This window comes from Quercus lobata, chromosome 4, assembly GCF_001633185.2.
Source record: "Quercus lobata isolate SW786 chromosome 4, ValleyOak3.0 Primary Assembly, whole genome shotgun sequence".
Taxonomy (NCBI): Eukaryota; Viridiplantae; Streptophyta; class Magnoliopsida; order Fagales; family Fagaceae; genus Quercus; species Quercus lobata.
In genome coordinates, this window is record NC_044907.1 from 70,502,505 (window position 1) to 70,574,593 (window position 72,089).

A 72,089-nucleotide genomic window follows, 5' to 3' on the forward strand; every position below is an offset into this window, starting at 1 on the left:
CGCCTTCTATGGAACTTTCTACACAACCAAACAAGTTAACACTTTTCTCTTCTCATCACTCTTAACTCCCCTCCTTGACCTTCAATTTCTCTCCTTTTGTCCTTTCTGTTTTCTTCTCTTAGATACCCCTTGTACTTGTCTTTCTTTTGTCTTTGTTTATGTTCTGGTCCTTTCAATGGGGGACCATTCTACACCACAAGATTTTGCCTGGACTAAGAGTAGCAGGTCAGATGTTAGTGCTGACCCCTTCGCAGATGAATCAGATCTATCCTCACAAAATAGTGATGATATGGAAGCCCTATTTGCACGACATGGCCCAATCCTAGAAGTTGATCTTGATTCCATCCACATGCAACGACTTTTTTAGGGTCAATGTGCAATGGGTTTCATCTTGGACTATAGGAAGTTCTTGGTCTCCCACCTACAGCACTTAATTAATTCTGCAGAGAGGATCCAAAGTGTTGTCACTATAGTGGGGAGGGACTCATTCTTCTGCATGATTCATTTTGAACATATGGAAGATCTAGAGCATATGTGCTCTGAGGGTCCTTGGTCCATGGATGGTGCCTTTCTTTTTCTTGAAAGGTGGAGGCCGAATCTGGTGATGAATAGGTTACATTTGAATTTTGTTTCTATTTGGGTTCAACTCCACGGGTTACCCTTGGAATATCAATACCCGGAGTTAGCAGAAAGGATGGGTCATATGATTGGTGCTTTTGAAAAGATTGATTGGGAAGATAGGCTACCTCAAAATATCAGGTTCATACGGGTTAAGGTGAGACTGAATCCGTGGATGCCAGTTGTTTCCGGATTCATGCTTCGCTTGGATGATGGAACCCGAACTTGGATTCAATGTAGGTATGAAAAAGTCCACAAGCTATGCACCAAATGTAGTCCTATCAGACACACCAGAAGCCAGTGTAGTGAGAGTATGGATGAAGTGAAAAGAATTCTCATCCGTCAAAGACACTGGATTCAACGTCTTCACTAGGTTCCTTTTGGCTTTGACTCTTGAGAACCTCAATTTCACAATGAGTTACGAGCTTATTTCAACAAAAGGAGGCGTTGGACAACACGAGCCCGTTTTGGGAATATGGAGCAGGAACACCAAGTACAAAGTCACCCTTCTCCTGCCACCTTCAACCCAGAGCCACCTAACTTTACCTCTCCCACACCAGCTTATGACACAAACCACCACATTTCCCCTGAACCCAAACCTTCAACCATGCCTAATCCCAGCACTCAAATACCTAACATACCCCATCCTACAAACTTACAACCAGACTTCGAGCATGCAACCCTCAACTCCTATATTTTTCCCTAACTCTAGGACACGGCTCTGTACCACCCATGCCTTTCAATTCCCTAGCCTCATCCCCATCCACAAAATCCAAACCCTAACCCACATGCAAACAATCCACACAATCCAAATCTAGTGGATAACCCCTCCTCCATTTTGCAACCATCTCAGACTACCTAGGATAATCCTTCTATGCAATGGATGTGGGTCAATGGAGCAAGGCCTTTTTATGACAAATAGGGAGTTAAGAGAGGAAACGGACTCTACTTCGGCAACAAAAAGTGACTCTGAGGCAGTTGTGATGTATAACCTAGACAAGCTCAATGATGATTGTCCTGAATGGCTACGTAGGGATGCATGGAATAGAGGACAGATTCCTGAGTCTATTGATTCACTTATAGAATCTTTGGTGAGTAGGGTGGATAGGGACAGGCTAAGGTCTGATTTTGGAAGTTTGAGCAGCGGGCCTCATATCAGAAGGCCGAATAACCTGGGCCAATTCCACACCGTAGCCCATTTCATGGATGCACATCGAAGTCAATATCGTATCAGAAGCTATACTGATTTAGTCAGCGGTACGATATATTTCGAATATCGGTCAATACCGGTATACCGTTTCGAATTTAATGCTATTTTTTACTATTTTACACAATATACAAAATTATATTTCTAATAACTCAATATATCACATTGGCAACTTTTTATATTTTTTTATGGAGTAATTAACTTTTACCACAACTCCTTATATGATAAGTTGTGAGGGGTGAAAAAAATTGTGAGTGTATGTGGGTTCACATTTTCATCTCTCACAACTCCTCACATGACAAATTATGACAAAAATTGTTTAAAATGTTGTAATATTAGCATTATTCTAAATATAAATTTGTTGCAATACCGTGACAATATGGCAATACACGTATATTATGTCACATCATTTGGGCTCAAAGGCCAAAGCTGAAAAGAAGTGATGGAGAGCTCATCTTTTATTCAAAAATGAAAAGCTTTCCATATTTCCAATGCTTAGCAGCTAGTGTCAGTGTACTGAGTCACATGGAGAGCTTAGGAAACTTCAAAAACAAATACAAAACAAAGAAAGAGAAAGTGAGAAATCAGACCATACATAACAAAGTTCAGCAAAAATAAAAAGAGAGGGAGACGGACAGACCGACAGAGAAGAAGAAGAAAAAAAGGAAGGAAGAAGAAGAAGCAATTGCTTCACAGTGCCACCCCTGCAGCCCTGCTTCATCATCGTCTTCTTCCTTTTTCTCCTTCTTCTCTATTTTCTTTCCTTACAAATGAGACATTTCTTGTTTCAGCCTAGTATCCATTTACCGGCCAAAACAGCCGGATTTCACCGGTACAGTCGGTACACGGCCGGTACGGCCGGTATTTTTCCCGGTACAAAACAAGGGGGTTATCTATACCAGATTACTAGCCAGTACGGTATATACTGGTTGTACCGGCCGGTATGATACTCAATTAACAATCAAACTGTTAGCTTTGATACTGGATTGGAAGCTATTATCACCTCGGGTTTTGCTGGCCCTGGCCCAAGCCCATCATTTCCTAACTCAGTTAGATCAGAGCCTGGCCATCTGCCTTGCCTATAATGTGATAAGGGATTGGAAGGCAGCTATGGACCATCAAGGAAGAGAATTGGAACTAAACTTAAGAGACTCGGGAGGAAAATTCGTCAGAAGTTGATCCATGGGTTCTTCTCCAAGGAAGGTAACACTGATTTTCTCCTAAATAATCAGATATTTTACTCCATCCCTTGTCAAGGTGCACATGATGAGGAATCCTTGGAAAATCCAAAGGGTTATTAGGAAGCTGGCCTTAATCAGCTTCCCCAACGACAATGAGAATCATGAGCTGGAACTATAGAGGTTTGGGTAGACCCTCTACAATTCTGTAGTGCAAAAAAAAAAAGCCCTTAAACTTAAACTTGATATTTTATTTCTCATGGATAGTCATTTAGCTAGCAATCACTACAACAAAATGTATTTTTAGTGACGAAAATTAGTGAAGAAATATTTTTCTTCACTAAAAATACAGCTCTAGTGACGAAATATGAATTTCGTCACTAATAATGAAAAAAATTATAACATTTAGTGAAGAAAAATAAATTTCATCGCTATTGTGATCTGAAAAATGGGCGCCAGTGGAGGGAAACTTTGACGCGAGTTTAATTAATCTATTGTGACGAAATTTTTCGTCACCAGGACTTTTAGTGACGGGGCTATAGTGACGAAATGAGTTTCGTCACTAAAAGTCCAATTTTGTCACTAAAGGTCCTTAGTGACGAAAAACTGGACTTTTAGTGATGAATTTTTTCATCACTGAAAATACATTTTGTTGTAGTGAAAGGTCAAGAAGTGTGGCAAAAATGTGGTTTTTCTAAGGAGTGGGAGGTCCCTAGGGTGGGTTTTAGTGGTGGTCTTATTCTAGCTTGGTTACCTAGATAGAGTCTTTGGGTTATTTATGACTCAAAAAATCTCATTCACATTGATCTACAAGACAATAAAGGCAACCCTCTCTTGATCACTTTTGTCTACGAACACCCTGATTATGCCAAGAGAGGTGAAGTGTGGCAACAATTAAAATCACTCAAAGGGCTTGCCCATTCTAACTGGCTTTGCATAGGGGATTTTAACCAAATTTTCTCAAAGGAAGATAAGCTTTCTTTTAAACAGGGGAGCATTATAGGGGCAGATTTTTTTTCAACAAGTTCTAATGGAATTACAACTGTGTGAATTGGCTACCTTTGCTCAAAGATTCACATGGATGAATAATAGGGAGGAAGAGGATTTTGTCATGGAAAGGCTTGACAAAGCTTTTGCTAGTGTGGATTGGGTCAACATGTATCCTTTATACTCACTTAGGAATCTCCCAATTGTTAGGTTTGACCATGGCCCAATCATCCTAGATTTAGAACTTCAAACTCCCTTTAAGAAGAGACCTTTCAAATTTGAGCATATGAGTATAACACATTCCACAATTATAAAGGTATGGTTCAACAAGCTTGGGATCTGCAATCCACTGGGTCTAAAGCTACACAATTGAGAAAAAAATTGCTAATGTTAAGAAAATGGCTTTAGAATGGAATAAAAAGGTGTTTGAAAAAGTGGAGAATGAAATCAAGCTGAAGCAGAATCAATTACAGCAACTCCGAGATTCCATTGTAAATGCTGAAGATGTAAGGAAAGAGAGAGATTTTAGAAAGGAACTTGAGGACCTTTTAAATAGAGAATAATTGATGTGGACACAAAAAGCTAGAACAAACTAGTTTTTACATGAGGACAAGAATACTAAATATTTCTAGACTGTGGTTAAGTAAAGAAGAGCTAGGAGTAGAATCCTGCAAATCAAAGATGAGCAAGGCATCCTAATTGACAAAACTAAAGATATAGAAAATATCCTTCTTAATTTTTTTAGGAAAACTTATGATGGCAAAAACAATTTAAGTGTGGATAGTATTGTTCAAAAAATTCAAGGATTGCCTATCCATACTCATTCTGATCAACAAACCAGTTTCCTAAACAAACCTATATCAACTATAGAGATTGAAGAAGTAGTCTTTCAACTAGGTCCTCATAAAGCTCCTAGACCAGATGGCATTCCTGCTTTCTTCTTCCAAGAATTTTGGCACAGTTAAAACTGATGTTGTCAATACTATCCAAGCTTTTTTCCATTCTAATTCCCTCCTTAAATCTCTCAACCAAACCTTCATAACTCTCATCCCAAAAATTCCCTTTCCTGAGGAGATGAATCACTTTAGACCTATCACTCTATGCAATGTGATCTATAAAGTAATCTCCAAAATCCTTGTTAAGAGATTGCAGCCTATTATGGACAGCATTATTACACCATATCAAAATGCCTTCATTAAGGGTAGGAACATCTCAGATAATATCCTCTTGGCCCATGAAATCATAGATGTACTTAGGAAGAAGAAAGGGAGAAAATTTAGTTTTTGAGTGTTAAAGATAAACATGTTAAAGTTTATGATAAGGTCAGTTTGGATTTTTTGAAGGCTATTCTCACTGTCATGAATTTTGATACAAAATGGATCAAATGGTTTATGGAGTGTGCGTCCTTGGTTCAATATACTTTGTTGATTAATGGAAACCTGACAAATTCCTTCAAACCCTTTCAAGGTCTAAGACAAGGAGATCCTTTATCTACATACGTCTTCCTTATGTGTGCTAACATACTCTCATTCTCCTTGTCACAAGCTAAGAATCTCAAGAAAATCAAAGAAATCAAAGTTGGTAGAAATGGCCTTTCCTTTTCCCACTTATTGTTTGTTGATGACTCTTTGTTGATTTTTAGGAAGGATAACTGTAAAGTTGTGATTTCCAACTAGCCTTTATTGGCTTTAATTCCGTGCCAAACTTGATTGTAATTTCTTCAATCATTTCCCTGTATTTTTGTGGGTTTATTTATAAGGGATGAGTGTGACAGATTGGTGAAGAATCAAGTATCAAAGATGAATTAGTGTAAATTTGCGACTAGCTCGCGAGAAAGCAACCTGCAAAAAAGCCACGTATGAAGCACATGACTAGAAGCTGAAGAGTCATGCCAACCTATCATTTTACGAGTACTTCGCGAGAAATGCCATCTCACAAGGTACCCGCAAAACATTCTTTTTGGCCAAAAGTTAATTTGCTTTACCAAAATTGTTACCCATGATGATAATGCAAATTGTCATATTTTTCTCCCTTAATGTTTAGTCTTTTATACTTATTTGGTGCTTAAATGTACTCATTATTCTTGTATTTTGATTTAGGATGCAAATGGAGGCATTAAGTGCAAAACGTAGCTAATTGGGCAATTTTTGGATAGTTTTGACATCACTTTGTAATATGGGAATAACTCTCTCATCAGAGATTCAAGGTGCTATGGAACACCAAGAAAAAGCTCTACAACTTTCATTTTGAGTTTTGAGAGATATTAGCTGCATCAAGGTCGAAATTGGGCTTGAAGTTGCTGCACCTGCACTACTGACGTTCTAGAATGTTCCTTTGCCTAAAATTCTAATACCTGATGCGGTTTATTTTCAGAAGCTTCCAAATTCGATGCACAAAAATTCCAGCTGAAAAACACCACTTTCCTAGTTATATTAGGACTTTGTTTTATTTTTAATATTTTCCTTAATTAGTTAGATTTGGATATTATTATTTAGAATATTTTTAGGAGATTTTGTAAGCTTGGGAAAGGGGGAATTATCATGTAAAAGAGGGGAGGAGAAATCAGATTGGACACAGACACCTCTCTCTCCCCTCTTCTCTAACTTCTCCATCGAGTTTTCATCAACGACCTGCTTGGCTAAATTTTTATACTTGGTCAAAGGAAACTAAAGCCTCGGAATCAATAAAATTGTGAGATCTAATTTTTTTTTTATTGTTCAATTTATGCTTTGAATATCGGATGTTCTTCTATGCCTATTTTCATGGTTGTCTCATTTAATTACTATGAGGCCTACTAGTTTATTATTCGTTGCAATCTACTGCTAGGTTAGATATCAATCCGTAATTATTCGATCTCTCTAATTCTTAAGGCTAATACTAGATTAAACCTTTAGCACTTGTCTTAGGTTGTTTAGTAGTTAGGATTTACTAGATCGCTTATTTTCTAATTAACTGCGACTAAGGAGAAATAGGAAAATAGTTTCAACGGTGAATATTTAAAGTGTGAATTGATATATACTTGCATCGATGATCAGTTGTAAAATTTCGATGGTGGATGTTGACTCAGACCAAGGTTTGTTCTTTTGATTGATTTCAATATTTTAATTTGAATTATTCCTTAGTTGTTTTTCTTAAAATTGTTTTTGTTACACTCACCCCCCCCCCCCCAATCCTTGTTCATGTAGCATAAAACTAGGCTAGATACTCTCCATGCGAACGATCTTTACTCACACCGCTACATATATTTTTAGGAGTATAAGTTTTATTTTTGGTTGCCTACGATAGCACACCAACCCATACTATAAATACTCTCATTACCCACAAATTGTAAGGAGTGTTTTTCAAAGAGAAAACCCTAGCAAATACACTTGAGAATTAAAGATTGTTAGACCCACAATCATCTACACATTACCTCTTGGTTTTCCTCTGCTCCTACCTCTCTATCTCTACATCCTTAAGAGGTTTTTAGCTCAAATATTTACCACACCCAATCTGAGTGTTAAGTGAGGTTTTGGTACTGTTGGAAGTATTGGAAGGAGCCATTTAGTGGCAAATGCAATTGGGCTAAATTGTGAGATCTGGAAAACTAAAGAAGACAAGACTCCAAGAAGTCTATTGGTAGCAGGAGTTTGGAAGGCTTAAGTACATGGGATAGACTAGGCTTGGAGGGTCTTTCGTTATTCGTGTACTCCAACTTTATTCTCTAGTAGATCGATTTCGACTTGAAGGGTTTTGGAGAAGGTTTTCACCGAGTTCTTCAGTTTCTTCTTCGATAACACGTCTTGGTGTTATCTTGTACTTGCATCTCTCTTCCATACTCTTTAAGCTTTACTTTTATTGTTCATTGTGGTTGGTTATGGCTTAGAGTAGTGTTATCGGCATATTGCACTTATTTACTCTTATTCCACCCTTTGATAAGTTAAGGTAAAGGCAATCTAGCCGTAATTTTTAATTTGAGGTTTAAACGAGCTCTAGTGTTTCACACTAATTTAAGCTTTCAATAACAACTCTTTAGAAAATATTCAGCTTATTCTTGAGTGGTATTGTTCCATCTCGGGTCAGTATATAAATCTGGCAAAATCTTACGTGTATTGCTCTCCAAACATGCCAAAAGAGGAACAGGAAACTCTTGCTAGAAATCTTCAAGTTAACTTGGTCTAACAACCCAACAAATACCTTGGCATCCACTTCAAGTTAAGAGGTAACAGAATTGCTGATTTTCAGTTTCTAATTGATAAACTCAAGTCAAAACTTCAAGGTTGAAAAGCTAAAATTCTATCCCAAGCTGGTAGGACAACTTTAATCTCTTCTGTTCTTCAATCTCTACCTTATATACTTTTTCATGTTTGAAAGTACCTGAGCACATTTGCAACAAAATGGACTCAGTCATCCGAGCATTTTGGTGGGGTCATGAGCAGGGTGAGAAAAAACTCCATCTCCTCAATTGGGATAAGATTTGCCAACCTAGGAAGTTTGGTGGTTTGGGAATCAAGAAGTTTAGGCACATGAACCAGGCAATGCTTGACAAACAATACTAGAGAATCAACCAAAACCCTCACTCCATTCTGGCCAAAACCTTCAAGGCTAAGTACTTCCCTACTTGCCCAATTCAAGAGTGTAGTCCAAAGCCTCATCACTCCTGGTGTTGGAAAAATATCATCCAACATGAAAATCACAAACTGAGAGATGGAAAATGGAGGGTTGGGAATGGATATAGTATCCCTCTAAATCATAAAAACTGGGTCCATCACCCTTCATTGAACCTGTCTCATCCCATTCTCGCTACAGGTACTATGGGAGACTTGATTGATCAGCATACTAAGAATTGGATGGCAGATTATGTTATATCCCTATTCCCGTTTCCTCTGGCTTCTACAATCCTTCAGATCCCAATTTCCAAAACTAATTCTGTCCAAGATAAACTTCTTTGGAAATACTCAAAAAATGGGGAATATCAAGCGAAAAAAGCTTATGATTTTTTAGCAAGGGATCATTTAGTTCATCCTAGGCATGATCAACCTCAGATGGGAAGTTGGAGTAGAATCAGGAAAGTGAAGGTTCCTTTAAAAGTTAACAATTTCATTTGGAAACTCATGCATGACAGACTGCCTACCCTTCTCAACCTAAATATTAGAGGCATCTCAAACTCCAACATCTGTCCTTTATGCAATGAAGAAGAGGAAACAGCAACTCTCCTCTTTTTACTCTACCCTTTTGCCAGAGCTTGCTGGCATGGATCCACTCTAGCCATCCACTCCTCAGATTATAACACCATCTCTGTTCAACAATGGTTAACACGGCTATTATCAAGATACAAACAGAGAGACCCAGATTCTATGTTTTATTTGCAAGCCATCTTCACCACTCTTTGGACCATCTGGAACTATAGAAACATAGTAGTTCAGCAAGGGATAAATCCAAACCCCATGGATGTGATTCTAACTGGCCAAAATTTATCTTGCAGGTACAAGGAAGCTTTTTCATACCACAACACACACAGTGACAGATTTGACAGAAGCACAAGAACAGATTACCAGTCAACAGCAGGGAACTGGCAACTAATCATCAAAGTTGCTGGAACTAGGAGCAGAAAACCATATAGGAGTGGCATTGCTTATGAAGCTATTACTGTTCAGGAAGATAGGGTGTTTTTTGGTGCAGTTAGCAGCAAGGCTAGAACAATAGGTGGGGCATTGCTAGAGGCTGTGGTTGAAGCTGAAATAGCAGCAAAAAATCAAGGCTTTCATCAAGTTTTGTTTCTAAGTGATAGCAGGGATCTTCTTCAGTCCTTCAAGAAGAAAAAGGCCTCAGATTGGCTAGATAACACTAGAATAGCTGATCTAATTTTCTTGACTCAAAATGGCATTTGGTTGTTAAAGACATCTAGTCTGTAGCTAAATTGGCAACCCGTGTGCCATGCCAATGAACCAATGCTGGTTTAATCCAGCCTTTTATGACTTTTTGTAATTGTTTTCTCCCTTTTGAATGGTATCAAAAAAATTAAACCCCCCCAACCAGATCTGCCTAGGTTTCATAGTAAAAATTCATCGGTGTTAAGTTTAAACTAAACAAGGGAATGACTTTTCCATTTCACAGAGATAGGAACTTTTGTGTTGAGTGTGGTGGAAGGTTTAAATCTTTTTGGAAGCAAGTGGTCATGAATGGGTTGGTCATGCCAACATAAGATGGGGCTATTTATGGTGAGCCAAAGAGAGTCCCATAGGGAAGAGAAGTTCAAGGAATGGTTATGAAGAGAGCTTTGGAAGTGCAATTGAAATGTTGCCAAGTGGAAGAGAAGGGTCCAATACAATGCCCTGGGATTTGGAGGTTGTTCCAAAAGGTTTTTGGTAGGAGATGGGTAGGATTTCCAGATTTTGCTTTATAGAAAGGGCAAAAGTCATCTACTTTGATTTCTTACCTTGAAAGGCATGATCATAAAGAGAGGGTGGGATTGCTACTAAAGGACCACTTAAGGCCTTGAGCATTTAATGGTGAATTAAGGGAAGAAAGTGATCCATATCAAGAGGGAGGAATAATATTTTGTAGGAAGAGATGAATAGTGCATGCAGAGAGCAGGAATGGATTCAGTCACTGATTTGATGAGGGTGTGGCGACCAAGAAAGGAAAGAAGCTTTGATATCTAACCTGAGAGTTCAGATTCATTCGCTCCAACTTTTTTCATATATTTGTTGAGGAATGGCAAGACCAAGGTATTCCCCACACACATGAACATGATGGAACGGTGAAACATTTCTCAAGCAATGACAACGTATTGTTGTTTTTTTTTTTTTTTACCAAGGTCCAGGCAAATTGGAGATGATGTGTACCAAATCGCCCGAAGGAAGAAAATATCAAACTATACTGAACTGCCTAGCCCACAGCCCAACACAATTTATATGGAATATGGGGAAAATTACACTTTACCCTCTTAAACTATACTTCATTTTACACTTTTCTCTACAAACTATGAAAATGCATACTTTACCTCCCTAAACTATGACCCCTTTTATACTTACCCCTTAAACTATGAGAATGCACACTTATTTTCCTAAATTATTACCTATGGAATGGGTTGCAAAGTGTTACACAAGTAATAGTCCAAGAGGGTAAGTGTGCACTCTCATAATTTAGAAGGGTAAGTGTTATGTAAGTAATAGTTTAAGCAGGTAAAATGTGCATTCTAATCATTTAGAGGGGTAAGTGGTATAGTTTAAAAGGGTAAAATGTAATTTCCCCCTAGAATATATAAACAACACAAAGCATATCAATTTGTCTCAGAAAAACACAAATCAACTGCATTAACTAATTTAACTTACACCCAGATAGGGAAACGTTTTGCATCACTAATCGCATTTACCATATGTACCAGAAACTTGAATGGTCCAGATAAGCATAAAAAGAGTCGAGGGATGTTTGCTGGGGCTGGGATGGAACCCAATTCTTTGATGGCAGGTCCATATTCATACAGACTTGCCTCTATGATGACAATTTTCACTTCCTAGTAGCGATAGTACATTCATTTTGTTTAACTTCATTTTTTTTTACATTAGTAGTTAGGGGTGGGGGATTTAAACCCTGAATGTTTCAGGAAGAAACATCAGGAAGTGCCAATAGAGCTAAAAGGCTCTTGGCAATTTTGTTAAACATTTGGTACTGGTACTTTAAGCTTGGGCTTACCGGTAGTATTAGCAAGGCTTGCAATCAACACATTAGTAACAGAAACTAACGCTATTAAGTTAATAGATGAAATTGTCAAAACAAAGAGGATGGAACAAGGAAAAATTCTCAGACCGAGGCCCGGTCTTGTAAAACTTCAATTGAAGCAGGATCACGATATGTTCAGTCACAGAAAAAGTAACTGCTGAGACAGAAAAGATGGAAATACTGAAGACCAAAAAAAATAAAAAACAAAAAAATAAAAAACGAAAGTTTCACCACCCCTTCAACACAAGTCTCTCTCAACTGGGAAGTTGACCCAATTCCATCCATGTGTCTTGGACAATGATGATTAGTTAATGCAATGTTGGGCGAGTAACTCGTGGCCTCACGGGTGTCTTTGATGGACTTACCCTACAAAATCAACAATATACAAGATAAAGTGACATCAAACTTAGTTAAGGACTTGAAAGAACAATCCAGTCCAGGGGCAAACCTGATGGGTTGGGTTCCTACTATCATCCCACTGCAACTCAGTGCAGTAGTGGCACTTTCCGCCTGCTCAGGAAAATAAACTAACATGTCAGATTTAAGCAAGAGCCATTTACTGCAATCAGAGCATTGTGGCATAAGGTTTTAGATGACTCAAACACATCAATAAATCATTAAAAAATTAATTAATTATTAAGTAAAAGCATAAATCATAAAACAACTGTTTGCAAATGAGTCTCATGTAATCTAGAATTGATAGTTCAATGCTATAGATCTCTTGTTAAAAAAGTGACCCCTTTTTTCTTTTTCTTTTTTGTTTGTTTGTTTGTGTGTGTGTGTGTGTGTGTGTGTGTTTTGGGGGGGGTGTTGGATGACCCAATTTTAACAAGAAAAAAGGCCAAAAAAAATTAACAATGTATAATAACCACAAAAACTAGAAATGATTCATGTAACATACAGTAAATTATATTGCACAAACTATAGAAAACCTCTTTAAAAAAAAAAAAAAGTGCTGGTATACACCTCCCTTTTCTCAGATATTAATTTGGAAATTTGTTTTTCTAAATGCAGAAATGTGTATACACCTCACCCATGGAGATGAAACATTGTCCCTTCATAAATAATTCACACAAAGGGGACTCATCAAGCATATAAATTTTTTTTTTTTTTTTTTTGATAGGTCTCCTCAAGCATATTAGATCACAAGTAAACATCATTATGTCTTTACCCCATGATGTTATCTCATGGATCTATTATTTTTCTACTAGTAAGCTATACACACTCAATTAGTACCCATGGCTACACCCCATTCTTCTGGAGGTGTCATATAACCTCGAGCTCATTTGCATCATATAGATCCTTCATACCTAAGTAACATCAAACAATGTGCAGTGTTTCTTAATTCTTAGGTAAGAAAACAAGTATTTTTGTAAAGAAAATGTCCGCAACAACCCCCTCCCCCAGCCCCCCCAACAACGGCGGGCAGTGAAATATAAGTGTAGAGTGCATATAAAAGATGACATTTCTAAAGCAACAAGCAAGCTTGCTGTTTTTATTTAATGCAGATTTTCTGCATCCCACAGGATGCCCAAAAGCATATACAAAAAGAGAGAAAACTCCTCTAATTTTGGTTTCCAGTCTTTTTCAAGTAAACAATGCATATAACTCATTGCCGAATATATTTAACATACACAGAAAATGCACAATTACTTCCATAATTCTCTTCCTAAGAGGGGGGGGTGGGCTGAAGGGGTGATTTTTGTGCTTTTATAAGCACAACTGTGAATGACTTTTCATTTACAAGTACTCCATCTATGACAGTATTTGGTACCAGTACATCAAAGAAAAGGAAATCATCATTCAGCAACTATGAATTGTGTATTATTGTTATTACTAATTGTTTTCATGATAAAGGGAAGTGCACTTAGTGCAGGCACAATTCTAGGAATGAAATATGTCCTCTGTAAGAAGGCAATAAATTCTCTCCGCATAATTTATTTACTACATAGATAAGGACAACTTCTGCTCTAGTCCTTATCTCCTCTTAACTAGAACCTCTACCTTAATCTTCATTATCCTTTGGTTTCCAAGCCAAGTAATTACTAAATCCACATCCCATCTATGGAATATAGTCATGCATAAGATATGGAAAAATCAAATGTCTCTCCATTTTACAAAAAATTCAGGAAATCCAATTAAAATAGTTGCAAAAAGCACAAATCAAGATACCTATGTCATAATATGGCTACTATGTTAATGAACCAGTGTCAAAAAGTATACCTAAACACCAAATATTAGAATCAGTTTGAAGAAGATTGACATAGAAAAAAAGTAGTTTGTATGCTTTCTTTTTTAATGATAAATGTAACATCAGTTTTGATTAGATTTCACAACATTTCCACAAATTTTAAGTGAGTGATTAATTTCAAACCAAAGTGTCCCCATTTTTGTTAATGATAGACATGTCTTGACAAATGAACATGACATGTTCCATCTTGCCAGCAGAATAAACATATAATTCATGACTAAAAATAAATATAATATAAGCAAGACATGTTGATTTTTTTTTTTTTTTTGATAAGTAAATCATATGGCTGATTAAATGTGCCAACAATTTTTTTGAGAGTTTCAACCTATGGCGTCCGCTCTTGATGATGCTCTTTATCATCAGACCAAGACACCAATCGATTTTTGGTGTAAGGAAGACATGTTGATAAAGTAGTTAAAACCGACAGAATGAGTGCAAGAATGTACTGACAAGAACATCAGGGCAAAAGCAAGAAAGAAAGGTCTGGCACCATAAGTTTGACAAATGCATAGCAAAATGTCATTGATTTAGGCCAATGATCTATAGCTCAAATTGCACTTTCTCCCCCTATTCTTTAGATGAGTTCATGGTTCAAAGACACAATGTCAATGAGCTCTAGCTCAAATGAAACTTCTTCCTATCTTAATAATGGGATGGAAGATATGGTTAGGGGTTCAAGACCCACAGGCTGAATGTGTAACTTATAACTTTTTTCTTTTCTGTTATTTTCTTCTTCTTCTTTTTTATTTAAAAAAAAAAAAAAAAAAGACACAATAGGATCATGGGCAACTTCATAATCAAAAAAAAGACATTAATTTATGAAATAGTGTTCTACGTAAGTATCCATGGCATGTTCAACAAGATAACATTGCCAAAATGAAAGTAACTTTTGACATAAAAATAAATAATTCAATCTCATGGTTTGAGATGTTAGCTGATAACAGGAGAACACACAAACCCTTTTTTATATATAAATAATGAAATTATGAAACTTTATTGATACCAGAAACAGTCATGCAAGTATACAGGATGTAGATAAATGCGGACAATACAATCAAACACGCAAATTACAATGATCAATTAAATCATAAATCGAACATAAAGAATAACTACCCACAACTGACGTTGTTACACAAAAATAAATAAAATAAAAACACCCTTACATTACCTAGAATGAGGATCACTGTTTTTTGCAAAAGAGAAACCAGAATGTAGTATACCACTCATTCTGAATTGGACTCAATGGAGCTTATTTTGCAGCTCATAATTAGAAGTTAGAATGTGATAAAGCAGTCTTTAAGTCAACAACTCTAGCCTCTTTTTGCACCAAAGCTTCATAATCTATAAATTTCTCATATCCCTTTATATGGTACCTTTCAGAAATGCAGATAAGGGAAGAAATTAGAAGGAATTCCGCATCAGAAAAAGTTCTTTGGGATTATAAAAGACATACATTTCCTGTTAAAATGGTAGTACCTCCACCAGAGGATTGTACCATGACCTATTAATACTTAAAACCATAATTGATTATTTCAATAGTTTTCATTTGTTCATGTATATTGCAATAAATACAAAAGACGATAGTGTTGAAGCGCACAGCTGGGAGCCAGGTCCACAGTGTCACCACAGAAAGACCTCACAAATATCCTCTCATCATAATTTTCCCTTTTTTACTTAGCCAACAGGCCACTTAGATCAAATTACTTTTGTGATAGGTTTTTCAATAAAGACATCTTTTTGAATTTCCTAAGAAATTGTTGGACATGCCGTTTTATCTTGGATATTAGAGCGGTATCCTGAAGAGTAGGATAAGGAGATAATTGACCATGCTCCCAAACTGTCAAATTAGATTCAGCACCACCCACTTCATTTCTTCATAGATATATTGGGCCACTAAGATGAATTCCAAAAGTCAAAATGGTTTAGTTAGTGGGATAACTCTTGACTATGAATAGGGAAGTAGTCCAAAATAAATAAAAACAGACAAAGAGATATATCAAATTTGGACAACGAACAACTGATATAAACCTTGAAGATGTTAATAAGTATCCTATTGTTTAAACTGCCCACTATTCACATGCGCAAACAATCATGTATTTAACTTATAAAAATGAAGCATGTTCACTGCAAAGGGAATGGTAATTCTCTAACCCAGTGTCGTTAAAAGTGCGCTTCAGGCACACTTAAGCTCAACTCGAAGCACCAAGCTCTTAACACTTAGCTAAGCCAAAAAAAAAAAAAAAGCTCACTTAATGAAGCGCGCTTTAGGCACGCTTTTTTGGAGCTTTTTGAAGAAGCAGAAAGCATGCCCAAGCATGCTTTTTTTATTTTATTGCTAAAAAAGATATGGATCATCAAAATTAATTGCTTGATCTTGAAAGAAATGAAGTGGACCAATGATTTAGTACACAACCACTATCCTTAGGGTGTTGAATTACACTAATAATTTTTTTTATTTACATGTCATAAGGTACAAACAAAGTTAATTTACAATGTTTGTGCTTTTTGGTCTTTGACTTTTAGATGTATGTTGATTGAACCATATACATCATTTGATCATAACTATCATGGTTATGTACTTTTATAAAGCACAAAAGAACCATATAAAATATTATGTTTAAATTTTCTATGACTAGATTATTATGATATTAACCAATGATAATTGTTTTCAAATTACTACATAAAAGTCATAAGAATTGAAATGACTTGCATAAAATTTTTAAAACTTACAAACATTATACAATAGAACTTACCTAATAGGTAAAAATACAAATTTTGAGTTTTTTTTTTAATTATATGTTACCAATATTTCTATTAGAAGTTATGAGATATTATATTTGAAAACTGTGCGCTTTACTTCAATCAAGTGCGCGATTATGCTTTGCACCTAGGCTCCAAGATACCTATGCGCTTGACGCATTTAGCAACATTGCTCTAACTAATGCGAGACAACATGAGAAATTTTACAGAATGACTTACTAATTCCGAAAGTCACAATTATGTTACTGAGTATGAAGAAATATTATGAAGCATGGATACTGATACAAGAGATGGGGATATATATAGTACAGATATGTCAACACAGCAAAACCTTGAAATTAGGGTATGAATCCCATATTTCATATGTTTGTGCACGTGTCTGACAAAAACAATTGTTTTGCTAAAGTATTAACATCACCATTTATAACAAATTAATTACATGAGTATCTCTAGTTAATGCAACAAAAAGGTAGGAAACATCTGTACCAGACAAAAGATACAAGTAACCCTGCTTATGTATTTCCATTTTATTTTGTACTAAGGTTGCAGTTTGATATTTGATGTGTTCTACCTCTCCAGAAGTAACTTAACTTCAAATTTTGGATGTTTTTAACAAGTATTTGCAAGTATTTGAGATGTATTACATATGTAAAATAAAATAAAATAAAATAAAGGAGTATGGCTCCGGTGAAGAAATTTCCTTGATAGTTAGATTCATCAGCAAAACAGTGAGCAAAGATCATGCTTTGTACATGAAAATAGCTCATTCTCATACCTATATGCACTATTTTCACCCAACTCTGACCTGAGAAAATGAGAATAATATCTATATCTAAGAACTCCATGAAAACCAGATATCAGATGGTCAATATTCAATATTGTTTTTAACCAGGCACAGAGAGAGAGAGACCTTTGCAAATTCCTTTTTTTTTAAATTACCTCTAAAACATCAATAACTTCAAGGTTGTAAACAAAAACTTACCAGTGCAAATTCAACAAAAGCTATACGAGTTGAATGAACATGATCTCCCAAAAGCCTCAAGCGAGTAACCTGTAAATTTGAAATGATGTCAACTATCAATCACGTAACTTGACACATCATGTTTTGATTGTTTTCTAATCCATTAAAATGCAATCATGTTTTAAGTATTGTCCCAACCTCACCACCACAGGCTGTTTCAAAGAAGTTCTTCACTTCAGCTTGAGAAACCTGCATTCACAAATGAGCCTTTTATTGGGAAAAAATTAAGATTGACTGGGAATCAAGTAAATCAACTACAATCACTACATATGCATGCATAATGCATATGACCACTATCACTATGATGGGCATCATCCAGAACAGAGACGCAGTTAAAAAAGTATCAGCAGGAATGTAAAACTTAATACTTCCAAATAAAACAAAGGGGAATACCTTCTTATCAATATTTGTACAATAGACTGTCCTGGCACACATTTCCCGTTCATCCTCTGACTGCAGTTAAATTTCAGTCATCAAAACACCAATACAGCAAACAATTTCATAGAGTTTTGAAATTAACACAACTAGAAAGAGCCAGAAAGTTAATGATTCATACTCTAGGAAGGAATGTAGGGTTCACAGGAAGGATGGCAGTTTTTGAAGGTAAAACCCTAACCGGATAGTACCCAAGCATCGTCCCTCCAAGTTCTAGAGCTGCTCTTGCACCATCTGTTGGCATAAATCCCATGTTCACATTATATCAGTATGTTTTGGTGGGGGAAAAAGAACACCAGTAAGAAAGACTTGCAGGCCAGAACAATCAACTTACGGTCATCAGCAAACTCCACAAATGCAAAACGTAGAACTGAATGCGGATCACCACAAATTCGGCAATCATTAACCTTCAAAATTTTAAAATAAATAAATAGATAAATAAAACTGAAAAAAGTGATTTTACTATCCCATCAACCAAACTAACCATGTAGTAAAAGAAAATGCAATTATCAAAAAACCTAGTTCTCTCATAAATACAAAACATACTCAGAGAGAAAGACAAATTACCATTGTTCTTAAAGGAAAAGGCATAAACCAAAGCATTTCACTCCACATGGGCCACACATACTACAGGCAGAGGAAAGCTACTAGTAATACTTTGTGAAGATTTAAAATTACACACTTTTGGACAATGTAGCAGAAGAATTAGAAAACATTCATCGGATATTCAAATTATGATATTGTTTTAAGTAAAGATGCTAAAAGGTTAATTTGTTTTTATGAAGGCGCAAGGTTTAACAAGAACAAAATACAGGAGGTCATATGATCAAAACTATTGGGGAATAGAACCAGGTGATAAAGAAGTTAACATCAGTCACTTAAAACAAATAAAAGTATGATATGAGTCGTGATTATTGTAGATTGCAAACAAGAATTATCACTAATAATAAGAATGGGGAAAGAGAAACCATTTTAATCAAGAACAAACCAAACTGGTTTATTTTGTTTGATATAATCTCTATTTTTTTTCTATTTATAGAGAAGAGATGAAGGTTCTTTTTACAAATGATATAATTTTAGTGGGATGAAATTAGAAGTAGATTTATGCCAAGTTAGAAATTTGGTGAGATGCTCTAGAATCCAAAGGTTTTCAATTAAGTAGGACCAAATCAAAGTACATGGAATGTAAATTTAAATTTAGTAAAAGTAGAAACGGTAACAAAGAGATGGTAAGACTTGATAATCAAAAGATGTCATAGAGCGATAGCTTTCATTATCTTAAATCAATAATTCTTAAAGATTGAGAAATTGAAGAGGATGTGAATCATAGGATAAGAGTGGGTGCGTGAAGTGGAGAAGCACATCAAGAATATTGTTCAATCATAAAATACCTATTAAGTTAAAGGGAGAATTGTATAAGACTGCTATACATCCAGCTATGATCTATGGTACCGAATTTTGGAATGTTAACATGCAACATATTCATGAAATGATTGTAGCTAAAATGAGAATGTTAAGATGCATATAGTGGAAATACACAGAAAGAAATTATTCAAAATGAGGAAATTTGCTTAAAGATAGGGTAGCCCCTATTGATGAAAAAATCAGAAAAATCATGTCTAGAGGAGAAAGACTAATGCACGAGCATGAAAGAGTGAGTTGATCCAAGTTGAAAGAATAAAAAAAAGGTAGAGGAAGACCAAAAATCATAAGTAGAAGTAATAAAAAAGGACATGTCAATAAAGGAAGTAATAGATCATATGAATTTAGATAGAATAGGATGGAAAAAAATAATACATGAGGCTAACCCTAACTAATCTAGTGAGGATCCATAGCCAACCCCAAAATTTTGAAACTAAGGCTTTATTGTAGTTGTAAAGGGTGAGGTTGTTGTTCAGGACTTATGGGTAATTTTGAACATTTAATAACTTGACAGTATTTTCACCCAATGATTTAATTGGGGGAAAAATGCCCTTAAATTTTTTTTAGAAAAGGGATTAAGAATTTAGAAAATTATTATATATGAAAAGAGGGTATATTTTCTTAGAATAAAAATAATTAGTCTAGTTGAATCTAAAGTACATGAAACAGGAAAGGCAGGTATTGAATACAGAATAAACACACCCTACCATGGTAGACATGCACCATAACCTCCCATGTCTGTGAACTAACAAGATCATAAAAAACAGCAAAAAAGTATTAAACCTCTATCAAGGAGCACAGCCACAAAACCTTTCAGCCAATGAATCATATAAAAGAGGAGATACATAGAAGACAGATTCAAATGCATAGTAAGAACAAGATCTTAAATCAGTGTACTTATGAGAAGAAAAAATAAATAATTGCAAATATTGGAGCTAAATCAGAAAATAAATTTGGCAATATTAAACTAATATTGCTGACTACAACTCTTGTAGGAATGAGGTAGTAGTTAAAAAGGCTATGGTGGTGAAGAACTAGAGATTAGACAACAGTAATGAAACATGATGAATTTTTTTTTTTTTTATCAAATTGCACCTACCAAGGAAAGTATATAACAAACAAAGATAGAGCAGAAAAAGAATATATATATATACATATATATATATACTTTTTTTTTTCAACAGTCATATATCACCAAATGAGGCTTGATTATGTAATTTGAGCAGTCAAAGATAATAATAAACATCCCAATCATGATTAGTTCTTATTCTAATCAATGATTTTTATTTTTTTATTGGTAAGTTACACACACACACCCAGTGTGTCTTGAATGCACAACCTCACCCTCCACCTTGCTCTTACAAGGGAAAGGAGTGCCAATTGAGATGTAGCTTATTGGCTTCTAATTAATGAAACTATCTGATTTAACAGCTTAAAAAATTCCATACTAATCATTCAGTGGACAACCATAGCTCAGACTGTAAGTAATGCAAGACCATTGATAGAGTACATTAGCCCTATCAATGAGCTAGTTATAACAACACGACCACTTCCGATTTTACAAATTAAAAATAAAAACCCCAAGAATCATTCTTAGTCCCAAAAAGGGCATGGAGAGAACCAATCTCTGGCATGCATCAGGTCCCAACACTCCATACTCAGATAACCATTCTAGACTTCTAGGTGATGATCACAACTAGAGTATTTACTTTTTCTAGTGACAACTTTACCAATCATCTTCTAATGAATTTTTTTTCACATATACTTGTTCCATTTCATAAATTAGTACTTCGAAAACTACAATTTAGTGCATGCCCAGGTACACATTGAGAGTCAGGTAGATACTTCATCATAACAATCACAAATCCTTCTACATTATACACATAAGAATTCAACTACCAAAAAACTAAAACCACCAGCTCCCTTAACAAATTTTTTATAGTTACAAAGGGGAAGGGAACCTCTGAACCCTAGACATCTCCATTGGAAACACTAGGAAGCGCCAATTGAGCTACAAGGCTCATGGCATCAGCTCCCTTAACAAATTCATATAGCTTATGTTAAGAAAATAACAATAACAACAACCAAGCCTTATTACAACAAAAAAAAAATAGGGTCAGCATTAGCTCATTTTAAGAAGAGTGTGAAATAAAAACAGCCAAACAGTAGAGTAAAAAAATTTACTTGCTTAGTAGAGTAAAGAAGACAGTTTTGAAGAATGGGGGAGTGTCATTTCAAGCAGCCTGCTAGAAGCTGCATGCCTAGGTAGCATGCTAGGAAATGGGCCTTACAATGGCTACGTGCCAGAAGTAGTATCAGAGACTGCTGTATTAATAATGGTATTCATGCTGGGGCCTACCAATGGAGCAAGGGGCATCTAAGGGTAGGCACTAGGCAGCAGCTGCAATGGGTCAAGCGTGTAAATTTTCTCATTGCATTCAAAGGGACAATGGACTCAAGAAAACATATATAGTTGCCAAATATGTTCCACAAAATTTTTGTGATGAACTCATTGACAAAAAATTTAAAATGTGAAGGCCTATGGGGATCACATAGCCAAATTGTGAAAACTCCCCCTGACATGATTTAATTCTTCTGTTTATTTTTGATAAGTTTGCACACACATGCAGTGGGTTTTGAATCCATAACCTTATCCTCCAATCTTTCTCATGGGGGAAGGAAATGCCTTTTGAGCTAGAGCCCATTGGCATAGTTCTCTAGGATGAAATAAAAAATTAAAAATTAAAATGATTTAGCCAACTTCAAAGTTATAACGGAAAAGAATTCTCTAAGTGAATTAAAATATTATCAAAGAATCAAAATGAAGCTCCTAGGTTCAAATAAATTAAAGTACAGAAAAAACAATGGATTGATCAGTGTTCAAATGAGCATTGCAACTTACCTGGCCACAACTACTAAATAAGGCAGCAAGCCGCTCTTCAGTGACCTAAATTTGATAAAAGGATTTATTAAAGTTATTATTCAAAAATTAAAACCAAATAAAGACCATATATTTATATATTCAACCATCAAGATGATTAGAAATTCCCAAAATTTTCACTTACATGCTGGTCAATATCAGAAACATAAACCGTTCGTCTAATGCTATCTTCTCGTTGAGCTTTGAAAGCTCTCCCATTCAACCTTCTCCTCCCCTGGTTATAGTTGTTTCTTCTCTGGAAATGAAAAGTTGAAATTTTAGCAACTACATTGAAGAGATATAACAGATACAAGATTGTAAAATGTCAATGTTTTTGGCAAGAAACTTCTTCAAAAACTATTTCTCAATATTTTCTCTCTTTATTTCCAACAGGGAAGTTTTATCATCACCTAAATAAAATCAGATAGAAAAAACTACCCTTCCTTGCTTAAGTGTTCCAGCATTTCAATCGAAATATATAATTAGACCAAAATTGGACATATTCAGTCTCAGACCACAAATTGGTTAAAAACACAATTGGCAAGACAAACACCAGAAATTCACCTCATGTTGCACTTGCACCTCTTCCTTTACTTAAAAATAAATAAATAAAATAGAAAACGCAAAAGTTGTTAATCCAACTCAGACAAGAGATTGAAATTAATTTCTGTATGAAAGCAAAAAAAATATTCAGATACCACCTATATTAAAAATTACATAACAAAACCCAGAAACTCTACTCAACACCACCATCAACAAGTACTAAAATATAATTCAGACGATCAATTGAAACCAAGAATTCTGCTCATATCAATTTCTTTCTTCTTAAAAAAGCATACCATTTCAAATTTTCTTCCTATAAAGAAAATGGATATAACAGTATCAATGCTAGAACCTATTTAGTGGTAAGCATAACTTGTGCATACCAATTTTCATACTCAATTCAAATCACAGAAATATATAATAATAATAATAATAATTTTATAAAAATAAAAATCCAAAAACCCATTAATCTACCGATTCAGACACTCAACTCAATTCACATTACACCCAAAAAAAAAAGAGAACAAAAGAAACAGTAAATAAGCAAAACCAACAACAACAACCCATTTCTCTAAAACACAAAGACAATCCAAACAATCATTCATACAATGATATAAAACCCAAAAACCACATAGAAGAGATCAAATGAGAATGATAATTACCCTGCGGTTGTTGGGATAGAAATCATTGCCAGAAGGCTTATTGGTGTCAGCAAAATTGTTGGGAGACAATTGACCATTGTTCAGAAAATAAAAGCTATTTTGATGATTTGGGTAAGAGGAAGGAAAAAACTCTTTGGCTAAAGGATTCAACTTTTTGAACATGGCAACAAGTTCTTGCACTTGCACATTGATTTCAGATTCCGATGTGGGTTTGGTGTCTAAGGTCTTGGCAGCCACTGCCTCACCAGGCACTTCAGCCACCGCAGCCATTAGATTCACACACACAACCCCCACCAAAAAAAAAAAATCCCCCAGTAATATACTATATATATAACTATATGTATATAAAAAAAATTCAGAGAAAATTAATTAATAAGTACACTATGTTTTCGGGGGTCTCTGAGAGAAAATGGAAATGGGTTTAAAGAATTTGATGGATTTGGGAGTGTGAGAGAATGAGAATCTGATTTGGGTTTGAGGTTTTTATGAACAAGAATAGAAAAGGGAGGTCTAAAAATGGAGACTCATTAAAGGGAAAAAACAAATATGCTTAGTAAAGGAAAAGATTGTAGAGAGAGAAACAAAACAGGGTTTTGGAAAAGAATATGATCAAATGTGTGTGTGTGAGAGAGAGAGAGAGAGAAAGAGAGAGAGAGAGGCAAACAGCTTTGCTTTGATTTTTGCTGATTGCAACCTCTGTATATCTTTCTCTTTCTTTCTTTTGTTTTTTTCTTCTGATTCTTAGTTTTTTTTTTTTTTTTTAAAGGACGAGATAGAGAGAGAGAGAGAGTATTAAAGTGAGTGAGGACTGGGTGACGTTAAAATTGGGAAGAAAAGGAGGACATTATCGTAAAAGATGACTTAAGCATTAGCTTTTGTTAACAAAAGCATCTTTGGATAATGTTTATGTATGTCGATTTTTATATGAAAAGTTATATATTTACAATATCCTTCTAACAAATTATAGGTAGGGTTGTTATTAGTTTTAATGTGAATTTATTATTGAAATTACTCTTTTGTCCATCAATATCAATCTGTCACTTAAAACTTTATTTCTTACATGGACTCATAACTAACATCACTCTTTAGCATATCAATAATTTATAATAAAAAATTATAATTTTAGCATTTTCCCATGTCATTCTTAACTATTAAAGCTTGTTTGGCATAGTAGTTTTCGATAATTTATTTGTACAAAATATATAAAAAATATATATAATTTTTTATAACTTTTATATTAAATGTTTGTTAAAATATTTAAAAACAAAAAAATCTAAAATTGAAATTATTTGCTAAAAAAGCTCAAACAATTTGCTTTGGATTTTAGTCAAAGGGGCACTTTTAGTATGGATTATGCAATTTCGGGAGTTTTTTGGGACTTGGGAATTGGGATTCCCATTTTTACATATTTATATCTTTTTGCCTTCCTTTTATCTTTTTTAATTTTGGATTCATTCGCTGTAGTTTTTGTTTATTGCCAACTTGGGTGGCTGCTTTTCTTGGTTAATAACTTTTTTTTTTTTTTTGGCTAAACTCTTGGTTAAAAACTTGAATCTTAATACGTGGGTTTCAATTTAACTAAACTAGTAAAATTTTTGATAGTATCAAAAGCGAACGTCATAAGTTGAAACTTTAAAAAAAAATAAAAAATTGAATCTTAATATATTTCGAATTTTTTAGTTTTTTATTAGAAGAATATTTTTTATTTATTTTTAATATAAACTTTATTATTAATACTATTTAATTATGTAGCGTGCATACAAATTAAGATTAGGTGTAGTTTTTACCGCTTTCTGTTTGGCGTGTTTGACAATTGCTTGCCTAATACAAGCTTTGACTATTGGTTGTGGGGGCTAATATCTACACTGTTGAGCGTGCGGTCCATGTGTTGGAATTCTTAATGCCACGTGTGAATTTTCATCTAAAATACTTTTCCAAACTGTCCCGACTCTTTGAGTCTAGTGAACAGGTGTTCTTAAAATATTTATTAACATCAACCGATCAATTTTATTTTTTTTTAGTTTTGACAACATTTTCATAAAAGGTATAAAAAATTGCAAAAAAGTGAGTGTTTACAAATATTTCTTAAATCAATGTTTTTAAAGGACATTTGTTTCGTTGTAATGTGCTTTTGATATGATACACATTACGATGATGTGACATTAAAATTTTTTTTTATTTTTTCTAACATTACCATAATTTAAAATTATAAAATATATTATATCATCTTAATCTCATCACCTTTTTAAACAATATAATATTGTATTCTTGTATTGAGATTACTAAGATTACAATAACGTAATATTACGACGTAACATAATATTACGGCGTAATGTAACATCACGCCGACCAAACGCCCCCTTAGGGTATCCATTAACTTTTCCATTTTCATTAACTTTGCCCTTCGAGAATTATTTTTTTATCTGAAACTTTTATCTTCTTTTTAATGAATAATAACATTTTGAGGGTCTAATTAACAAGTGATCTTAATAAATACTCAATTATGAACCATAATGCACAATTTTCAAAAAATAAAATACACATTTCAATGATTTATTACCTTACACGCACAAATTTATTATAATTGTGTGTACTGTTTTTTTTTTTTTCTTTTTTTGAAATTGTACTATTTTGAATATATGTATAACAGTTTGACTTTATTTTTTGAAAAAAAAAATGAAAATATTATTTAATAAAGTATTAAACGGTTCTTAACCACTTCTCTTGGGCCCTTCGTTAAAAAAAATCTTTAAAATTTTATCTTTTAATCATATGCTTCGTCATCCTTTTAAGGAAAAAAAATAAAGTTTAAAATTTAATTTAGACCCTATACTTTTTTCAAATTGCCAAGTAAGTTCTGTGGAGCCAGAGAACTTATGATCCCAGTCCACTTTACGTTAGGGCCCAGGGTCCAAGCCGAGGAGGGACATTGCTAAGGATATACAATGAAAGTTCAAATGGCCTAGAGATATAGCCGAGAACAGAATCGTCCTCGGCATCCCAAAATGCTCCTGAAAGAAAGGGCAAGTATGGTATAGGAACAGTTTGAGGAAAAGCTTAGCACCTCCGCATTGATGGAGAAAGGACCCCTGAACAATATGGCAACAAAGAATAAGGGAAAGGCTATCATTACTGCAATTAAATACTCTGTGCCTGACAGAGTAATGCTTTTCAACTTTTACAACCACCCCCAACCACTTTGGGTATGGGTTGATAGGACAAGTATCAGCCCTAGAAAGCTGAACCAACACATGGACGTTGGAGGGAGGGTAAAGACTAGTATAAAAAGAGAAGTAAGCAATCCAGAAAGGGGGCTGGGAAAAAAAAGGCCAAGAACCAGAGCCTCCCAAGCCGTGCTGAGGAGAAAGACTTCTTGGGCAAAATTAGTTCACCTCTGTCCGTCCATCACTAACACCATGACCAACCACCGTCCGGTGACTAAGGCCTAACTTTTCAGCCCACGCTCTACAAATTTTATTGTTTGGGCCTTTAACGTACGAACCCAATACCAGTTCGAGGTCGTTACAAATTGAGTCCTTACAAGTTCTTAAAGCAGGTGGTGGGGCAGGAATCAAGCAAGACTTTTGCCCCACACCTCGGGTCATAGTAGGATAGGTTTGGGTTTTTCAACCCTATCTTGCCTTGCCTGACACTGTTAATGTTAAAGACATATTTTTTTTTTTTTGGTACTTTCAAGTATATTTATATTAATGAAAACAAGTTTAAAAAAAATTAAAAAAAAAATTGTAATAGGTGTAGGGAGGGGTGGACGAAATAACACAAAGTAGAGCCCCAATGGGCGGGGATGAGGCAAGGCAGTTTGCCCCTTCATGTGGGATAGGGTGGGAATGGAGTAAGACAAAACCATATAGGGTGAGGGTGAAGGTGAAGAATCTATCTTTCAGCAACATCTCACCCTATTGCCATCCTTAATGTATCCAAATTTATTAACATTGTGTAAACATTATGTATTACTTAAAATTTAACTTAAAAACATTCATGAGATGGGCCATATAATAAATATTGTCTATTGATGATCATTTTTTGAAAAATATCTTCAAATGGCTTCATTTGCTAATAGATTTGAACAAAATAGTCATTTTGATAAAGTGTGGGAGTAAATTGACAAAAATTAAAGTAACCGACATAAAAGTCAAAAGACTAAATTAAATTTTAGCAAAAAAATTATTAAAAAAAAATGTGAATACAGCTTTTTTTTTTTTTTGAGAAAGAAATGTGAATACAGCTTCTATGATGGAAATGACTTGAAAAGAGCCAATATTGGTAGTCTAATATTGCCTCTTTATCAAAATATTTATAAGATGTTACATTGTGTTTTGAAAAATAAAAAATTACATGGTGTGATTTTGGGTGAATTAGGAATGCACAATATGATTAAAGTTGTCTTTTTATATATAAAATATGATTTGAATATATGATATTCATTATTCTTTATTAGCAATTAAAATTTAAGATTAAATAAGATTCAAATCAAGTTTCTATATTTTACAACACAAAATTTTACCTATTGAATTAATTTGAACCCATATTATGATAATAATATTAAATAAAATAGAAAATGACAGCTAAAAAATCATCAATCATGATCTAATATAATACATTCAAACTTCTCTTTTTTTTCTTGATGGTAAGACAATGGCAATAAAATGTTATTGTTCAAACTCGATCCTAGTTTGGAAGAAATTTTTTTAAATTATGAGATAACTCTTTTTTTTTTTTAAGAAAATCATGAGGTAACTCAAATGATCATTCATGTGTACTTTTAGTCACATTGCATATTTAATGAGTCATGTGATTTTTTAAAATAATTTGTACTATGATTTTATGAATTGTCACATAATTTTTCCTATGTAGCTCAACTCCTTTTCATAGTGAGACTCCATTTGTTTCAGCATAAAATGTTATTGTTTAAAAAAAAAAAATTTCTCTAAAAACAATTTTGAGAAAACTACGTTTTTTTTAATGCTTGATTATGGTTCTGCTGGCATTTGGCTCATACCAAAAAAAAAAAAGAAAAAAAAATCACAAATTTTCGTATATATGTAAAATAACAACTTGGGTTCACAACCTCAAAAGAATAATATAGATAAACTAAAATTAACCAGAAAAATAAGGACAATCAAAATAAGAGTGCTGCAACAAAGAAAAATAAGAAGAATTAACAAAAACTATCAACTAAACTTACACAAACAAAGCAAGATGTGAGTTAAGATTATAAAGCAAGATATTATGGGGAAGTTTGATATGATGAATCAAAATAGGTAATTGTTTGCCATTGAGAATTGTAAATTTTGAGAGTTATCTATTCTCAAAAGGTTATATTATTTTTGTTCAAATATCTTAACTTTTATATTAATATCATGTTTTAGACTACTCAATATATATTTTCATGTTGGTACACTAAAAAGGAACGTACATTAAAGAGGAATTTTAAAAGATCATCATCGTCTATGGATTAAATGTTTTAGGATAAGTCTCCTAAGTCTGCCCAAAGTATGGAGCCACGATGAGGAAGCAATTGAATTGCCTAGGCGAACAAAGTACTTGAGAGCTACTATGCCGCTCTACACCGGCCACCACCTACCCTTTGAGGCTTGGATCACCCTAGCACCTCAAAAAGACTTTTGGCAAAGATATTGCATGCCAATCTGACCTTGGGTAGGGATTACAAACCTAGATTTAAAGTGTGATCCTCTCAAGGGAATATCATGGGAAATATTTATCCATGTGACACCCATTTATCTTGAAATTGGTGACAAGTGTCATAGGATCCAAAATGGTTAGGATTCGAATTTCCTAAAAATCTAGGCCAATAAATAGAGGTAGATTTGACTTAATTTATAATAATGAGCAGAAAACAACAAGACTCTGTTCACGAAATAATAAAATAAGTTCTTAATGATAATTATTGGTCAAATGAAGTTGACTAATGGCCATAAGATTTTTTTTCCCCTAATTATTCACATGTAATTTTCCCTGTTATAAAATATTTTAATATTTATATCTATATTTATACCATTAGTGTTGGTTTAGAAATAGCATATCTAGTGGGTTTCAATTAGCTTAACTGGTAAAGTTTTTGATGATTGAATAAGAGATTTGAAGTTCAATCCCCGCCTACATCAAAGACTGATTAGTATCTTGGCCTGATGATAAAAAGCTATCATTAAGAGCAAACGCTATAGGTTGAAAATCTCTCCAAAAAAAAAAAAAAAAACTTGTCTAACTTTTTGTTGAAAACCTTTTACTGAAAGTGTGTTAAAATATATTTGTACTTCGAAAAAGTGAGAAAATGTGAGATTTTAAAAAGTTGTACATAAAAGTTAAAAGTAGCAACAACAAAAAACTTTTTTAAGAAAGACCCTACTATAATTTATAAATATCTTAATGTTTATATTTTTGTTTATACCATTAGACTACTTTAAAAATTTCTTGCATTGATACACTAAAAAAGAAATGGACACTCTTATAAAAAAAAGGAATGGACACTAAAGAGGACTTTCAAAACAACATCCTTTAATATATATACTTTGATTATTTAAAACTAGGAGTGTCAAAGGGGTGGGTTTGGGCTGGATATAAATGGGTTAGGTGCATAAAACTCATTTACCCATTATAATCCAAACCCAATTAATATAGGTAAAACCCAACCCGCCTAATTACCCAATAATCAGTGATTATATATAACAAAAATACCACTAAAACCTCAAAAATGTTCAAAATACCCTTAAATCTAAAAAATTACTAAAATGCCCCTAAACATTTAAAATGAGTAAAATACTCTCCCAAAACCCTCTAAAATTACCAAAATACCTTGAGAACCTACAAAATGACCAAAATACCCCCTTGAAACCTAAAAATGACCAAAGTATCCCCAAAATACACCTAAACCTAAAAAATAACTAAAATACCACTGAAACCTAAAAAAAAAAGACCAAAATACCCCCTTGAAGCCTAAAAATGACCATCCCCAAAATACCCTAAACCTAAAAAATAACTAAAATACCACTGAAACTTAAGAAAAAGACCAAAATACCCCTAGGACCCCCTTGGTCATTTTAGAGGTTTCATGATATTTTTGGTCAATTTAGAGGTTTAGGGGAATTTTGGTCATTTAGATATTTTCAAATGAATTTTGGCTAATTTTACAGGTTTAAGAGTATTTTGGTCATTTTAGAGGTTTTAAGGATATTTTGACCGTTTCAAAGGCTTTTAGGTATTTTTGCTCATTTTAGAGATTTTTAGGTATTTTAGGCATTTTAGAAAATTTGGGAAATTTTTTGTCATTTTAGAGATTTTGAGTGTATTTTGGCCATTTTAAAGGTTTTGGGGGTATTTTGGTCATTTTAGAGATTTCTATGTATTTTTTATAATTTTAGAGATTTTCAAGTGTATTTTGGTCATTTTAGAGGTTTTGAGGTATTTTGAAGTTTGAACTCATTTAGAGATTTTGTGGGTATTTTAGAGGTTTCAGGGTATTTTTTGTTGTTTTAGAGATTTCGGAGGTATTTTGATCATTTTAAAGGTTTTTGGGTATTCTTAATCAATTCGAGATTTTAGGGGTATTTTGGTCATTTTGAAGTTTCAGGCTATTTTTAGTCATTTGGAGTGTATTTTTTAAATTTTGTTTTAGCAGTTCCAAGGGAGCTTTGGTTTTTTTTAGGGGTTTTGGGGTATTTTAGAGTTAAGTGATTTAGGTAGATGATACTTGGGTCATAATTAGGTCTAATTGGGTACTAGTTAAAACTCAATTAATAGCAACGTTAATTGGGTTTAATTAGGTTAATACATGTGCATGCCCAATTCCATGTTAGTGGGCCAACCTAGTAATTGGGCTTACAATTTACTTATGGTGGTGGGTTTTTGAATATCCTACAATGGGAAGTTCCTTGATAGGCAGACTAAGTCCCACAAGAAGTGCAAACCTCACTAACCGAACACCTTTCTTTTTGTTTCTTCTTCTCCTTCTTTGTCTATTCTCTCACTTTCTCTCCCTAGTGTCTAACTCCTTTTCCTCCTTCATTTCCTCTATTTATAGTCTCCCCTTAATGGGTTAATCATGATTGCTTGCCAACAATCCTCATGTGGGTGAGTCCCGTTTTGATTATTCCTAACTGAAGTGGACTCACTTTGGGAATTGGAAAGTGAACGTTGGAACTAGTGCTAGACCCAAATGGTGCTCGACAGCGATATTCCTCAAGGCACTACCAAGGTACCCTAGAATACATCCGAACAACAACAGTGTCAAGACCCAAAACAATCTTGGGCCCAATTGCCAGGCACTCCATACACATTGGGCCCCCAAGCGATGGGCCTATGATAGCGCACCGTACAACCTTGGGCTTAACAATAATGGGCCTATGATTGTATACCATACAATAACCGTTTGACCCAATTAATAATTTAGCGGGTTTAAGTCTTGTTTTAATGCGTGGATAAATGGTGGGTTTTAGTTAGGTTAACCGGTAAAATTTCTGATGGTTGAATAAGAGGCTTGGGATTCAATCCCCGCTTACACTAAAAACCAATTGGTGTATTTGTTTGATGATAAAGAGCAATCATCAGGAGCGAACGTTATAGGTTGAAATTCTTTAAAAAAAAAGATAGATAAATGGGTTTGGATTGATTTTGCCACCCTTATTTAAAACAATTCTTATTTCTAACACATACTCATTTTGTAACTTTTCGAAAACAGTAATTTTCAATATTTGTAATTCTTTAGAATCAATAATTTTTAGTGAAAAATTCATTTCTTATCCTTATCCTTATACCTATCCTTTATTCATTTTACGATAATAATTTTTAGGTAGTTAGGTTAGCGCTTAAAATCCTCCATCTTTGATATTGCTCAAAATCTATCACAAAAACAGCCTGCCCTTGTGCTTTGGACAATATTGCCATTGCAAAGGATGGGAAACAAGACAAAATTTGGTTTCAAACATATTTGTTGTTATTTTTTCAAACTCATTACATAATGATTTATAAAACTATTCATGTATATTATTTAAATAAATCACGTGATTAATTAAAAAAACCATATAACTAAAACTACATATAAATGGTCTCTTCAATCGCCGCACAATGAGTTGGAGTAAGACAGTTCCAAATATGTTTGAGGCCAAACTTTTTCACACTCTCACACACACACACACACACACACACACATATTAATAGCCAAAACTTAGAGAAAATTCAATTAGATTTTAACTGAATTCTCAATTTTATGCCATGAGTCCTATTTAATTTTTAATTTTGTGGCAAGTGAATTATTGAGTGTAAAAATTGAAAAGTCTAAATCCAATTGGATTTTAAATTGGATTTCAATTAGAGTCCAATTTTCCACCATGTGTCCATCTAAATTTTTAATTTTTGTGGCAAGTGAATTATTAGATGCATAAACTAGAGAGTCTAAAACCAATTAAATACTAAATCAATCATATATATATATATATATATATATATATATTAATTAAGAAACCATTACATATTTTAGAAGTGTATGGTTTTAAAAAAAAAGTAAGCTAATGTCATGTATAATTTGAACCGTATAATTGTGATTATTTTTAATTGTATCCATTTATATACATGAGGTTATACACTAATATATATTTAAAACCAAAATTTAGAGAAAATTCAATTAGATTTCAATTATAAGTTAATTTCGTATCATGTGTCAACTTAAGTTTTTTAATATTTGTGCCTACTACTAAGTGAATTAATGAGTGTAGACTACGAAGAGTCTAATATTAAAGAACTAAAAAATAAAACAAAAATCAATCATATATCCACTCAACAAAAATTACCAACACATTTTATCTTATCAATTGTTAGAATAAAAACTATCATATATATTATATAGTAATTAAACTTAAGCAGGGATTTTAACATACATCTAACTAAGTTTATTTTTTAAAATAATTTGATTAATTCTTAATATTTTTATGATTAAAAAATGCATTTATTTTTAAATAATTTCATGCTCATACATGGTTAGAGTCTAGTAAACATTAATAGCAGCTAAAGTGATGATCCAACCATCCAAATATCCATTATAGTTTCTGAGTAGTTGTGGTATGCGTTTATGTTAAAACTCATTTTCCTCTCCCTTGTTTGTTTGTGTTTATTTCTCCAAAAAAAAAAAAAATCCAAATATCCAATAAGGCCCAAGGGAAGACTTACGATTAGCTTAAGGTTGATTAAAAGCAAAAATTACGCCAAAGGTTTATCACTATTATGTATACCATTGGTACTTGCCCCACGTGCTAAAAATAGCAATAAATTAATCTTTTCTCAAATGCAAGAACAGCCATCATGAATATTTTTTTAAATGCAGCCATAATAAAGTTATAATAAGTCCAATAAATTTTGGTGAAGAAAACTGCAGAAGAGTTGAATTTTTCGATTATCTGACACAACCTCGACCTTTTACTTACTTTTAGACGTTTACGCTACCCTTTTTTTCACTAGTGGGAATTTAACTAGTGCCCTGATTCTCCAAAAAAAACAAAAAAACTAGTGCCCTTGAAATTGCTGCTGCACTTATTTAATCATTGAACAATCACATTAAAGTAAAACCTCATTGTTTGTATTTTTTAATTGTATAACCGTCAAACTGAATACAATCAATATATATATATATATATATATATTAATGATATAAAAAATAAAACTGAAAACAATATATAGTAGTTTTTTAACAGGTGAGCATTTATTCCATATGCCTTCAACTGCAACAAAAAAGATTCGAGGTTTGCAAAGCATTGTTTCAAAGGCTTTAAATCCTGATATTCTCTCGAATTGTACCATCTGATTTTTGGTGGAAACATGCTGTGTTTGAAATGCCATTCTAGAGAACAATGCCACTTTTCATTATAGGCGCTATTATTGCGTCTTTTTAAGTGTTTGGCTCATTACTTCGGTGACATTTACTTGTCACTATTTGCGAATCTATGCGACACACAAGATGAATGAAAATAATGATATAATCATCTAAAATACCACACACAACACTTATACAGCGGCACGAATCTATCAAATATAGCAAAATACTTCAGCACAAAACAGAATTGAATTGATTAACATAATAAAATTGATAATATTTTGATAATGCTATATTGTAACATACAAATTTGATGTTTCAATTAAATAAACTTTAACAAAATGAATCATTAGCGGGGAAAAAAAAGTAGAAACAGTAAAAGATTCGCTAAAGATAAACAAAATAGAAGAAATAGAGAGAGTATTGACTTCTTCTTTCTTTTTCTTTTTTTTGGGAGGGGGATTGTGGGTAGAACCAATGGATGGGAAGAGAAGTGCAAAGGGAGTAATAAGAAAATTACATAGAAAATGAGATTGAAGATAAAGGGTTGCATGAAGAATAAGGTTAGAGTGAGAAATTATGAAGGAAGAAGAAGAGTGAAAAGTGAGTAGAGATAGGTTAAACAAAATGTGTCGGTAGGGAAAAAATGAATAAGGCATTTAAAGGCTTGAATTTGAAGAGGGGGAAAAAACAAAACAAAGAAAGAGGAAAAATTGTTAGGAAAAAAAAATGATGATGTGATGGCACAACAAGATTTTTGAAAAATTGCAATGGTTACATTATTATATATAGTATAGATAAAATTTTTATATTTATTAGTGTAATTTATTCATTGTAAAATTGTGGTGATGGTTTAGAAATTTCTCAAAGAGTACAAAGTTTCCATATGTTCAATATGAGGAGTTCATGTTATTTGACCCAATCTTTTGCACTGAAATGAATTTTTGAGTGAAACTTGTTTCATTGGAAAGTAGACAACCAAGACTTCAAAATGGACACAAATATGATCTAATTTGGATTTGAAGTGAATGAGATATTGAGGTCTAAAGTCAACATAAATGCTAAATCTAAGAAGCATGCTAGAGCACAAAACTATGGGATTTGGAGTCCAAATTCTTATAGGAGAAGGATTCTTACTAGGTTTTAACCCTATTTTGTGCTCATGTATAAACCACTTATTACTTTTAGAAGCAAGAAAGGAAGCTAAGAGAGGTGGAAACTGTTAGCTATTTAGAAAGAAAATCCAAACGTCCATCCTGGTGTACATGTGAGTTCCAAAAGACATTCTTCGGGTTCTCTCATATTGGTGAAATCAAAACTTGAAACCATAGAGTCATCCTATTGTTATTTAGGAGATCAAATCTTCAAGGTGGTCCTTGGATTCACTTGTGAGAAGTTTGTGTGAAGGAATTCATAATAAAAGTGTCCAATCAAGTTAGAGATGCATTTGGTCACATTAGGTTAGAGGTACATGAGTAAGTTACTACTATGGCTACCAATCAAGAAAATGAGTATGTTTTAATTGTAAGAACTTCAATTCTATTAGTAATTTCCTCTTGAGGTTTGGGAACCCTCGTAGCGGTTTTTTTCTTGGATTTTTGTCCTTGAGTTTTCCACTTTGTAATCATATTGTGTCTTGTTTTTAATGATTTTTTGCTTTATGAGATGGTTTTATTAATTTGTGAAAATTAGCTTGAAAATCAATATGAATTAATAATTGATTATTTTAACAAGTTGATTATTTTCACTACAAAATCAACATCAGGCTCTAAAATTTCCTAACATGTGTCAAGGACATTTTTTGTGACAAGAGCTAAAATGCTAGAACAAGCCCAAAACTCCCCTTAGGTTTATTTAAATTGATTAATTTGAGAGAGCAAAATTTTAGTATTCAATGAATAGAGGCTAGTGGTGCATCACAAGAACAAAATCAAAGTGCAAAACTCCCATTGGGTTTATTTTGGTTTAGTTTGCTTTTTTTTGGATAAAAGACCAATCTGCTTTAAGCACAATTGAGAAATTATTTGATTAAATCCAATTAGGTGTTATTCCTCAATCATTTGAGCTCATTAGGAAGCTGTTCTTAGTAGTGTCCAGCAGCCAAGGTCAGCCAAGCTCTACGGGCTAAAATGGGTTGGTCAGAATGTTCAGCCACATATAGCTGAAGCTAGAAGCGTCCAATTGGGTGGAAATTTTGAGTACTAGACCATTTTCATGAGCTCTAGGTTCTACAAGTGTCCCCAGCCCACTTTGCAATATGCATGGCTTGAGCTCATGCAAAAGGTCTAAAAAAAGTCTACTCACATCCTCCAAACCACACTCCCTCAAATTCTTCTTATATTACATGAGTTTGGACCATATTTAAAGGAATAAAATAAATTATAATATATGATTTAGATCCACAAGGAAGTTGGCTTGGTAGAAAATTTGTTGCAAAAAGGCCCATCAACAACATGTACCCAAAAAAAATAAAATAAAATAAAAAATCCCTTTTACATTGGAAATGATTTCCTTAAAACTCCATTATCATATTGTTTTTAAAGATAAATAATGCCGTTTTAGAGAACCTCTTAACATTCAACTGCAAAAAATTTACGTTGGCCATTATGAACACATGATCAGCTATGCTTTACTCTTACACTTAAATGTTTTTCATTTTTTTTTTTTCCTAATCACAAATCATAAAGATATTTTTATTATCAATGAGGCTGAAGATAAGAAGAAGAAGAAAAGAGTGTCTTTTCCTCCATATTGAACCATTCATGTCAATATGTCATTGTCAAGAGCTTTATAGGTCAATGAAATGATTTGCTCTCCTTTATCAGGAGAACTATTGTTCAAATCCCTTTTCTTCTATTATTATAACTATAGAATTATCCTCTCTCTCTCTCGCTCTCTCTATATGTATATATATAAATAAGTATATTATATCTTTTTGGGTTTTTTGTATCAAGTTTCCCTTATATGTTAGGAATGTAGACTTGCATTTCCTAAGCCCAAAAAAGACCCTTTTTTTTTTTGTGCGTTGGGGGGGGGGGGGGGAGTTATGCTGATCTCATAACTGTCAATTGTGTCATTTTTTACTCTCATATTTTAAAATTAATTCAATTTCATCCTTATGATAACATTAATAGTTGAGGAATCAAATTAAACCTTTTCCAATGGTTTAGTAAGCTTAACAGTTACTAGACTTATCAGTTAAGTGAATGCTTAGTGCTCACAGACAATTCAAGAGAGGAAGGGTAGCGACTTTGCAACTTACTGCCCATTTGTTTCAACTTTAGGAAGGGTAGCGACTTTGGGAGGGGGCGAACATCTTCTGCACATTTGATAACTGTTTGCCTTCTTTTTATTCCTACAAACAGAATATATAACTTACGTTGATGTTGTAAGTTGTGTGATTTGGACAATAACGCTTAAAGTAGTTTGTATTGAGGAATATCTAACAAACAAATCAATCTGCTTTGCAATAATATGACCACCATCTCTAAGAGTTAACCAGATCCTGGGACAAGGTCATTGATGTATCACTATAATATATGGCAAAAGAAAAGCTAAAAAAATAGTCAATTTCATCCTTTCAGTTGAGGTAATGAGCAATCCTTTGATCAAGGGGTTCACTCAAGATAAATTCAAAGTTTGTGTAGCAATGATAAGATTTAAGAATACCCAGGTAAGTTAATGCATGATTGCATGGTCAAACAGATCTGGGGATGCCCCGAAGAATGATTTTGCGCATGCTCTGCTTGGGAGACATAGACATCATGATGATACTATGCTCTCAATGCCAAAGTCGTTGTAATTGGGTCAAAGAGGAAGTACTTGAAAAAATTGTAATGCACGTCAACATGCTTTGTGTACAGCTGAAGTCATTGGTGATTGGAGGGATGTGGATTATGTTCTCCTACTTATTGTAGTGTGTAGTAATCGATTGTGTGCATATAATAAGATCTGAAGCCAATGTCGATCACTTGAAATGAATCATAAGACACCCAAAGTATACTATTTGTATGGAAAACATTTGCATCAACCGTAACATAAAGCCCTCAGACCCGTAAAACAATTGTAGGAGTCATTTTACCTTCAACACATTTCCGAAATTCTTCACTCCTCACACACTCCACACGGTCCGACTCGCCAAGCTCTTTAGCTCCACCCCACGAACCAATGAGAGGGAGACAGAGCTCCACCCCACATGCTGATGTCAGTTCGAGGTGCACTCACACTCCGATGAGCAGGAGTCATTTTACCTTCAACACATTTCCAAAATTCTTCACTCCTCACACACTCCACACGGTCCGACTCGCCAAGCTCTTTAGCTCCACCCCACGCACCAACGAGAGGGAGACAGAGCTCCATCCCACATACTGACATCGGTTTGAGGTCCACCCACACTCTGACGAGCAACGCCGCCGTTTTCCCCTCCCCGTTGGTGAGTTTTCTCCCTTTTCTTCTCTTCTCTCACTCAACCTCACCTTCGAGATCATGCCACCGAGATCGAACCCCAGCATCGCCGAGATCGCGCCGTGTCGCCCATGACCCACCCATGACCGATCTCTCTCTTTCTCGATCTACCTGTCCCTTTCCCTCAATTTTTGATCACTCTCTCTTCCTCCCTCTCTCAGTTTGGCCAAATTGTTTGAGTTTAACGAATGGTTTTGTTTTGATTTTTGTTTCTTTTAAGTTTATATATTGTAATTTTCTATTATAAAATTTGTTTGGAAGCTGAGAAAATGTGAGAACTAGTAGAAAAATAGCATTTTCAGAATGCAACTAAACACCTGAAAACATTTTCTAAAACAATTTTCATAATGCAGCCCAACACTTGAAAATATTTTCTTTTTCCAAAAATATTTTCAGGTAAAAATATTTTACACTTGGAAAATATTTTACATATTGCCAAACGCAGCCTAAGAAGTGTTCAGGGTTTTTAGTGTCAACACTTAACAAAATTTTTAAAAGGACCTGATACTGCTATAGGGATTTAGGTTACGATGTAATGTTCAGTGAGGTAAAACTAGTTTTTTGGTAGTAATTAGGAATTAGAATACCGAGAAATTCATAGTACAAATTCTCATGGTATCTCACTTTTGATGTTTAGATGTTAAAGTGAAAGATCTAATTGGTAGAGAATGATTAGGGTTGCTAAAAACCACTTGAAACTGTAAAACAGCAATTAGGAAGTAAAGAGGAGAAAGAAAATAGAATAAAGCTGGGCATCACAACTAGGGTTCTTAGTCCTGGGCAACACACCTAATGAGGGGATACATTTTACAACAATATTTTAACGATACCATACCACAATTTAAGCATCACACAAAGCCAAAATGTTTTAACTTCAATCATCTCACTCCAGATATGACAATGCATCATTTATTTCAAGTGAAAAGCTTGGCACCTAGTAAACAAGGAACCCAAGCAAACTTATATATATTTTCAAGAATCAAGAAAAGAGGTGCATGATTGGTTTTGCAAACTTATATATATTAAAACACAAATGGACATACCTGTCACTACAAAATTTACATCAATATAGGCACCATAAGAGAGTAACAGGAAGTCTGAACTTGACACATGCTGCTTATCACCAAGAGCTCCACCAGTTAGCATATAAAAGTCAAAGAACACTGGATTGGAACCCTGCGGAACAATGAAGGTTAATTATAGCAAATTTTGGATCCTTTTGATCATAAAACAAATGTGAGTCTAACAAGTAAAATGAAGAAAACCAAAGCTGACCTGATCAAGCATTACAAGAGCAGGGTGAATAAAGTGAAATATGTGAAGTGGTTTCTGACAATGCAAATGCTCAACCACTTGTGAAATCCAAAGAGCCACCTGCTTTCTTTGGGTCCCAGTAAAATCATCTACAATTGCAAAGCACTTTTCATTTAAGTCTATACTAGGAAAACTTTTCTTTGAACAAAGTGTTTGTATAGAGAGAGGGAGGGAGATTGTGGGAATGTCTAGATTTACAATTTAAAATTGTCAGCAATCCTGATACCTGTCCCATGGAATGTGGTTCAACTAATAGCCCAATGGTAATAGCATCCCTTGTGATACCCTATGTATGTGTTTCGAACCTCGCCTGCCCCACTATCTACATATGTAACAAAAAAAAAAAATAAAAAAAAAAAACCTGTCCCATGGTAAAAATTTGCTTACACAATGACACATGCATGATTTGGTTATCACCAATAACCTTTGCATGAGCATGATCCTTTCTTTATATGATGAAAACGACTTGAGTCTCTCAAAATGATTTCATGGTCAATGATCATAGATATGTAGCAAATGGCAGTGTGGCAATCGCCACAGACACGCAAGTTCTTGGTGATTCGGATGGGTGCCCCTGCAGGTGATGTTAGGATGCCATATGCAAGTGCCAACTTCTCACTATGTTCAAAAAGAAGATCACCCTTCTCCTCATCATCCACATCATGAAGAGCAAAACTTGTCTCAGGAACATATCCCATGGCTTTGATGCGTAGAATTAGGTCTCCCAAGATCTTGTATATTTGTTGAGATAGAGGATGTGACCTGTCCCCAACAAAAAAGGCTGCAGTTCCTTTCTTTCCTTCGACCCAACTGCAACCGGGCCTCTTCTTGATCCTTGTATGTCTCATTAAAGATCTAATTCTAGCCACATCTTTCCATCGCCTGGCATTGGCATATATGTTTGAAAGCAAAGTATATGACCCATCATTCTCAGACTCCAATTCTAACAACCGGTTTGCAGCATGCTCCCCAAGTTCAATATTTGGATGGAGCCTGCAAGCACTAAGCAATGCCACCCACACTATTGGTGTTGGTTCCATAGGCATGCCTTCAATGAGCTTTAGGGCCTCATCCAAGCGACCAGCACGACCCAATAGGTCAACCATGCAAGCATAGTGTTCCACTCCAGGAACCACCCCGTATTCGTCACTCATGCTATTAAAGTATTTCATTCCCTGCTCAACCATTCCCGTATGGCTACAAGCATAAAGAACAACAACAAAGGTTACACCATCAGGCATCCACCCTGCTCTCCTCATCTCATCAAAAACCCGAAGAGCATCTTCTCCACAACCATGCATGCCATAACCCGTCATTAGAGATGTCCAAGAAACAGCATTCCTTTGCTTCATGTTATCAAACACAACTTGAGCAGCATCAACGTCTCCAGATTTGGAATACATATCTATGAGGCAATTAGCTACAAATACCACCATAGACTCATACTGATTGCGCAATACATAACAATGAATTTGTTTACCTAACCTTAGTGCGGCTAAACGAGAACAAGCCATCAAAGCACATGCTATAGTAAAAGCATTTGGCTTTATGAAAATTTCCTGTCCAAGCATCTTTGAGAAAAGCTCTAGTGCATCATTGGCTTCACCATGCTGAGCATACCCACCAATCATGACAGTCCAAGTTACCACATTTTTCTCTTTTGTTGCTATTGAGTCAAACATCATTCGTGCTACCTTGACACTTTTGCACTTAGCATACATGTCAATGAGACCATTAATTATCATTAGATCATCCCCTGGATCATTTCCATCTACATTCAGAATACGTTTTATGGCATAACAATGAGTCTCTTTTCCATGAAGCAATGTTCCCACAGAAGCACAACCTGAAAGAAGAGACACAAGAGTAACAACATTTGGCTCTGAACCATAAACCTTCATTTGACGAAACACATCCAATGCTTCATAACCATGATCCCTTTGAGCATACCCAGCAATCACTGCGCTCCAAGTCACAACATTCAACTCGATCTTCTCCTCACGCATCTTCTCAAACAAAGCAAGAGCATCTTCAAATCTACCAATCTGAGAGTACCCAGTTACCATAGCATTCCAAGAAACCACATCCTTAACCATCATCCGCTCAAAAACCTTGTTTGCTTCATCCATCATCCCACACTTGGCATACATGTCCACTACAGCATTACCCACAAACACATCCTCCACCAACCCATTTCGAACTGCAAAACCATGAATCTCCTTACCCTGCAACCATGCACTCAACGAAGCACAAGCAGGAAGGATATTGACAATGCTAACTACATCTGGGCAAATTCTATGATCATCAGCCATTCTAGTGAACATTTTTAGTGCATTTTTCTTATTACCACCTTGCACGTAAGTAGCCACAATTGAATTCCAAGACACCACATCACCTATCCCTCTCCCACACAATTCATCAAATACTTGGCGCGCATCATCCAACATGCCACACCTTCCATACATAGCCACCATCGCATTACAAACAAACACATTGGACTCAAACCCACTTGCACAGACAACAGCATGAACTGAAGCACCTCGTCGGAACGAAGGAAGATCACCACAAGCTTTGAAAACAAAAGGGAAAGTGTAGTGGTCAGGCTTCCAGCCAAATCTCTGCATTTTTCTATACAAACCAAGTACATCTTCAAGAAACCCGAGACGAACTGCATGTCGTATAAGCGCATTCCACCAGTAAACAGTAGGCTGCGATGGAACAAGGTGTTCAAGCACCTTTATGGCATGGATGGGAGCTTCACATGCTATGTAGGTGCCAATGAGGTATGTAGCCATGTCTACAAGGCCCTGGACTAAGATCTGCTGATGGACCAGCTTGGCTTGGATTAAGGTCTTGCATTGCTTTAGAAGCGTGTTAGTGATGAGAGGAATTGTGGGTGTTGTAGTAGTATTAGTAGAGAAGAAGAATGTGGTGAAGGGTTTGAGTACAAGTGGTGGCTTTGGTTTCAGTTTTAAACCAAGGAAGAAAGAGAGGGGCATACTACTCGTTTAAGGACTAAATAGGCCTGTCCCAATGCCTAATATTTTGATTTGTTGCACACATGCCACTCATCCATTGGCTTGTAACTTGGCTAAGGTGAACAGACCATAGAGACAGCAGATGACAGAGAAAACACTGCATCAACACAACCAATACACAGAAATTAGGCTGGGACTATACATTTACACAGCCTAGCAAGACCAACAAAAAAACAGCAAAAGCATACAATTTAACATCAATCCTGCCAGCACTAAATCAAATACACCCTCAAAAATACAAAGCAGCAACTCTTAAGAACATTGCAGACCAAACCAATAGTATAGGCATTTCAAAATAGATCTTTGCTGCAGAAGCAAGTAGAAAACTACAAAACAGCAAGGCTCATATATAAAACATAAATAAATAAAAAAGACCACTTAACACCTGTTCAACACTAGGAACCAGAGATTATCCACCTTACAAACCAAGCACTTTTTCAACATCATGCATTTATCCTGCTATAACTCTTGCTATTTAACAGAAATTCAGCAATAGTATTGACAGTCAACCAAAGGGAGATAAAGAGTTCACAATTTCACATAGCTATAGCTAACTAAATTATATAAATATATAAAAGAATATTAGTAGGAAATGATGAAGAGAAGAGTGCACCTCAAGAACAAAACGTGCTCGGCCTTAGTAGCCCAAACCAGCCCACATTTCAATGACCTCCTGCTAACCAAAACCAACCAACATTTAACTCTAAAATTAAAAGAGTTCCAACTGCACATGTATCTAAGAATCAGCCAAACAAACAAACAAACACAAATTATTTATTACCTCAAGAGAAGCCTACAAGAGAGCTGTTAAAGATTGAAATTTTAGTAACTATTTGGGATCCAATAAACCACAACCATTCAAGTGCTCCTAAACACTGCAAACATAAGACTCAAAATTTCAGCCGACTTGAGCATAGAGAAGCTAAAATTCAGAGGGCAAACTATAAATGGTTCACACACATATAGAAGCTTTGAAATTTATATATACTAGTCGCATACCCATGCAATGCACAGGAAAACTAATGAAAGAGATCTAAAAAAATAGGAAGCAATTGGTATAGCTTCAATCCGAGAAAAATCAAAGAACCACGAAAATGCTCTCTCTAAATCTCACCCTCTCAAATAATCTATATAATAAAAATTAAATCAATATCTAAGGGCTAGTAATATTTTGTCAAATATTTGTAAACTTACTATGAGATCAATCCCTTTGGAATGTCATTAACTTGACTTAATTATTCAGGAAAAATAAGTGCATTAAACGGGAGTGAGAGATCTAATAATACCAAATTATCAGGTGTAAACTACAATTTCAATTCTTCAAGTAAAGAAACACAAGTATACATTTTTGGCTATTGACTGAAAAATATCATATAAGAATGAGAGAAAGATAAGTCATATTAATATAGTGCCACTATAGTTCATAATACATTAACAACACACCTCTATAGATATTGTAGCACAAGATGTTGCACCAATGTCATATCCACATGGTAGTCTTCCAAGAGTCAGGAAGACAAATTTGAAAAGATCAAGACACTCCTTAAGAGTTAGGCTATAAGTAATTAGATGTAGACTTTTTGTTTTACTTTACCACAAATAAGTTAAAAAATAAATAAAAAAAAAAAAAAATCTAGATGATCTCAATCATTGCAATTTAAAGCTATTGCTGATTATTTATAAACATATATTAATACAAAAATATATATTTCATAATACATCCCATTGTGAAGTTGGCTTAAATAATGCATAAGTGAGAGATTTTGTCAAACACAAGGTGTGCATCAGTGCATGTTCCAACATGGGAATAATAAGAATGTTTACAATATGAATCCACCCAAAAATTACACCCAAGACAAACTAAACACATTACAATTGAACAAACACAGCATAGCCTCCTCTAATAATACTTTGCCGCTAAAGTCTAAACACCCTTGCATTTTTTCTAAATCCAAAAAGGTATGTGTGTGCGTGTGTGTCTGTATATGTATATATATGCAGCCCAAGCCAACTTGAATAATGAGAAATTGCATTTAGGATGTTGCAATGAGGTCCTATATTGATAAAACTGAATTGCCTCCTTAGGTGAAATCCTAACTCCATTCTTATATGGAAATTGGGGTCATGATCTATCAATTGCAGAAAAACCATGTAAACCAACTGACTTACCACCTCTACATTACAGTTTAGGCTGCAACCAACCAAGGTTTGAGCACTAATTTGCACGAGTTTTGACATCTGACATGATTTATATCTATTTATAAATCAATAACTCACAGATTGAAAAAAAAAAAAAAAAACCTTTAAACTGATCAATTTCAACATTAGAATGTAGCATAAAAACCAAGAATGCACAATCCAAATATAAATCAAAAGGAGCAGGAATGAGCACAAAAGATAGTCCAAACAATTATATTTCCAGTATTCAAACCCAAGTCAGTGCATCCCCAATCTGCATACAGGGCCGGCCCTTCCCTTAGGCGAGTTAGGCAATTGCCTAAGGCCCCCAAGTGGAAGGGGGCCCCAAAATTTTAGAAAAGAACCAACCGGGTAGTAGAGGAAAAAAAATATATATATATATATTTAGTTTCAAATGAATTACAAAAATAATCTGGCACATCCTTTTAACCAAAAAAAACAAAAATTTTGGTAAATCCTATTAAACATTGGTTCTAAACAAAATCATTGACCAAAAATCAACCAGATAAACTACAAATCCGATCTAAGAGATTAACCACAAAACAATCACAAATCAAAACAAATAAATCCACTCAAAACCCTAAAAATTTTACCTTTCTCTCTAGTCTCCAGTCTCCACTGTTCAGTCTCCAGCTGAACCGCCTCAGCCTCTCTCTGATTCTCTGCTCTCCGCCTCTCTCAAGTCTCAACTGCTCACCTCACCGTATCAGGTTCTGAGGTTCAGGAATCAGGTATAAAATTATAAATATTTGGGCACAGGGCACTGCATTTTATTTGTTAACAACTTAAGATAACTTTGTTTGTTTGGGCCCTCCCTGGCTGGTTTTGTAACTTTGTTTATCATTATGGCTGCCTGGACCCTCCCTGGACTGGGCGTTAAGTTTGGGCCTTCAAGGTTTTTTTTTTTTTTTTTTTTTTTTTTTTTTTTTTTTTTTTTTTTTTTAAAGTCTGCATTTTTTTTTTTTTTTTTTAGTTATAGATAGGATTTGTTTGTTTGTTTGTTTGTTCATTTTTTTTTATTATTTTTTTTTTTGGTGGGTGGGCCTTATTAATAAGTCTTGTGTCAGGGTTATGGCTATGCTTAAATTTTTGTTATGCTTATACTTATTTTTTTTTTCAATTTATGTAGCTTGAGATTGCTAAAAACTTATTATTGTTCAGTGAAACTACAACAATACTTTTTATATAAATCAAGTTCTATTTCTCATTTGCTCTACACTTGAAAGTTATTTTTTTATTTTAGTCTTTATAAATATATTGTTTGATTAGAAATGTCTACTAGAAAATATATATTTGGATATGAAAAACTTAAAAAAAGAAGAAAAATTAATTGAGTCTCAAAAAGGACCAATAGATAAATTTATTATTAATAATAAACAAAATATAACACAAAATTTAGATGAAAATATCACAAATGAGCAAAAAATTCACCAAAATCATTTAGAAGAAGATGATGTTCAATTTTGCAACACAACAAATCTTGATAATGAACTTCAAAATAATTTAGAAGAAAATGAAAATAATTATGAAAAATATAATATAAAAATATTAAATAAACATTAATTTAATTAACATATAAGTATAAAAAAATGCCCAATTTTTAGTTCTCACCTTAGGACCCAAAATGTCTAGGGCCACCCCTATTTCCCTCTCATCCTCTCTCTGCCTCAATCCATGTCACACCGTGCTCCATGGCTGATCACCAAGCTCTCTTTCTAAACCTCCATGGCCGGAGCTTTTTAAGCTCATCACCTCTAATCATGCATCACTACTGAAACCCAACTAAAATCAAATCACGACCACCACCACGGCCAAAACCCAGCCAAAATCAAATCGCAACAAAAACCCAAAAGCCCACCAAATCACAAATCAAATCACACCCACCGAAATCAAAACACAAAACCCACAAAACAACCAAAATCACAAAATGAATACACTGAAAGTGAACCCACCATTAAAAAAACATATATTGGTTTTGTTATTATATTTTAGAAGAAGAATCATCTTGTTGAATTAATTTTATATCCAAATTAATCAAACAAATAAATAAATAAACAAAAATCACACACCATAATCTGGTGAAGTCTCGTGAGCCATAATTTCACCTAAATGGATCGTCTGAGTTGAGAGGAAGAGATTTTCATAGTTTTTGGCTCGGCAGCACAATTTTCGATTTCCTTTCTTGATGTGGCTTTCGCTCGCTCTTCTCCTGTCAGCCTAGGCGACGTATAAAGAGAAATAAAAGGAAGAAGAACAAAGCACTGCATAAAAAAAGAAGAAAAGAAAAATAGTGAGAGAAGAAAGACGAACTGAGATCAGGTGCACTGTCGCAGTTATTTTTTTATACATTTTTTACTCTTTTTTTTTTAAAACTTTTTAACTCTCCTTTAATATATTTTATTTAATGGTTGAGATTGAAAGTTGTTTTTTCAACTTTTAATCTCAGCCATTAATTATAATTGTATCAGGGTATAAGCACGCATAAACACATACATATACACATACATAAGCACACATACACATACACATACATAAGCACACATACACACACATACATAAACATACACATACACATATACATACTCATACAAATACACATAAACATATACACACACACACACACATAAATATACATATACATAAACATAAACACACATACACAAAAACACGTATAAACTCAAATAAACGTAAACATACACACACATAAACTTAAATATAAACATAAACACACATAAAGGCTCGATTTAGCACACTAAAGTAACTAACAAAATTGTTTGAGGATTGGTGTTAATTTGCAATTTTTTTTAGTCTATATGAAGGTTTAATTTTTTTCAGTCTGTATGTGTGTTTATGTCTATGTATGTTTATGTTTATGTGTGTGTGTGTTTATGTGTATGTATGTTTATATTTGTTTGTTTTTGTTTATGTTTGTTTATGCGTGTTTATGTGTATGTGTGTTTATGTTTGTTTGTTTTTGTGTATGTTTGTTTGTGTTTGTGTTTGTGTTCATGTATGTTTATGTAAATATGTGTTTATGTTTATAAATATAAATATATATAAACATACACACATACATAAACATACACACGTACATACACACTCATACACATACACATACATAAACATACACACATATATAAACATACATAAATATAAATGAATATAAATATAAACACACATACACATAAACATAAACATAAACATAAACATACACATACACATACACACATATAAACATACACACATATAAACATACACATACACATACACATACACACTCATACACATACACATACATAAATACACATACACATACACATATATTTCTAATTCTCGCCTTAGGCCCCAAAATGTCTAGGGCCGCCCCTGTCTGCATACAACAGAAATCCACACCTCAGTTAACAATGTCTAAGATATTAATGATTATTATGATAAATAAAAGGAAATAAACATAAATGCACAACTTAGTGGGTCATCATCAAATAGTTTATGACAGTTCATCTATACTATTATCCCAACACCTGTTGTTCTTAGAGGCCTTTTGTTGAACACCTAGCAAATATAACCAAGAAATAGAACTTGGTTCATCTACAAAAATTTAGAATAATGGAATCTACAAATTAGAATTTAAGAAGAAAAAAACATCTTTAGTCAAGTAGAAGTAGATAAACTCAAACAAACATAAAAGAATGAACAATATATCCAAAACTCAACCAAAAGTCAAATGTTTTCAGTTTTATATTATTTATAGATAGATTGCAAATATGAGAGACAAACGAACCACATTTTCTTGTTTTAGCTGTAGACTGATTTGTTCTTCTTGGCTCAGAAACTCAGCTCTTATATGGGTTTTAGGCAGTTTCTTCTTCTGGATCACAAGCTTTAAATCAGAAGAACCATTCTTCTTCGCATTGATTATATTGTTGAACTCAGTACCAGCTTGTTGAATCACTCTATTTGGATGGTGGGTTTGGTTTTGAAATGGGTTTTTCTTGATGGGTTTTGATGTTTTCGGATTGTGGAGGACGAGGAATTCACTCGTAGTCGTCGTTTTGGCTTCAGAGCCCTTTGGTCACCGCCAACGCCTGGTGGGAGAGGGGGAGAAGGAAGGTTTTTTTGGATGGAGGGGGAGAGGGAAAGTTGAAGTTAGGAGTTAGGAGTTGAACTCCTATAGTGTTTGGTCACAAGATTAGCTTATTCTTTTTTTCTTTTTCTTTTTTTGAGAAACAAATTAGCTTATTCAAAATGAATAATGGGCATTGTAAATGAACATTAGTTACAAAATTGGTTGTAACTTTACTCAATATTTTTTTACTTGAGGTATATTTTGATAAATTTACTATTGGATTATATCTTCTACTTATATCCTTCATATTTGCAATTTTTTAAAAAAAAATCAAAGACTAATAGCTATGTCATCAATAAATTGTGTATGTTTGTTTGTGTTTGTGTTTGTGTTCATGTATGTTTATGTAAATATGTGTTTATGTTTATAAATATAAATATATATAAACATACACACATACATAAACATACACACGTACATACACACTCATACACATACACATACATAAACATACATACATATATAAACATACATAAATATAAATGAATATAAATATAAACACACATACACATAAACATAAACATAAACATAAACATAAACATACACATACACACATATAAACATACACATACACATACACATACACATACATAAATACACATACACATACACATATATTTTTAATTCTCGCCTTAGGCCCCAAAATGTCTAGGGCCGCCCCTGTCTGCATACAGCAGAAATCCACACCTCAGTTAACAATGTCTAAGATATTAATGATTATTGTGATAAATAAAAGGAAATAAACATAAATGCACAACTTAGTGGGTCATCATCAAATAGTTTATGACAGTTCATCTATACTATTATCCCAACACCTGTTGCTCTTAGAGGCCTTTTGTTGAACACCTAGCAAATATAACCAAGAAATAGAACTTGGTTCATCTACAAAAATTTAAAATAATGCAATCTACAAATTAGAATTTAAGAAGAAAAAAACATCTTTAGTCAAGTAGAAGTAGATAAATTCAAACAAACATAAAAGAATGAACAATATATCCAAAACTCAACCAAAAGTCAAATTTTTTCAGTTTTATATTATTTATAGATAGATTGCAAATATGAGAGACAAACGAACCACATTTTCTTGTTTTAGCTGTAGACTGATTTGTTCTTCTTGGCTCAGAAACTCAGCTCTTATATGGGTTTTAGGCAGTTTCTTCTTCTGGATCACAAGCTTTAAATCGGAAGAACCATTCTTCTTCGCATTGATTATATTGTTGAACTCAGTACCAGCTTGTTGAATCACTCTATTTGGATGGTGGGTTTGGTTTTGAAATGGGTTTTTCTTGATGGGTTTTGATGTTTTCGGATTGTGGAGGACGAGGAATTCACTCGTAGTCGTCGTTTTGGCTTCAGAGCCCTTTGGTCACCGCCAACGCCTGGTGGGAGAGGGGGAGAAGGAAGGTTTTTTTGGATGGAGGGGGAGAGGGAAAGTTGAAGTTAGGAGTTAGGAGTTGAACTCCTATAGTGTTTGGTCACAAGATTAGCTTATTCTTTTTTTCTTTTTCTTTTTTTGAGAAACAAATTAGCTTATTCAAAATGAATAATGGGCATTGTAAATGAACATTAGTTACAAAATTGGTTGTAACTTTACTCAATATTTTTTTACTTGAGGTATATTTTGATAAATTTACTATTGGATTATATCTTCTACTTATATCCTTCATATTTGCAATTTTTTTTAAAAAAATCAAAGACTAATAGCTATGTCATCAATAAATTGTTTAAATTATAAATTTTTGTAGTTTAAAATTATGCATAATATATAAGCTTATAAATTGTATAATAAATAATATCCGATTGACACAAAATTTGACATGTATATTAAGAGTGTAAAGAACATGCAATTTAACAGTTAAATTTTCAAAATATACAGTAATGTTTATTTTATTGAGAAATGTTATAGCCTTAGACTACAAAAATTTTGTCATATTTACATTCACCAATGCATGTTTTGATGGCAAGTGGATAGGTTGGATTGTAGGTTCCTCGCCTCCACTTTTGAAGATAGAGTGCATATGAGCAAAACTTAAATATAGTATATTAGGTATTGTTCCTTATGTACCTTTTTTATTTTTTGATACTTTTGAAGATAGAGTGCATATGAGCAAAACTTAAATACAGTATATTAGGTATTGTTCCTTAGGTACCTTTTTAATTTTTTGATATTTGTCTAATTCACAGTCTCTTTTCTTTTCCTTTTTCTTTTTCTTTTTCTATTCTTATTTTTTCACTGTCTCCTTTAGCAAGAAAACTAATAGCTTCATAACTCTCAGACTTGAGACTTCTCATGCACAATCTCAGAAGAACCCGGGTGGCTATTAGGATTCTCACACCCAAACTCATAAGTTCTAATTAAAATCAAGCAAAGAAGGACAAAGGGGTTGGTTCGTGTGCATCATATCATTAACAAAACTCTTGGGTTTCTCATGCATAATCTCAGAGATTTCGTTGGCTTTTGTAAATCGACAAACCTTCAACAATAGCAGGCTTCTCACACTCAAACTCTAAAATTTCTTATTGAAATCAAGCAAAGAAAGATAAAGGGGCGATTTTCTTCATTAATCCCATTGTTTTCATTATAAAACAAGTCGATATGTTCCTATGCTTGGTTCACACAAGATTAATGAATGATTGGCCTTGGTTCGTGAGGTTCTGTTCGTCTCCATTATACCCTTTATTTACAGTTGAACTCATCTTATGTGTATACCCCCCCCCCCAAAAAAAGGAAAAAAAAAAAAAAAAACTCATCCTATGTGTATAAAAATTAGTTTTGCCCTCTTTAGAATTCTAGGTTCCAAATGATCTGCTCTGTGAAACCTTTATTGAAACTAGATCTCATCTTCTTTGAGTGTAAAAAGTTGGAGAAGTTGGGGTTCAAGGGTTTTCTTATGGGTTTTATAAATGGGTTTTAATGTAATCGTAAGAAGTTTGATAGATTTAAAAGAGACGATGAACCAGAAAAAGAAAAAATAAAAGAGATATTGTTAACATTTGATAGCTAGCTGACTTATTTAATTAGACTTTTTTTTTAGAGAAAGTTTCAAAGGGGTATCTAAGGAATAATACCTAAGGTATTGATATGGATAATATTGCAAACATGAATTCTCACTAACGAAAGAGAGAGAGAGAGAGTATTAAAGTGAGTGAGGACTGGGTGACGTTAAAATTGGGAAGAAAAGGAGGACATTATCGTAAAAGATGACTTAAGCATTAGCTTTTGTTAACAAAAGCATCTTTGGATAATGTTTATGTATGTCGATTTTTATATGAAAAGTTATATATTTACAATATCCTTCTAACAAATTATAGGTAGGGTTGTTATTAGTTTTAATGTGAATTTATTATTGAAATTACTCTTTTGTCCATCAATATCAATCTGTCACTTAAAACTTTATTTCTTACATGGACTCATAACTAACATCACTCTTTAGCATATCAATAATTTATAATAAAAAATTATAATTTTAGCATTTTCCCATGTCATTCTTAACTATTAAAGCTTGTTTGGCATAGTAGTTTTCGATAATTTATTTGTACAAAATATATAAAAAATATATATAATTTTTTATAACTTTTATATTAAATGTTTGTTAAAATATTTAAAAACAAAAAAATCTAAAATTGAAATTATTTGCTAAAAAAGCTCAAACAATTTGCTTTGGATTTTAGTCAAAGGGGCACTTTTAGTATGGATTATGCAATTTCGGGAGTTTTTTGGGACTTGGGAATTGGGATTCCCATTTTTACATATTTATATCTTTTTGCCTTCCTTTTATCTTTTTTAATTTTGGATTCATTCGCTGTAGTTTTTGTTTATTGCCAACTTGGGTGGCTGCTTTTCTTGGTTAATAACTTTTTTTTTTTTTTTGGCTAAACTCTTGGTTAAAAACTTGAATCTTAATACGTGGGTTTCAATTTAACTAAACTAGTAAAATTTTTGATAGTATCAAAAGCGAACGTCATAAGTTGAAACTTTAAAAAAAAATAAAAAATTGAATCTTAATATATTTCGAATTTTTTAGTTTTTTATTAGAAGAATATTTTTTATTTATTTTTAATATAAACTTTATTATTAATACTATTTAATTATGTAGCGTGCATACAAATTAAGATTAGGTGTAGTTATCAACCCGGAGGGCATTATTCCAAAATTGTCGGATCACAAACCTGTAATTATCAACTCGGAGGGCATTATTCCAAAATTGACGAGGCCTTTCAAGTTTGAAAAAATGTGGCTAAGTGATGGGGGATGCACCAAGACAGTGAAGGATGCTTGGGGTCAAACCAGTCCCGAAGCCTCTATGTCTTTGGTTGCTGGCAAAATCAAATACTGTGGGGAGAAACTCATCTCGTGGAGTAGGCATTCCTTTGGTAGCATCAAGAAATCTATCGAGATGAAGTCTAAGAGATTGAACAGAGCCGAATTAGAGGAGGCTAACGGACATGGAGATGCTGACTTAATCCATTCATTGCAGGCAGAGCTCAATACCCTCCTAGATAAAGAATGCCAAATGTGGCAGCAAAGATCCAGGACCCTTTTTTTGAAGGACGGTGACCGTAATACAAGATATTTCCACAGTAAAGCCTCACAGAGGTTTAGAAGAAACAGAATTTTGGGCTTAAGAAATGAGGCTAATGTTTGGTGCTCGGATGACTCCCAGATTAAAGAAATTGCTATTCAGTATTACCAAGCTCTGTTCTCTTCATCCCATCCCACTGATCTTGATGCTGTTTTGGAGGCAGTCCAGCCTTCTGTTACTCAGGATTTGAATGACCTTCTTATGAAGCCGTTTGAGAAAGAGGAAGTAGTGACAGCCATCAATCAAATGGAACCTATCACAGCCCCCGGCCCCGACGGTATGCCCCCTATTTTCTATCAATCCTTTTGGTCTTTTATTGGTGATGAAGTATGCTCTGCTGTACTAAACTGTTTAAATAGTTGCAAGATCCCTGTAGAGATTAATTATACCAATATAACCTTGATCCCAAAAGTCAAATCTCCAGAAAATATTACTGAATTCAGGCCAATCAGCCTATGCAACGTGATCTATAAGATAATCTCTAAAGTTCTAGCTAACAGGCTCAAGGTTGTGTTGCCGGTTGTAATTTCAGAAAACCAAAGTGCCTTTCAAGCGGGCCGAGTCATTACTGATAACGTTCTCATGGCCTTTGAAACCCTTCATTATATGAAAAACCACCAATCCGGTAAGTCAGGGTTCATGGCTTTGAAGTTGGACATGAGTAAGGCCTACGATCGCGTGGAATGGTCATATCTTGAGAAGATTATGAGAAGAATGGGCTTTGATGATAAATGGGTGGCTCTTATTATGGAATGCATCTCATCGGTGAGTTACTCCATTCTTATTAACGGGGAACCTACAAGAGTGATTCACCCTTCGAGAGGCATAAGACAGGGGGACCCGCTATCCCCCTACCTATTTCTCCTATGCACGGAGGGTCTTCACAGCTTATTACACCAAGCAGAAACTTCAGGGCAGATCCGTGGGGTCTCCATTTGCAGGAATGGTCCTAGGCTTACTCACCTGTTTTTTGCCGATGATAGCCTAGTTTTCTGCCGTGCCTCCATGCAAGAATGTCAAACAATTCAATCTCTACTTGCTTGCTATGAGAAAGCTTCGGGTCAGCTACTGAATATGCACAAAACGAGCCTCTTCTTTAGTAAATCTACCCCCCCGGATACCCTTAATCAAATCAAAGCCTCTCTCGGAGTCCAAGAAGTAAAGCAATGCGAAAAATACTTGGGGCTTCCTACCTTAATTGGGAAGAAAAAGAATGCTAGCTTCCGATACATAAAAGAAAAAGTTTGGGCTAAACTCCAAGGGTGGAAAGAACAAATCCTCTCCCAAGCGGGGCGTGAAGTTCTTCTCAAAGCGGTCATACAAGCAATCCCGTCGTATGCCATGAGTTGCTTCAAGCTCCCCGTCACTCTGTGCAACGAGATTGAATCACTGATTAAGAAATTCTGGTGGGGTCAACGAGGTGAGCAAAGGAAAATCCATTGGGAGAAATGGAGCAATCTTTGTAAACCTAAGAGCTTAGGAGGCATGGGGTTTAGAGACCTTCAAAAATTTAATGATGCGATGCTAGCAAAACAAGTATGGCGTTTGATGACAAATGAGGATTCCCTTTTCCATAAGTTCTTCAAATCAAAATTCTTCCCAACGAGCAGCATTTTGGAGGCGAAAGAAGGAAGTGGTTCCTTCGCGTGGAAGAGCATCCTTAAGGGCAGGGAGATTATCCAAAAGGGCATGCTTTGGAGAGTGGGCAATGGCTCTTCCATCCGGATTTTCCATGACAACTGGCTGCCGGATCCCAGCCGGAAGAAAGTTCTTTCTACCCCTTTCCTGCTGGACAGTAATGCAAAGGTCTCAAGCCTCATTGACAAAGAGAGGCTCAGCTGGTCCATTGAGACAATTGATTCTAACTTCCTTCCTCAGGATGCTTCCATCATCAAGTCCATTCCCCTCAGTTTGGGCGATTGTGTGGATTTGTTAATTTGGCCGTTGAACAGGGAGGGAGTTTATTCTGTAAAATCAGGTTACCTTCTCCTACTAGACATGGAATTGAATGAGCAGCCTAGACCCTCGGACCTATCCACCTCGAAAAGACTATGGAAGGCCATATGGGATTTAAAGGTCCCTAACAGAGTGAAGAATTTAATTTGGCGGGCAGCGTCGGACTCACTACCTTCAAAATCTAACCTTAGCAAGCGGAAAATTCCAGTTGATACAACATGCTCACTTTGCGGTTTGGCTCCTGAAACTTCTCTTCATGCCATCTGGTCGTGTCCAGTCCTACTGCAGATATGGAATACTCACTTTGCCTGGTTGATGAAAGACTCGGGTAATGCTCATTCTTTTTTGGATGTTTGGCAACAATGTGTTGAGCATAACGGCCAACTGGAGCTGCTTGCCATGACAGTCCATCAAATCTGGTCTAGGCGAAATAGACATCGGGTGGGTGAAAAGGTTGCTCCGTTGGTCATGATCAATCAGTTAGCTGCTACTTCCCTGCAGGAGTTCCACCGGTCTTGCCTTAACCCTCCAAAATCTCCCTCCCATCCAAAAGTCTCAAAATGGTTGCCTCCCCCTCAAAGTTGGGTGAAAATCAATTTTGACGGCGCAATCTTCGATTCCTCTAGCTCTGCGGGCTTGGGAGCGATAATTCGGAATGACTTGGGTCTAGTCATGGCTGCCTATACACAACCTATTCCACTGCCTACCTCTGTAGAGATGGTGGAAGTGTTGGCGGCTCGGGGTGCCCTTTGCTTCGCGAAGGACCTCGGCTTTAACAAAGTAATCCTGGAAGGAGACTCTGAGATCATCATAAGAGCTCTAAATTCGGGTAGTCTTTCTTCTTCAAGCTTCGGTCACATCATCAAGGATATCAAGGTGCTGGCTTCATCGCTTAGGAATGTGCTTTTCTGCCATACTCGAAGACAAGGCAACAGAGTTGCTCATGAAATGGCCAGGTTGGCATGTAATTTTGCTCAGTTTCAATCCTGGATGGAGGATGTTCCTCCAGGAGTGTTTGATGTATATGTTTCTGAAGTTATTAATTGACACTTCTCCCCTCTGTTTCGAGGGTGGTTTCTCAAAAAAAAAAGATTAGGTGTAGTTTTTACCGCTTTCTGTTTGGCGTGTTTGACAATTGCTTGCCTAATACAAGCTTTGACTATTGGTTGTGGGGGCTAATATCTACACTGTTGAGCGTGCGGTCCATGTGTTGGAATTCTTAATGCCACGTGTGAATTTTCATCTAAAATACTTTTCCAAACTGTCCCGACTCTTTGAGTCTAGTGAACAGGTGTTCTTAAAATATTTATTAACATCAACCGATCAATTTTATTTTTTTTTAGTTTTGACAACATTTTCATAAAAGGTATAAAAAATTGCAAAAAAGTGAGTGTTTACAAATATTTCTTAAATCAATGTTTTTAAAGGACATTTGTTTCGTTGTAATGTGCTTTTGATATGATACACATTACGATGATGTGACATTAAATTTTTTTATTTTTATTTTTTCTAACATTACCATAATTTAAAATTATAAAATATATTATATCATCTTAATCTCATCACCTTTTTAAACAATATAATATTGTATTCTTGTATTGAGATTACTAAGATTACAATAACGTAATATTACGACGTAACATAATATTACGGCGTAATGTAACATCACGCCGACCAAACGCCCCCTTAGGGTATCCATTAACTTTTCCATTTTCATTAACTTTGCCCTTTGAGAATTATTTTTTTATCTGAAACTTTTATCTTCTTTTTAATGAATAATAACATTTTGAGGGTCTAATTAACAAGTGATCTTAATAAATACTCAATTATGAACCATAATGCACAATTTTCAAAAAATAAAATACACATTTCAATGATTTATTACCTTACACGCACAAATTTATTATAATTGTGTGTACTGTTTTTTTTTTTTTCTTTTTTTGAAATTGTACTATTTTGAATATATGTATAACAGTTTGACTTTATTTTTTGAAAAAAAAAATGAAAATATTATTTAATAAAGTATTAAACGGTTCTTAACCACTTCTCTTGGGCCCTTCGTTAAAAAAAATCTTTAAAATTTTATCTTTTAATCATATGCTTCGTCATCCTTTTAAGGAAAAAAAATAAAGTTTAAAATTTAATTTAGTCCCTATACTTTTTTCAAATTGCCAAGTAAGTTCTGTGGAGCCAGAGAACTTATGATCCCAGTCCACTTTACGTTAGGGTCCAAGGTCCAAGCCGAGGAGGGACATTGCTAAGGATATACAATGAAAGTTTAAATGGCCTAGAGATATAGCCGAGGACGATTCTATCCTCGGCATCCCAAAATGCTCCTGAAAGAAATGGCAAGTATGGTATAGGAACAGTTTGAGGAAAAGCTTAGCACCTCCGCATTGATGGAGAAAGGACCCCTGAACAATATGGCAACAAAGAATAAGGGAAAGGCTATCATTACTGCAATTAAATACTCTGTGCCTGACAGAGTAATGCTTTTCAACTTTTACAACCACCCCCAACCACTTTGGGTATGGGCTGATAGGACAAGTATCAGCCCTAGAAAGCTGAACCTACACATGGACGTTGGAGGGAGGGTAAAGACTAGTATAAAAAGAGAAGTAAGCAATCCAGAAAGGGGGCTGGGAAAAAAAAGGCCAAGAACCAGAGCCTCCCAAGCCGTGCTGAGGAGAAAGACTTCTTGGGCAAAATTAGTTCACCTCTATCCGTCCATCACAAACACCATGACCAACCACCGTCCGGTGACCAAGGCCTAACTTTTCAGCCCACGCTCTACAAATTTTATTGTTTGGGCCTTTAACGTACGAACCCAATACCAGTTCGAGGTCGTTACAAATTGAGTCCTTACAAGTTCTTAAAGCAGGTGGTGGGGCAGGAATCAAGCAAGACTTTTGCCCCACACCTCGGGTCATAGTAGGATAGGTTTGGGTTTTTCAACCCTATCTTGCCTTGCCTGACACTGTTAATGTTAAAGACATTTTTTTTTTTTTTGGTACTTTCAAGTATATTTATATTAATGAAAACAAGTTTAAAAAAAAATTAAAAAAAAAATTGTAATAGGTGTGGGGAGGGGTGGACGAAATAACACAAAGTAGAGCCCCAATGGGCGGGGATGAGGCAAGGCAGTTTGCCCCTTCATGTGGGATAGGGTGGGAATGGAGTAAGACAAAACCATATAGGGTGAGGGTGAAGGTGAAGAATCTATCTTTCAGCAACATCTCACCCTATTGCCATCCTTAATGTATCCAAATTTATTAACATTGTGTAAACATTATGTATTACCTAAAATTTAACTTAAAAACATTCATGAGATGGGCCATATAATAAATATTGTCTATTGATGATCATTTTTTGAAAAATATCTTCAAATGGCTTCATTTGCTAATAGATTTGAACAAAATAGTCATTTTGATAAAGTGTGGGAGTAAATTGACAAAAATTAAAGTAACCGAAATAAAAGTCAAAAGACTAAATTAAATTTTAGCAAAAAAATTATTAAAAAAAATGTGAATACCGCTTCTATGATGGAAATGACTTGAAAAGAGCCAATATTGGTAGTCTAATATTGCCTCTTTATCAAAATATTTATAAGATGTTACATTGTGTTTTGAAAAATAAAAAATTACATGGTGTGATTTTGGGTGAATTAGGAATGCACAATATGATTAAAGTTGTCTTTTTATATATAAAATATGATTTGAATATATGATATTCATTATTCTTTATTAGCAATTAAAATTTAAGATTAAATAAGATTCAAATCAAGTTTCTATATTTTACAACACAAAATTTTACCTATTGAATTAATTTGAACCCATATTATGATAATAATATTAAATAAAATAGAAAATGACAGCTAAAAAATCATCAATCATGATCTAATATAATACATTCAAACTTCTCTTTTTTTTCTTGATGGTAAGACAATGGCAATAAAATGTTATTGTTCAAACTCGATCCTAGTTTGGAAGAAATTTTTTTAAATTATGAGATAACTCTTTTTTTTTTTTAAGAAAATCATGAGGTAACTCAAATGATCATTCATGTGTACTTTTAGTCACATTGCATATTTAATGAGTCATGTGATTTTTTAAAATAATTTGTACTATGATTTTATGAATTGTCACATAATTTTTCCTATGTAGCTCAACTCCTTTTCATAGTGAGACTCCATTTGTTTCAGCATAAAATGTTATTGTTTAAAAAAAAAAAATTTCTCTAAAAACAATTTTGAGAAAACTACGTTTTTTTTAATGCTTGATTATGGTTCTGCTGGCATTTGGCTCATACCAAAAAAAAAAAAGAAAAAAAAATCACAAATTTTCGTATATATGTAAAATAACAACTTGGGTTCACAACCTCAAAAGAATAATATAGATAAACTAAAATTAACCAGAAAAATAAGGACAATCAAAATAAGAGTGCTGCAACAAAGAAAAATAAGAAGAATTAACAAAAACTATCAACTAAACTTACACAAACAAAGCAAGATGTGAGTTAAGATTATAAAGCAAGATATTATGGGGAAGTTTGATATGATGAATCAAAATAGGTAATTGTTTGCCATTGAGAATTGTAAATTTTGAGAGTTATCTATTCTCAAAAGGTTATATTATTTTTGTTCAAATATCTTAACTTTTATATTAATATCATGTTTTAGACTACTCAATATATATTTTCATGTTGGTACACTAAAAAGGAACGTACATTAAAGAGGAATTTTAAAAGATCATCATCGTCTATGGATTAAATGTTTTAGGATAAGTCTCCTAAGTCTGCCCAAAGTATGGAGCCACGATGAGGAAGCAATTGAATTGCCTAGGCGAACAAAGTACTTGAGAGCTACTATGCCGCTCTACACCGGCCACCACCTACCCTTTGAGGCTTGGATCACCCTAGCACCTCAAAAAGACTTTTGGCAAAGATATTGCATGCCAATCTGACCTTGGGTAGGGATTACAAACCTAGATTTAAAGTGTGATCCTCTCAAGGGAATATCATGGGAAATATTTATCCATGTGACACCCATTTATCTTGAAATTGGTGACAAGTGTCATAGGATCCAAAATGGTTAGGATTCGAATTTCCTAAAAATCTAGGCCAATAAATAGAGGTAGATTTGACTTAATTTATAATAATGAGCAGAAAACAACAAGACTCTGTTCACGAAATAATAAAATAAGTTCTTAATGATAATTATTGGTCAAATGAAGTTGACTAATGGCCATAAGATTTTTTTTCCCCTAATTATTCACATGTAATTTTCCCTATTATAAAATATTTTAATATTTATATCTATATTTATACCATTAGTGTTGGTTTAGAAATAGCATATCTAGTGGGTTTCAATTAGCTTAACTGGTAAAGTTTTTGATGATTGAATAAGAGATTTGAAGTTCAATCCCCGCCTACATCAAAGACTGATTAGTATCTTGGCCTGATGATAAAAAGCTATCATTAAGAGCAAACGCTATAGGTTGAAAATCTCTCCAAAAAAAAAAAAAAAAAACTTGTCTAACTTTTTGTTGAAAACCTTTTACTGAAAGTGTGTTAAAATATATTTGTACTTCGAAAAAGTGAGATTTTAAAAAGTTGTACATAAAAGTTAAAAGTAGCAACAACAAAAAACTTTTTTAAGAAAGACCCTACTATAATTTATAAATATCTTAATGTTTATATTTTTGTTTATACCATTAGACTACTTTAAAAATTTCTTGCATTGATACACTAAAAAAGAAATGGACACTCTTATAAAAAAAGGAATGGACACTAAAGAGGACTTTCAAAACAACATCCTTTAATATATATACTTTGATTATTTAAAACTAGGAGTGTCAAAGGGGTGGGTTTGGGCTGGATATAAATGGGTTAGGTGCATAAAACTCATTTACCCATTATAATCCAAACCCAATTAATATAGGTAAAACCCAACCCGCCTAATTACCCAATAATCAGTGATTATATATAACAAAAATACCACTAAAACCTCTAAAATGCTCAAAATACCCTTAAATCTAAAAAATTACTAAAATGCCCCTAAACATTTAAAATGAGTAAAATACTCTCCCAAAACCCTCTAAAATTACCAAAATACCTTTAGAACCTACAAAATGACCAAAATACCCCCTTGAAACCTAAAAATGACCAAAGTATCCCCAAAATACACCTAAACCTAAAAAATAACTAAAATACCACTGAAACCTAAAAAAAAAAGACCAAAATACCCCCTTGAAGCCTAAAAATGACCATCCCCAAAATACCCTAAACCTAAAAAATAACTAAAATACCACTGAAACTTAAGAAAAAGACCAAAATACCCCTAGGACCCCCTTGGTCATTTTAGAGGTTTCATGATATTTTTGGTCAATTTAGAGGTTTAGGGGAATTTTGGTCATTTAGATATTTTCAAATGAATTTTGGCTAATTTTACAGGTTTAAGAGTATTTTGGTCATTTTAGAGGTTTTAAGGATATTTTGACCGTTTCAAAGGCTTTTAGGTATTTTTGCTCATTTTAGAGATTTTTAGGTATTTTAGTCATTTTAGAAAATTTTGGAAATTTTTTGTCATTTTAGAGATTTTGAGTGTATTTTGGCCATTTTAAAGGTTTTGGGGGTATTTTGGTCATTTTAGAGATTTCTATGTATTTTTTATAATTTTAGAGATTTTCAAGTGTATTTTGGTCATTTTAGAGGTTTTGAGGTATTTTGAAGTTTGAACTCATTTAGAGATTTTGTGGGTATTTTAGAGGTTTCAGGGTATTTTTTGTTGTTTTAGAGATTTCGGAGGTATTTTGATCATTTTAAAGGTTTTTGGGTATTCTTAATCAATTCGAGATTTTAGGGGTATTTTGGTCATTTTGAAGTTTCAGGCTATTTTTAGTCATTTGGAGTGTATTTTTTAAATTTTGTTTTAGCAGTTCCAAGGGAGCTTTGGTTTTTTTTAGGGGTTTTGGGGTATTTTAGAATTAAGTGATTTAGGTAGATGATACTTGGGTCATAATTAGGTCTAATTGGGTACTAGTTAAAACTCAATTAATAGCAACGTTAATTGGGTTTAATTAGGTTAATACATGTGCATGCCCAATTCCATGTTAGTGGGCCAACCTAGTAATTGGGCTTACAATTTACTTATGGTGGTGGGTTTTTGAATATCCTACAATGGGAAGTTCCTTGATAGGCAGACTAAGTCCCACAAGAAGTGCAAACCTCACTAACCGAACACCTTTCTTTTTGTTTCTTCTTCTCCCTCTTTGTCTATCCTCTCACTTTCTCTCCCTAGTGTCTAACTCCTTTTCCTGCTTCATTTCCTCTATTTATAGTCTCCCCTTAATGGGTTAATCATGATTGCTTGCCAACAATCCTCATGTGGGTGAGTCCCGTTTTGATTATTCCTAACTGAAGTGGACTCACTTTGGGAATTGGAAAGTGAACGTTGGAACTAGTGCTAGACCCAAATGGTGCTCGACAGCGATATTCCTCAAGGCACTACCAAGGTACCCTAGAATACATCCGAACAACAACAGTGTCAAGACCCAAAACAATCTTGGGCCCAATTGCCAGGCACTCCATACACATTGGGCCCCCAAGCGATGGGCCTATGATAGCGCACCGTACAACCTTGGGCTTAACAATAATGGGCCTATGATTGTATACCATACAATAACCGTTTGACCCAATTAATAATTTAGCGGGTTTAAGTCTTGTTTTAATGCGTGGATAAATGGTGGGTTTTAGTTAGGTTAACCGGTAAAATTTCTGATGGTTGAATAAGAGGCTTGGGATTCAATCCCCGCTTACACTAAAAACCAATTGGTGTATTTGTTTGATGATAAAGAGCAATCATCAGGAGCGAACGTTATAGGTTGAAATTCTTTAAAAAAAAAGATAGATAAATGGGTTTGGATTGATTTTGCCACCCTTATTTAAAACAATTCTTATTTCTAACACATACTCATTTTGTAACTTTTCGAAAACAGTAATTTTCAATATTTGTAATTCTTTAGAATCAATAATTTTTAGTGAAAAATTCATTTCTTATCCTTATCCTTATACCTATCCTTTATTCATTTTACGATAATAATTTTTAGGTAGTTAGGTTAGCGCTTAAAATCCTCCATCTTTGATATTGCTCAAAATCTATCACAAAAACAGCCTGCCCTTGTGCTTTGGACAATATTGCCATTGCAAAGGATGGGAAACAAGACAAAATTTGGTTTCAAACATATTTGTTGTTATTTTTTCAAACTCATTACATAATGATTTATAAAACTATTCATGTATATTATTTAAATAAATCACGTGATTAATTAAAAAAACCATATAACTAAAACTACATATAAATGGTCTCTTCAATCGCCGCACAATGAGTTGGAGTAAGACAGTTCCAAATATGTTTGAGGCCAAACTTTTTCACACTCTCACACACACACACACACACACACACACATATTAATAGCCAAAACTTAGAGAAAATTCAATTAGATTTTAACTGAATTCTCAATTTTATGCCATGAGTCCTATTTAATTTTTAATTTTGTGGCAAGTGAATTATTGAGTGTAAAAATTGAAAAGTCTAAATCCAATTGGATTTTAAATTGGATTTCAATTAGAGTCCAATTTTCCACCATGTGTCCATCTAAATTTTTAATTTTTGTGGCAAGTGAATTATTAGATGCATAAACTAGAGAGTCTAAAACCAATTAAATACTAAATCAATCATATATATATATATATATATATATATATATTAATTAAGAAACCATTACATATTTTAGAAGTGTATGGTTTTAAAAAAAAAGTAAGCTAATGTCATGTATAATTTGAACCGTATAATTGTGATTATTTTTAATTGTATCCATTTATATACATGAGGTTATACACTAATATATATTTAAAACCAAAATTTAGAGAAAATTCAATTAGATTTCAATTATAAGTTAATTTCGTATCATGTGTCAACTTAAGTTTTTTAATATTTGTGCCTACTACTAAGTGAATTAATGAGTGTAGACTACGAAGAGTCTAATATTAAAGAACTAAAAAATAAAACAAAAATCAATCATATATCCACTCAACAAAAATTACCAACACATTTTATCTTATCAATTGTTAGAATAAAAACTATCATATATATTATATAGTAATTAAACTTAAGCAGGGATTTTAACATACATCTAACTAAGTTTATTTTTTAAAATAATTTGATTAATTCTTAATATTTTTATGATTAAAAAATGCATTTATTTTTAAATAATTTCATGCTCATACATGGTTAGAGTCTAGTAAACATTAATAGCAGCTAAAGTGATGATCCAACCATCCAAATATCCATTATAGTTTCTGAGTAGTTGTGGTATGCGTTTATGTTAAAACTCATTTTCCTCTCCCTTGTTTGTTTGTGTTTATTTCTCCAAAAAAAAAAAAAATCCAAATATCCAATAAGGCCCAAGGGAAGACTTACGATTAGCTTAAGGTTGATTAAAAGCAAAAATTACGCCAAAGGTTTATCACTATTATGTATACCATTGGTACTTGCCCCACGTGCTAAAAATAGCAATAAATTAATCTTTTCTCAAATGCAAGAACAGCCATCATGAATATTTTTTTAAATGCAGCCATAATAAAGTTATAATAAGTCCAATAAATTTTGGTGAAGAAAACTGCAGAAGAGTTGAATTTTTCGATTATCTGACACAACCTCGACCTTTTACTTACTTTTAGACGTTTACGCTACCCTTTTTTTCACTAGTGGGAATTTAACTAGTGCCCTGATTCTCCAAAAAAAACAAAAAAACTAGTGCCCTTGAAATTGCTGCTGCACTTATTTAATCATTGAACAATCACATTAAAGTAAAACCTCATTGTTTGTATTTTTTAATTGTATAACCGTCAAACTGAATACAATCAATATTTATATATATATATATATATATATTTTTTTTTAATGATATAAAAAATAAAACTGAAAACAATATATATAGTAGTTTTTTAACAGGTGAGCATTTATTCCATATGCTTTGAACTGCAACAAAAAAGATTCGAGGTTTGCAAAGCATTGTTTTAAAGGCTTTAAATCCTGATATTCTCTCGACTTGTACCATCTGATTTTTGGTGGAAACATGCTGTGTTTGAAATGCCATTCTAGAGAACAATGCCACTTTTCATTATAGGCGCTATTATTGCGTCTTTTTAAGTGTTTGGCTCATTACTTCGGTGACATTTACTTGTCACTATTTGCAAATCTATGCGATACACAAGATGAATGAAAATAATGATATAATCATCTAAAATACCACACACAACACTTATACAGCGGCACGAATCTATCAAATATAGCAAAATACTTCAGCACAAAACAGAATTGACTTGATTAACATAATAAAATTGATGATATTTTGATAATGCTATATTGTAACATACAAATTTGATGTTTCAATTAAATAAACTTTAACAAAATGAATCATTAGCCGGGAAAAAAAAAAGTAGAAACAGTAAAAGATAAACAAAATAGAAGAAATAGAGAGAGTATTGACTTCTTCTTTTTTTTTTTTTGGGAGGGGGATTGTAGGTAGAACCAATGGATGGGAAGAGAAGTGCAAAGGGAGTAATAAGAAAATTACATAGAAAATGAGATTGAAGAGAGAAAGGGTTGCATGAAGAATAAGGTTAGAGTGAGATATTGTGAAGGAATAAGAAGAGTGAAAAGTGAGGAGAGATAGGTTAAACAAAATGTATCGGTAGAAAAAAAATGAATAAGGCATTTAAAGGCTTGAATTTGAAGAGGGGGAAAAAACAAAACAAAGAAAGAGGAAAAATTGTTAGGAAAAAAAATGATGATGTGATGGCACAACAAGATTTTTGAAAAATTGCAATGGCTACATTATTATATATAGTATAGATAAAATATTATGTTTATTAGTGTAATTTATTCATTGTAAAATTGTGGTGATGGTTTAGAGATTGCTGAAAGAGTACAAAGTTTCCATATGTTCAATATGAGGAGTTCATGTTATTTGACCCAATCTTTTGCACCAAAATGAATTTTTGAGTGAAACTTGTTTCATTGGAAAGTGGACAACCAAGACTTCAAAATGGACACAGATATGATCTAATTTGGATTTGAAGTGAGTGAGATATTGAGGTCTAAAGTCAGCACAAATGCTAGATCTAAGAAGCATGCTAGAGTGCAAATTTGGAGTCCAAATTCTTATAGGAGAAGGATTCTTACTAGGTTTTAACCCTTTTTTGTGCTCATGTATAAAGTATAAACCACTTATTACTTTTAGAAGCAAGAAAGGAAGCTAAGAGAGGTGGAAACTGTTGGCTATTTAGAGAGAAAATCCAAACATGCGTCCTAGTGTACATGTGAGTTCCAAAAGACATTCTTCGGGTTCTCTCATATTGGTGAAATCAAAACTTGAAACCATAGAGTCATCCTAATGTCTTAGGAGATCAAATCTTCAAGGTGGTCCTTGGATTCACTTGCGAGAAGTTCATGTGGAGGAATTCATAATAAAAGTGTCCAATCAAGTTAGAGATGCATTTGGTCACATTAGCTTAGAGATGCATGCTATCACATGAGTAAGTTACTAATATAGGTACCAATCAAGAAAATTAGTATGTTTTAATTGTAAGAACTTCAATTCTATTAGTAATTTCTTCTTGGGGTTTGGGAACCCTCGTAGTGGTTTTGACTTGAATTTTTGTCCTTGAGTTTTCCACTTTGTAATCATATTGTGCATCTTGTTTTTAATGATTTTTTGCTTTATGAGATGGTTCTATTAATTTGTGAGAATTAGCTTGAAAATCAATATGAATTCATAATTGTTTATTTTCACTACAAAATCAACATCGGGCTCTAAAATTTCCTAACATGTGTCAAGGACATTTTTTGTGACGAGCTAAAATGCTAGAACAAGCCCAAAACTCCCCTTAGGTTTATTTAAATTGATTAATTTGAGGGAGCCAAGCCTAAAATTCCAGTATTCAATTAATAGGGCTAGTGGTGCATCACAAGAACAAAATCAAAGTGCAAAACTCCCCTTGAGTTTATTTTGGTTTAGTTTGCTTTTGTTTGGATAAGAGACCAATCTGCTTTAAGCACAAATGAGAAATTATTTGATTAAATCTGATTAGGTGTTCTTCCTCAATCATTTGAGTTCATTAGGAAGCTGCTCTTAGTAGTGTCCAGCAGCCAAGGTCAGTCAAGCTCTAGGGGCTAAAATGGGTTGGTCAAAATGTTTAGCCACATATAGCTGAAGCTAGAAGCCTCCAATTGGGTGGAAATTTCAGGTACTAGACCATTTTCATGAGCTCTAGGTTCAGCAAGTGTCCCCAGCCCACTTTGCAATATGCATGGCTTTGAGCTCATGCAAAAGGTCTAAAAAAAGTCTACTCACATCATTCAATCCACACTCTCTCAAATTCTCCTTATATTACATGAGCTTGGACCATACTTAAAAAAATAAAATAAATTATAATATATGAATTAGGTCCAAAAGGAAGTTGGCTTGGTAGAAAATTTGTTGCAAAAACGACCATCAATAACATGTACCCAAAAAAAAAAAAAAAAAAATCCCTTTTACATTGGAAATGATTTCCTTAAAACTCCATTCTCATATTGTTTTTAAAGATAAATAATGCCGTTTTAGAGAACCTCTTAATATTCAACTGCAAAAAATTTACGTTGGCCATTATGAACACATGATGAGCTATACTTTACTCTTACACTTAAATGTTGTTCAAAATTTTTTTTCCTAATCACAAATCATAAAGATATTTATATTATCAATGAGGCTGAAGAAAAGAAGAAGAAAAAAAAGTGTCTTTTCCTCCATATTGAACAATTCATGTCAATATGTCATTGTCAAGAGCTTTATAGCTCAATGAAATGATTTGCTCTCCTCTCTCTCTCTCTCTCTCTCTCTCTATATATATATATATAAAAGTATCTTATATCTTATTGGGTCTTTTGTATCAAGTTTCCCTTATATGTTAGGAATGTAGACTTGCATTTCCTAAGCCCAGAAAAGACCTTTTTTTTTGTGTGTTGAGGGGGGGGGGGGGGGGGGGGAAGTTATGCTGATCTCATAACTATCAATTGTGTCATTTTCGACTCTTATTTTTTAAAATTAATTCAATTTCATCCTTATGATAACATTAATAGTTGAGGAATCAAATTAAACCTTTTCCAATGGTTTAGTAACTAGACTTATCAGTTAAGTGAATGCTTAGTGCTCACAAACAACTCAAGAGAGGAAGGGTAGCGACTTTGCAACTTACTGCCCATTTGTTTCAACTTTAGGAAGGGTAGCGACTTTGGGAGGGGGCGAACATCTTCCGCACATTTGATAACTGTTTCCAGTTTCCCTTCTTTTTATTCCTACAAACAGAATATATAACTTACGTTGATGTTGTAAGTTGTGTGATTTGGACAATAACGCTTAAAGTAGTTTGTATTGAGGAATATCTAACAAACGAATCAATGTGCTTTGCAATAATATGACCATCTCTAAGAGTTAACCAGATCCTGGGACAAGCTCATTGATGTATCGCTATAATATATGGTGAAAGAAAAGCTAAAAAAATAGTCAATTTCATCCTTTCAGTTGAGGTAATGGGCAATCCTTTGATCAAGGGGTTCACTCAAGATAAATTCAAAGTTTGTGTAGCAATGATAAGATTTAAGAATACCCAGGTAAGTTAATGCATGATTGCATAGTCAAACAGATCTGGGGATGCCCAGAGGAACGATTTTGTGCATGCTCTGCTTGGGAGACATAATTGGTCAGTTAAGGGCACATGGGACATATGAGAGATATGGATAGTCACAAATAAAATGGGTCTAAAGTCCAGATAGACATCATGATGATACTATGCTCTCAATGCCGAAGTCATTGTAATTGGGTCAAAGAGGAAGTACTTGAAAAAATTGTAAAGCATGTCGACATGCTTTGTGTACGGCTGAAGTCATTGGTGATTGGAGGGATGTGGATTATGTTCTCCTACTTATTGTAGTGTGTAGTAATCGATTGTGTGCATGTAATAAGATCTGAAGCCAATGTTGATCACTTGAAATGAATCATAAGACACCCAGAGTATACTATTTGTATGGATAGTATATTAGGAAGTGGTGATCAGAAGTGATAAAAGCATGCGTATGGCCTTCATATCACTGTTTGATACCAATCTTCGGTGCGTCATAGATGAGGGTTAGCAAAAGGCCTGATTGGTACCTATGTTTTATGCTAACTAAATATTGCTATCACCAATTATTATAAGGTGATCAAGTGGGTGATCACACCATATCAATGGTGCACATTCTCACAGTAGATTTCATACTTTCTCCTAGAGAAGAGATGATAATTTTGGTGAACGTATATGACTCTACAAAGGGTTGTATTTGTTCCTAAAGATACAACTCTTTCAAGTGGGTATAACTCCTCATGAAAGGGTATACGGTTTCCTATATATAAACCCCATGTCTTCAGGCCATTTTTTACCTTGTCCCCTCTCATTTATAGAAAAACTCTCTACATGTGATTTCCACCCTCACAGGACTTTCTTTTATCTGGGACCAACAACATCTACTACCTACACAAATAAACCCAATTCAATTCTATATAGATTTTTCTTAACCCTAAATCAACCATAAAGCACAACAGCATGCGCTTCAAGAATCTGAACTGATCCTGACCAACTCCAAAAGAAAGGAAATTTTCATAAGCAAACAACAATATGCAGTCTTCCCTGCATTGGCGGTCCATGCCAAGATAGCAAACAGGAAGGGCCACTTAAAGCAGGAACTACAATGGTAAAACGCTTCCATCACAGGAAAAAGTTGAGAAAAGAGATGCACAAAGTGATATGAGATGGTTAGAGCTTAGACACATCACTAGAGTATAAAATAGATAAGATAAAGGGCAAAATCTAAAACCAAAACGAAGCAGGACAGCAGGTTTGAAACTAAGAAGTGTTCAGAGTTTTCAGTGTCAGCACTAAAAAACTTTTTAAAAGGACCTGATACTGCTATAGGGATTTAGGTTATGATGTAATGTTCAGTGAGGTAAAACTAGTTTTTTGGTAGTAATTAGGAGTTAGAATACAGAGAAATTCATAGTAAAAATTCTCATGGTATCTCACTTTTGATGTTTAGATGTTAAAGTGAAAGATCTAATTGGTAGAGAATGATTAGGGTTGCTAAAAAACCACTTGAAACTGCAAAACAGCAATTAGGAAGTAAAGAGGAGAAAGAAAATAGAATAAAGCTGGGCATCACAACTAGGGTTCTTAGTCCTGGGCAACACACCTAATGAGGGGATATTTTTTACAACAATATTTTAATGATAACATACCACAATTTAAGCATCACACAAAGCCAAAATGTTTTAATCATCTCACTCCAAATATGACAATGCATCATTTATTTCAAGTGAAAAGCTTGGCACCTAGTAAACAAGGAACCCAAGCAAACTTATATATATTTTCAAGAATCAAGAAAAGAAGTGAATGATTGGTTTTGCAAACTTATGTATATTAAAACACAAATGGACATACCTGTCACTAAAAAATTTACATCAATATAGGCACCATAAGAGAGTAACAGGAAGTCTGCACTTGACACATGCTGCTTATCACCAAGAGCTCCATCAGTTAGCACATAAAAGTCAAAGAACAATGAAGGTCAATTATAGCAAATTTTGGATCCTTTTGATCATAAAACAAATGTGAGTCTAACGAGTAAAATGAAGAAAAAGCTGACCTGATCAAGCATTACAAGAGCAGGGTGAATAAGGTGAAATATGTAAAGTGGTTTCTGACAATGCAAATGCTCAACCACTTGTG

The 72,089-nt window shown here is 34.0% G+C and overlaps 5 protein-coding genes across 20 annotated transcripts in view; 2 read left to right on the forward strand and 3 right to left on the reverse strand.

Moving 5' to 3' along the window:
• The first annotated feature begins 514 nt into the window (after window positions 1-514).
• Window positions 515-991, forward strand: LOC115985724 (uncharacterized protein At4g02000-like). Its single transcript, XM_031108635.1, has one exon. It carries the CDS (start codon window positions 515-517, stop codon window positions 989-991), a length of 477 nt encoding a protein of 158 aa, XP_030964495.1.
• Window positions 992-8,783: 7,792 nt separating this feature from the next.
• LOC115985725 lies at window positions 8,784-9,884 on the forward strand. The gene has a single exon (XM_031108637.1). The coding sequence runs from the start codon at window positions 8,784-8,786 to the stop codon at window positions 9,882-9,884; it is 1,101 nt and encodes a 366-aa protein (XP_030964497.1).
• Window positions 9,885-11,757: 1,873 nt separating this feature from the next.
• LOC115986815 (polyadenylate-binding protein-interacting protein 9-like) lies at window positions 11,758-24,427 on the reverse strand. 2 transcript variants are annotated; one of them, XM_031110145.1, is made up of 10 exons: window positions 23,709-24,424; window positions 22,649-22,759; window positions 22,486-22,530; window positions 18,496-18,568; window positions 18,283-18,395; window positions 18,120-18,179; window positions 17,865-17,915; window positions 17,688-17,756; window positions 12,143-12,204; window positions 11,758-12,060 (listed from the first exon to the last, which is right to left on the reverse strand). In XM_031110145.1, the coding sequence occupies exons 1-10, from the start codon at window positions 23,976-23,978 to the stop codon at window positions 12,003-12,005; spliced, it is 912 nt and encodes a 303-aa protein (XP_030966005.1). In that variant the 5' UTR covers window positions 23,979-24,424; the 3' UTR covers window positions 11,758-12,002. The 2 variants fall into 2 exon arrangements, 1 of the variants encoding a protein (XP_030966005.1); XR_004090898.1 differs by lacking the exon at window positions 11,758-12,060 and adding an exon at window positions 15,114-15,318 and having other exon boundaries at window positions 23,709-24,427.
• A 13,212-nt stretch (window positions 24,428-37,639) lies between these two features.
• LOC115986386 (pentatricopeptide repeat-containing protein At5g16860-like) lies at window positions 37,640-46,370 on the reverse strand. 12 transcript variants are annotated; one of them, XM_031109327.1, is made up of 7 exons: window positions 46,157-46,370; window positions 44,146-44,239; window positions 43,978-44,037; window positions 40,751-43,461; window positions 40,288-40,415; window positions 40,056-40,188; window positions 37,640-37,903 (listed from the first exon to the last, which is right to left on the reverse strand). In XM_031109327.1, exons 4-7 carry the CDS (start codon window positions 43,323-43,325, stop codon window positions 37,743-37,745), a joined length of 2,997 nt encoding a protein of 998 aa, XP_030965187.1. In that variant the 5' UTR covers window positions 43,326-43,461; window positions 43,978-44,037; window positions 44,146-44,239; window positions 46,157-46,370; the 3' UTR covers window positions 37,640-37,742. The 12 variants fall into 12 exon arrangements, 11 of the variants coding, with proteins under 11 accessions (XP_030965187.1, XP_030965188.1, XP_030965189.1 ...); XM_031109328.1 differs by having other exon boundaries at window positions 43,978-44,040; XM_031109329.1 differs by having other exon boundaries at window positions 43,978-44,067.
• A 25,675-nt stretch (window positions 46,371-72,045) lies between these two features.
• Window positions 72,046-72,089, reverse strand: part of LOC115983575 (pentatricopeptide repeat-containing protein At5g16860-like) — a 3,909-nt gene continuing 3,865 nt past the window's right edge. For 2 of the 4 annotated variants that reach the window (XM_031106289.1, XM_031106290.1), the window contains exon 2: window positions 72,046-72,089. This exon is cut by the window's right edge. The gene's annotated coding sequence lies outside the window, so the exon portion shown is untranslated. The other 2 variants (XR_004090096.1, XM_031106291.1) reach the window with 2 other exon arrangements.

Excerpts from the sequence above, each read along its gene's own strand:
- LOC115985725 (XM_031108637.1), top strand. The coding sequence starts at position 8,784 with ATGGGAGACTTGATTGATCAGCATACTAAGAATTGGATGGCAGATTAT.
- LOC115985724 (XM_031108635.1), top strand. The coding sequence starts at position 515 with ATGGAAGATCTAGAGCATATGTGCTCTGAGGGTCCTTGGTCCATGGAT.
- LOC115986386 (XM_031109332.1), bottom strand. The coding sequence starts at position 43,325 with ATGCCCCTCTCTTTCTTCCTTGGTTTAAAACTGAAACCAAAGCCACCA. Across the intron at positions 40,416-40,750 it reads AGGATCATGCTCATGCAAAG|ATGATTTTACTGGGACCCAA; the intron begins GTTATTGGTGAT and ends TTGCAATTGTAG. Across the intron at positions 37,904-40,055 it reads TGTAAATTTTGTAGTGACAG|GAATAAAAAGAAGGCAAACA; the intron begins GTATGTCCATTT and ends TTCTGTTTGTAG.
- LOC115986815 (XM_031110145.1), bottom strand. The coding sequence starts at position 23,978 with ATGGCTGCGGTGGCTGAAGTGCCTGGTGAGGCAGTGGCTGCCAAGACC. Across the intron at positions 22,531-22,648 it reads TTTCTGATATTGACCAGCAT|GTCACTGAAGAGCGGCTTGC; the intron begins GTAAGTGAAAAT and ends TATCAAATTTAG. Across the intron at positions 12,061-12,142 it reads GTAGGAACCCAACCCATCAG|GGTAAGTCCATCAAAGACAC; the intron begins GTTTGCCCCTGG and ends TTGATTTTGTAG.